We start from the raw sequence: 72,089 nt of genomic DNA, 5'->3' as shown, positions 1-72,089 counted from the left end.
CTCAGCCCACACAAAGGGCAATTATGTTATAAAAAGGTTGAGGGTTTGAAGTGATTTTGCTTAATCGAGGCTCGGGGACCGCATAGTTGTGATTATAGTATCGTTTTGCGACGAAATTTGGCTTGGATTCGAGATGAATATTGAGGATATCGCTGTTTTAGTGGGAATAAGGTATGAATCTCTTATTATTAATGTTAATCTTGGTTTCTTTACGGAGATAGAACCGTCAAGTAGCCGTATAATAGTTTTGTTTTTAGAAATAAGGAATAAACCCCATATGGAATGTTTATGGAGTATTTTGGTATTGAGAATATTATGATTGATGTTGGTATTGTTGTTGTTGTTGGTTGTTGAATTGAGATTTTGGGCTAGGCATATAAATAGGGGAGATGCTGCCCGAATTTAGGCAGGATATAGAATAGTTTAATATGAAGACCTAGCATAAGCATATAACAATGAGTCTAATGATAGTGCGAACCCTATTGAATGTAGATTTATGAGTACGGACGGATAAGCGTAGATAATAGGAGGCCGCACAGGTATGTTAAGGCTCGCCCTTTTTTTTCAAAAGGCATGATTCCTATGTTATGATTCCATATATCTTCCATAACCTTCTTACTTCCAAAAGTTAGAAGTTCATGATTCTTAAAAACTTCTTATGATACTAAAGATGAGATGTTTTCTATGATGAACATGATAATGACGATTCAATTTTTGGAGATTCCAAAGCTTATGGATGTGATGCTACTATGAAATTATTGAGCTTATTTCATAATTTTCTTGATTTTATTCATTGTTGTTGATCTCATCTTATGATAATTCTTCCTTCAAGGTGAGATATAGCGATGATGATTACTCCATAATATAAATCGGAGGTTACCGATCTTACATCACTCCGATAGAGTAGTAACATTTAATTGGGCTCTCGTGCATGTTATATGTATTTATCTATGAGTAATTTAGATACTTACCGCGCTTTAATGGCCGGACAAGACCGCGCCTTAATGGCTGGACAAGATAATATATATATTTTACCGCGCCTTAATGGCCGAACAAGACACTATACATATTCCACCGCGCCTTGATGGCAAGACAAGATACGATATATATTTTACCACACCTTAATGGCCGGACAAGACAATATACATATTCTGTCGTGCCTTAATGGCTGGAAAAGATACTATATATATTTTACCGCACCTTAATGGCCGGCCATATACATATACCCCAAGAGATCGCATAACATCTACTACCCACACATATGTGTCTACGAGCTTCTAACTGGGATACTGAAATCATAAGGATGGGACAGGACCCCACCATGCCCCAAATTTGTACACAAAATAATATACCAATAAGCGACAACTCTAGAGTAGTGGAGTGCTCCTGTATATCTGCTGATAAAGCTCCTAAGCGTCTGTGCCGTCTCCCTATCTACCTGCGGGCATTAACGCAGCATCCATAAAAGAAAGGAAGTCAATACGAACAATGTACTGAGTATTTAACGTATGTATAACATCATAATCAAGAAATAGAGCACAAGATGAAGAGATAACCTATAATTGATCGCCTTTTTAGGCCGAATCATGCATGCTAACTTTTACTCTTAAAACAAAATCAAATCAAATTTATATGTACATAAGTAAACTGTCTGAGTCGTATATCATCATTAGCCCGCGTCCGGGGTAATCATCTCATGCTACCCACTAGTGGTGAGTCCCCGGCCAACTAGGCACGGTGTAATCATCATTATAGCTGCCCACTACGCCCATCATAGTGGTGTCTGCCCAGCCAACTAGGCACGGTATAATCATCATCATAGCCGCCCACTACGCCCATCGTAGTGGTGTTTGTCCGGCCAACTAGGTACGGTGTAATCATACATAAAAATAAGTATGCATGAGAGCCCAATTCAAGCTACAATCATATCGGAGTGACGTAAGGTCGGTGACCTCCGATTATCTTATGGAACAATCATCATCACTACATCTCACCCCGAAGGAACAAGTAACATAAAGTGAGAGCATAACAATGAGTGAAATCAAGAAAATCATAGGATAAGCTCAATTATCTCATAATATCTTTGCAGCCATAAGTTTTGGAATTTCTAGCATTAAAATCATCATAATAATAATCATCATAGAAAACATCTCATCTCTTTCTAATAAGAAGCTCTTAAGGGTCTTTAACCTTCAACTTTTGGGATATAAGAAGGCCATGGTGATATATAGGAAATCGTAATATAGGAGTCATGCCTTTGAAAGAAAGAGGACTAGCCTTAACATACCTTTTACGTCTCCTTAACGACTAAACGTTCTCCTTCCAAGCTCACAACTCTACATTCAAGAGAATTCGTACTAAATTAGATCATTTAAAACATGCTTGAGTCTAAACTAAAGCGACTAAGAGCTAACGAAAATTGGGCAATATTTCCTTTGTTTCGACAACTTTCTTTATATAATAAACAACTCCCAAACATCAATAGCAACACCCATAATACCATAATCAATAGACTTTTTCAAGTTAAACATTGTTCAATCCTCAAAACTCCTTTCCAAAGTCATTCATAACCATAACAACGACACAACACCATATTCACCTACATATAATACTTCTTCAACATCATTAGTATCATCCACAACAAAATTATACTCATGGCATACCAAGAATTATGACTCAAGTCAAGTTACTATTCCAGAATATTATGAAATCCATGTTTGATCTTCACACTCTTCTTCCTTCCTTCACTCAAGTGATTCAACAACCAAATACTCTTAATATCATGAAATAGATGTAAAACTCACCTTTTATCATGTAAGGATGAACTTTGGATGGATATACTTCAATTGAGAGAAACCCTATCTTCAATACTAAAGGGAATCTTGACTTCTACAAACCCTAGTGAGCCTTCCTTCAATTGATTCTTGGTAATTAATCCTTGATTTCTTAGGATTTGTGTGGATATGGTGTGGGGAATGTTCTAGAGCCTTCAAGGGTGTGGAGAATGTGGGAAATGAATTAAATGACCATGGGTCATATATATATAAAAAGAGAAAAATTTGGAAAAAGTGACCCGATTGAGTTATACGGACACTTATACGGTCCGTATAAGTGACCATATAATACCACCAAGGATTGGCCTCCTCTGGAAAGATTATACGGACCCCTATACAGACCGTATAAGTGGTCGTATAACTCAACTTTTTCAAAATTATTCTCGTTGATTCGTTCGATCTCAAATCCTTATGGAACCTTCTTGGCACTTGTGTAACACTTCATTAATCATATAAGGATCCCTATAGCTCTTCCTCAAGACATTACTAAATAATCGTTACCTCGATAATCGCTAAACCTTCACAAACACAACTTATGCTTTCACTTCCTTCAACGAACTTAATTTCTCCGATTCGTAATACTACAAAATTCTTGTAGTATACACCTTTAAGTTACCAAATGCCCTCCTTAAGGTCATATGGACTTCATGTTCACCTTAAGCTTGCATTACTCTATTCACAGTACAACAACACGAAATGTCTGAGGTATGACATTCTCCTTTCCTTCGGAACATTCGTGCTCGAATGTTAAGTTCATGGGGATTCTACAAAAATTTCGCCAGAGTTTTTTCTGTAATATGGCACTACCATCCTATCACAGAAACCCAAAATATATTTCCTCACAGGGCTACAACAACAAGAACAACAAGAAGTATGGCCACACACAACCAAGAAAGCATCAAAAGAAACATTACATACCTGACGACAATGGCATCTCGTCCTGAGCCTCTTCTAGGGGTGGAAACTAATGCGAATATCTAGAATTCATATCTTCTTCTTCTTCCCAAGTCATCTCCTCTCTATTATTGTTTCTCTACAGGACCTTAACTCAGGCTACATCTTTGGTTCTGAGTTTCCACGCTTGCCTATCTAGTATAGCAATAGGTATTTCTTCATAAGACAATTTCTTAGTAACTTGAACATTATTTACAGACACGATTCTGGAAGGATCTCCAACACACTTACGGAGCATCGACACATGAAAAACTGGATGGACCGATTCAAGCTCTGGAGGTAAACCTAGTTCATAAGCCACTTCGCCTACCTTGTGCACAATCTTGTAAGGTCCAATATACAGGGGACTAAGCTTACCCTTCTTGCCGAATCTCATTACATCTTTCATCGGTGACACTTTCAGGAATACCCAATCATTAACTTGGAATTCTAAGTTTTGTTGATGGTTGTCTACATAAGTTTTCTGATGACTTTGAGCTGTCAACAACCAGTCTCGGATAAGCTTGATCTTTTCCACTGCTTACTGAATCAATTCTGGACCTACTAGTTAAGTCTTTCCTACTTCAAACCACCCAATCAACGATCTACACTTCCTTCCGTATGGAGCTTTATACGGGACCATTTGGATACTGGAACACCATGAAGTCGCACTATCTCTTTAAGGTACAACTTTGCATAATCTTCTATTGAGTGTGTAGTTCTGACTGGTAGGAAATGAGCTGACTTCGTGAGTATGTGAACAATCACCCATATGGAGTCATACTTATGCCGAGAACGGGGCAAACCTACAATAAAATCCATGTTGATCACCTCCCATTTCCAGGTTGGATTTTCCATAGCCTGCAACAATCCTCCTGGCTTTTAATGCTCGATTTTCACTTGTTGGTAATTTGGAAATTGAGCTACAAATTCTGCTATACCTTTCTTCATGCCGTCCCACTAATATGTTTACTTGAGATCATGGTACATCTTTATCGCTCCTGGATGAACGCAATAGCAAGAGTAATGGGCTTCTTCCAGAATCTGACGGTGAAGTCCTACAATATCCGGGACACATAGCCTGCCTCGATACCTAAGAATCCCATCTGCAGAAATCTCCAATGGTGACTTTTCCTTCTGGGGAAGTATATCTTAGCAATAACTCAACTTGGGGTCTTCATATTGACACATTTTCACTTCCATGTCTAGGGATGAAATAGCTGGATTATGCACGGCAACTCTTGCATTACCCGAGTCCATTAAGCGAACTCCTAGGCTAGCTAATTGGTGGAGCTCACGGAGTAATTCCTTCTTCTCGGCTGAACGTCACATAGAATGCCCATAGATTTACGGCTTAGAGCATTCGCCACCACATTCGCCTTTCCGGGATGGTATAAGATACTCACATCATAGTCTTTCAATAGCTCTAACCATCGCCTCTGCCATAGATTTAGCTCCGTTTGCTTGAAAATGTACTGGAGACTCTTGTGATCCGTATAAATATCAACATGTACACCATACAAATAATGTCTCCATATCTTTAGTTCATGAATAACCGCAACTAATTCAAGATCATGGGTCGGATAATTTTTCTCATGTTTCCGCAACTGCCTGGAAGCATAGGCAATAACCTTACCATGCTGCATCAATACATAGCCCAACCCAACACCGAAGGCATCACAATAAACAACATAGCCTTTCGATTCTTCTAGAAGTGTCAGGACTGGGGCTGAAGTCAATCTATCTTTTAATTCCTAGAAACAGCGCTCACAAGCATTGGTCCATTGAAAGTTTGCTGATTTCTGAGTTAGCTTCGTCAATGGTGCTGAAATAGAAGAAAATCCTTCCACAAATGTTCTGTAATAGTATGCTAATCCCAGAAAGCTACGGACCTCTGTAGGTGTTGTAGGCCTTGGCCAAGTCTTCACAGCCTTAATTTTATGAGTATCCACTTAGATGCCGTCAACTGAGATAATATGGCCCAGAAAAGTCACAGAATTCAACTAGAACTCGCATTTTGAAAACTTGGCATATAATTCTCGAGTTCGAAGAATTTTAAGAATAGTATGTAAATGATCTACATGTTCTGCTTTTAATCGAGAGTACACCAGGATGTCATCTGTTATACCCCGTATCTTTGCACGTCGGATAATTCGTAAGCTAATTGACATAAGTTCAAGACAAGATTATTTTGGGATATGAGACAAGGACTTTTTAATCCCGATTTTTAATAAGTGCACGATTTGTTATAAGTTTCAATTAGTGTAGAAATATTAGTGGAGATTAGAATTAATTAACCATGATTAGATTATTAAGTGGTGATTAGTGATTATTTAATAATAATTAAGTCATTAGTGGGCTGAATGGGCCCCACTACAACATGGCCAATTCTGATTGGCCCATGCTATAAGTGGGGCACGTGTAACCATCTTGGGCAGCATATAAAGCCCATGGTGATGACTAATATGAATTGCAAGGCCAAGGCTGCTCAAGAGCAAAATTAAATTAAGAGAGAGGAGCTCTCAACTAGAGAGAGAGCCACGGCCAAGGCTGCTCAAGAGCAAGCTTAGTATTTTGATAGCAAAATTCAATTTCTAAGGTGTTAATAAACATTCAAGAGGATTGGCAACGTGAATCTAATTCTTGGGGCAGCAAGAACACTTGTAATCTTAATCCGCAAAGTTCAGCAACGTTAGGTGTTCTAAGCTTGCTAAGGTAAGATTTAATTCTCTTCTACATGTTTTAGAGGTGGTTTGGACTTTGTATAAATTTATAGATGTGGAATTGGATGTAAAAAATGGTGTTAATGCCAAGGTTCTGTTTTGGGCCGTATAGGGGCTGTTCTAACTTAATAATGGTGAATTAATTTTGATGTTGTTGTCATTATATTTATTATTGATTGTGTGATGAAAGTGAAAGAATTTGATACCTAAGGTTATAATTGTATTATATTCGAGAATGATTTGGTTGTGTGGAAAGGAATGGAAATATAGTTATAAGTAGGTATATGTGTGTTATTGTTCTTGTTGAATTGAGGGATTAAGAGTTAAGACTTGTATTGTGTTGATTATAATTGATGGGCTGCCTTAATCAAGAAATGATGGAATTGAGTATAAGTAGTGTTGATGTTATTGTTGACATTGATTATATAATGAAAATGGAAGAATTTGATATTTTAAGTTGAAGTATCATGTCTTGGCTAGTCTGAATATAGTATTTGTACGTGCGGTTGTTGATGCTACTTGGTTGTTGTATGATTGGCTTGGGTGTGAGGAGAGTGAGCGGTTTAGGGGAGGTGCTACCTAATTGTCTAGAAATAAGCTACTAACGTTAAAGTACGTTTTATGCCTTTTCGTAGTTTAACCATAGTCTTGACGTCTTAATATAGGTTGAGATATTGTGGGCAACGTATACATATCGAGTCACGGATTAAGCGCCAAAGGTATGTAAAGCTAACCCTTCCTTCTTTTGGCATGATCTTTATGAAACAAATAGACGACATATGTATGATTTCAAAAAGCTCATATTCTTAGAGACACTAGGATGGATAATGTACTTGATTCCCAGGACTTATTTTATTATGTCTTGATACGTGTCTACAATTCCTGAAGTCAATTTTGATATAATCCATAGTAACATTCGAAGGATACTTGATATGACTATTGTCTTGATTATCAAATGATGGTACATTTTGATTATTCTATTGAGTCTCAGATATGATTTAGTTTGCATATGGTTGCTCACTACTCTGTTCGTGCATGCCTCAATATGTCTTTCACCGAGTCCCGGGCCGGGGTACGTTCTTGTGCACATTTTCACTGCATTGTTCACCGAGTCCCTCACTAGAGGGCCGGGATACGATATATATATATACATATATATATATATATATATATATACATATATATATATATATATATATATATATATATAGATATAGATATATATGATATGATATGATATGATATGATGATATGATGATGTGATTATGGCGCCAAGGATGGTATATGATGACTTTATTCACCGAGTCCCATAATGGGCCGGATATGATATATGATATTGGTATGCATGATTTACATTTCATAAGGCAAGTGTATTGGTATTATGATTGTCATACTTGTCTCCTGTGATCTCTATTTCGGTCATGATCCTTTTTATTGTATTCATGCTTTATATACTCAGTACACATCTCGTACTGACCCCCTTTCTTCGGGGGGCTGCGTTTCATGCCCGCAGGTACAGATACTCGATTTGGTGATCCTCCAGCTTAGGACTTCTACTCAGCTGTCTTGGAGAGCTCCATTGTTCCGGAGCCTAGACTTTTGGTACGGATCTTTTGATATATATATATATATATATATATATATGTTTGTCCAGGGGTACGGCGGGGCCCTGTCCTGTCATATTTCACTATTGATACTCTTAGAGGTCTGTAGACATATGTGTGCGTTATGTATCAGTTTTGTTCAGCTGTGTCTATATGGTCTGCTATGGATATTCCCGATAGTAATGGCAGCTTTGTTGGCTTGTGTATGGTATTGATATGTTGTGGCAGCCTTGTCGGCTTGCGTATAGTATTGATATGTTGTGGCAGCCTTGTCGACTTGCGTATAGTATTGACATGTTGTGACAGCCTTGTCGGCTTGCGTATGATATTAATATATAGTGGCAGCCTTTTCGGCTTGTGTATCATATTATGTTTTGGTTAGCTGTGACTTCTCAGGAGACAGGTTTATGATATGTGACGTTATGAACCTTTGTTGCTGTTATATCCCGCATTTTATGCAATCGGATAATTCAAGACAATCGCGGGAAAACAACAAGCAAGGCAATATTTTATTTTGTTTGGCACATGAGTTGCTTATGAAAAGTCTAGAAGTGGAAATATGGAGAACGACGAAGGGCAAATTTGGAAGTTGGAAAAATTGTTTCCATAAATTACAAGAACTAGCTAAGAATATAAAGTGGGCTTGACATATTTTTTTAAGGAAATGGAAGGCCCAACCGGCCATGGCATGGGCTAGGCCCATGTGGGAATTTAATTTTCAAGAATAAAAGATGACAAAGTCATCTTTATCACATAATATTCAAGAAGCTTCAAGAAATTGAAAGAACAAGAAAGAGAAGGAGAAAAGTTGAAGGCCATTTCGGCCAAGGGTAAACCAACAAGAAAAGTTGACAAACATTCCTTCAAAAATCAATTTCTACTAATTAGAGGGTCCTTAACAAGGTGGAGTTGTTGTTGAAGCAAGAAAAATCCATAATCATACAAGTTGCCAAGTTGTAGTCAAGTGAGAAGTTGAAGAAGAAAGGTGAGTTTTAATCTTGTTTTATGTGTTATGAATGGTTTATATGTGTTGTAGTATGCTAAAATAGATGAAATTCATGAAGGAGAGAAATATAGTATATGGCCGTGCATATATGTATATGTGTAGGCATCATATTTCAATTATTTTGTCTAGTGTTTGGTTGTTGTTGTTGTGAATACTATATTGATAATGGAAGTTGAGTGAGTTTGGAGAGATTGTAGTGGTGTATGCGTGTTGGAGCCGTGTATGTGTGCATGGCATATGTGACCGTGTATATGGCATATGTAACCATGTATGTGTGTTGAATTGTTGAGGAATAATGAGCAAGTTGTAATTAATATCTTAGTTGTAGTGTTGTAGATTTTATATCGCAACTAGAGACTTGATAAGTTTGTTGAAGTCTTGGTAATTGGGAGGTTGTGTGAATTGAAAAAAATAATGTTCTTGCATGGATAGCATGTAGTGATATTGGTATGATGTCGTTGGAATGTATAATATAAGGTTGTTATTGTGTTCATTGAAGTCGGAAGGTTTTGAAGAAAGTGGTAAATTGAGATCATGTGTATTGAATAAAATATGTGAATCGCTAGTGTAGTTGTTGAATTATGTTAATAGTTTGGCCGGGTTTGAATTCCCGGATTGTGGTTGATGAGGATTTGGCTATGTTGAATGTCGAGGATGGTGTATTTGCAGAGGAAATGCTGCTGAAATTTCGGTAGCCAAGTGTTTCCTTAAGATTCTAACTCTAAGTATCCTAATAAGAGTTTTGGTAAACATGACCAAATTGCAGATTTTGACGAGATTGCAACGTGAATTTGGAGTAGCAAAAGGAGCGGAAAGAGGTATGTAAGGCTTCACCCTTCTTTCTATGGCATGTCTTAGATGTAATAAGTCGGGTACGAGCCTCGGGGACAACCCTAGTCCCCGGAATCCGCACCTAAAGTTTTCCACTTTTTGTTCAATAGAATTGAACTAGAAAGTGTGCAAATGATGGAAAGGCCTCTTAAACCCTTAGAACTTGCATAAGTGGGACCCGATTACCCTAGAACCCTCACAAGTAATGACATGACACGTAACATATGTAAATCATATACGCCACCCCATCCGGCCCGAGGTGGGCCCGCTACTCTCAGATTTTCCTTACAGTCTTGCTTGACTTACTTGAAGTGAATCCAAAGGGAACCTTTGATCCCGATTTCGTTACCAAATGATACGTACTATGACTCCTCTAACGAGGGCACTTCCATGACGATAATGATAACAATGATGTTAGATAAGAGGATATGCCTATGATACGTACTACCGGAACGACTCTATGACTAAGGTGACTAAGCTAAGTATCTTATGTAAACATGAAAATGATAAACTAATTTTTGAATCCTATTTATATTTCCTAGCTATGACTTTATTTTATAAAGATTTCAAAGTCTATGAACTGTCATCTATGATGCCCACGATTTCATTCTACGTTTACTTTAATATTATTCTCTGTTGATAGTCTCACCTTAAAATACTCGTTCCTTCAAGGTGAGACAAAGCGATCACGAGTATTCTATAATGTAATCGGAGGTTACCGACTTTATGTCACTCCGATAGACGTAACTTTCTTTGGACTCCCGTGCATGCTGGTTATATGATACAGGGATATGTGTATGGACATGTATATGTATATAGGACAAGTATTTGTATACAAGACATGTATATGTATAATAGAGAAGTAAATGTACACGTATATGTATATGGGGAAAGGGGAAGGGCCACTTTTATATCACCACCTGATTCAGCTGGATTTCATCCTGGACGCGGGATGCCCGGACGCGGGATATGAGAGAGTCGTACGCGGCGTCTGTATATATATGATGTATGATGTGTTGGGACACCGTTGGGGAGGGGGGTTGGGAGAGCCGATGTATTCGGCGTCTGTAAATGTGAGTAAATGATACCGTTTACTGAATTGTACTGTTTTCTGTATACGAGAATAAGGGACACCGTGTTCTGAAAAAGGGGCAACGCTATGACATGATACACTATGCCAAGATATACTATGATATGAGATGCTACGACATGATGTGATACGACACGCTATGATAGAGCAGCACATAATATGATAAAATATGACACGATATAAATCCTATTTTCTGTGTCTACGAGAAAGAAATGTCTCAAAGAGAAAAGGACAAGCCTACATGATAGCCGGCCTGAAACAGAGGCCTTCCCACGTACAGGTTACTTTCCTGCCCCGTTATATGTACTATGACTCCATGATATTGTTAATCGTACTCTCTGTTACTGTTTATATTATCTTTTATGCCTTACATACTCGGTACACTATTCGTACTGACGTCCCTTCTTGTGGACGTTGCGTTTCATGCCGCGCAGGTCAGCAGACAGGTGGACGTGATCCTTAGAAGTTCTACCAGCCACACTTGACAGCGCTCCAGTTGTTTCGGAGCCTCACTCCAGTGGTACTATTTTGTGTATGTACATTCGGGCACGACAGTACTCGGCCCTTTCCATGTATAAGTGTACTATCTCTAGAGGCTCGTAGACAGATATGCACAGTCAGCTATGTACAGTTAGATGTGTTGTATTTTGAATTGTTCGCGTCCTGGTATAACGCGATAGCGGAAAGCTTACTACTTATGTTTATGGTGACGCTGCTGATGTTAATGTTCAGAAAGGAAAAAAAATATGGCTCTGTTTACACGGCTTGCCATGAGGTAAAGGTAATACGATAGAAAAGGGGTGCTCGGTACAAGTATCGGGTACTCGTCACTGCCCCTAGTCGAGTCGTGACAGTTGCTTTCATATAACAAGTACGTATACGAGTGTCCAGCTCGGGCACTAGTCATGGCCCACGGGGTTGGGTCGTGACATCATCGATGAACACAATTAAGAATAGATCTAGGAAAGGCCTGAACACATTATTTATCAAATTCATAAATACTGTCGGGGCATTAGTCAACCCAAATGACATTACCCAAAATTCATAATGACCATATCTGGTTATGAAAGCCGCTTTCGGGATATCTTCTTCTCTAACTCTCACTTGGTGATACCCTGATCTCAGATCTATCTTGGAAAACCACTTAGCACCTTGTAATTGATCAAACGGATCGTTGATTCTCGGAAGTGGATATTTATTCTTTATTGTTACCTTATTCAGTTGCCTTTAGTCAATGTACATTCGCAGAGAACCATCTTTCTTTCTTACAAGCAAGACAGGTGCTCCCCATGGCGATGAACTGGTCTAATAAATCCCTTCTCGAGCAAATCCTTCAACTGTGCCTTTAGCTCTTTCAATTCTGCAGGAGCAATTCTGTAAGGAGGAATAGATATGGGTTCGGTGTCCGGTAGCACATTAATAGTAAAATCAATCTCCCGTTCCGGTGGAAGACCTTGAAGTTCGTCTAGAAATACATCCGGAAACTCATTTACTACTGGGATGGATTGAAGAGTCAGCGGCTTTGCTTTGGTGTCATGAAGTCGGACTAAATGGTAAGTATAGCCTTTTGCAATCATCTTCCTCGCTTTGAGATAAGAAATAAACCTACCTCTTGGAGACGCTGTGTTACCTTTCCATTCAAGCACTGGTGCTCCTGGGAATTGGAATCGGACCATTTTTGTTCTACAATCCACATTAGCATAACAAGAGGCCAGCCAATCCATGCCCATAATAACATCAAAATCTAACATTTTTAGCTCAATCAAATCTGCTACAGTTTGACGATCACATACCACAATCACACAATTTCTATATACTTATCCAGCTATTCCCGGGTCACCAATAGGAGTAGATGATGTGCCGATAGTTTGTCCATCTAATGCTTTTTAACTATAACTTTTACTTGTTTTCGAGCAAGTTTGTGTTCGTTTGATGTGTTTTGTGTGTTGTGCAGGTATTGTGAAGTTAGAATACTCGAAAAGCGAAAAAACGAGGAAAATAGGCAATCTGTCTGATAAGCATAAGGACGGACCATCAACATGGTCGACGGTCCGTCGAGTTACCTAGTCGATAAGTTCCTGCGAAGTGACAATTCATCAGATCATCATCAGATCGCCGGCTTGCACCGTCAACACGATCGACGGTCCGTCGAAGTGCTTCGACAATGGAGTTCCTGCAGAGTGACAAAAGTATACTCAGATCGTCGATATGGTCGTCGAGCATGTCGAAGACCGTTGAAGTGCAAAGACGACCCGTTGAAGTGTACGCCGAGTTGGAACAAGACTGGGATTGATTATTCCGAGTTTGACTTGTATATATACTTGTTTAGGTAGACATCTGGAGTTTTAGACTTCTAGTAATTACTTTTGAGTTGTTATTGCTTTTGAAGATTTCCAGACAATTACATTCATTACTTTCAAGTTTTATTCGTAAGTTCAATACAATAATTCAATTATGCAATCTTTAATCTTTTATTGTTTTCTTGTTGCCATGAGTAGCTAAACACCTTTACTAAGGTTGTAAACCTAAGGATGGGTGTGTTGTGATTGGGGATCGTGAAAGATATATGCATAATGGATTGTTAGGGTTTATTTGTTCTTCGTTTTCATCATATAGTTAATGGTTGCAAACATTAGCTAACGCCATAAACTTTAGTTTATTTGGGAAAATAGCTAGGGTTAGGTGAGAACAAATAACAAGAAGTCAGGGCTTTAAACCTTGTTTAATAAATTTACTTAGGAATAAAAGGAGTTTACTTGGCATAATTAACCGTTCTTCATGCATACTTTCTTATATTTGGAAAAAGCTTGGAAAGAAATAGTCTTTTCTTATTGGGAAATAGTTCAGGTTCACATAGAGGTTAAGTGCATCCATACAAACAGTCCATTAGAAGTCTATCAAGATTGATACCCGTGATCATACACTTTATCTGACGGGGACACAACCTTGGTTCTTTTTACCCATATATTTTCAACTTTAAATTTCCAGTCACTTTAAATTAGTCCACAAACCAAATCAACTATAAAACCCTTTTGTGGAATACACCAGGACTGTAAGATTAGTATAATACATGTTTAGTAAACATTTCACAGCATATCTCGTGACCCAACGAGGTTGGGGTCGAATAACACAGAGAATATGGTGTGAAAGTTTACTAAACACGTATTATACTAATCTTGCAGTCCTGGTGTATTCCAAAAAAGGATTTTATAGTTGATTTGGTTTGTGAACTAATTTAAAGTGACTGGAAATTTAAAGTTGAAAATATATGGGTAAAAACAACCAAGGTTGTGTCCCCGTCAGATAAAGTGTATGATCACGGGTATCAATCTTGATATACTTCTAATGGACTGTTTGTATGGATGCACTTAACCTCTATGTGAACCTGAACTATTTCCCAATAAGAAAAGATTATTTCTTTCTATGCTTTTTCCAAAGATAAGAAAGTATGCATGCAGAACGGTTAATTATGCCAAGTAAATTCCTCTTATTCCTAAGTGAATTTATTAAACAAGGTTTAAAGCCCTAAGTTCTTGTTATTTGTTCTTACCTAACCCTAGCTATTTTCCCAAATAAACTAAAGTTTATGGTGTTAGCTAATGTTTGCAACCACTAGCTCTATGATGAAAACGAAGAACAAATAACCCTAACAATCCATTATGCGTATATCTTTCACGATCCCCAATCACAACACACCCATCCTTGGGTTCACAACCTTAGTAAAGGTGTTTAGCTACTCATGGAAACAAGAAAATAATATAAGATTGAAGATTGCATAATTGAATTATTGCATTGAACTTACGAATAAAACTTGAAAGTAATGAGTGTAATTGTCTGGAAATCTTCAAAAGAAATAACAACTCAAAAGTAATTACTACAAGTCTAAAACTAAAGATGTCTAAAAAATAAAACCTAAACAGGTATTTATACAAGTCAAACTCGGAATAATCAATCCCAGTCCTGTTCCAACTCAGCTTGCACTTCGACGGGTCGTCTTTGCACTTCGACGGTCGACGACATGCTCGACGACCATATCGACGATCTAAGTATACTTTTATCACTCTGCAGGAACTCCATCTTCGAAGTACTTCGACGGACCATCGATCGTGTCGACGGTGCAAGTTGACGATTTGATGATGATCTGATGAATTGTCACTTCGCAAGAACTTATCGACGAGGCAACTTGACGGACCGTCGAGCATGTTGATGGTCCATCCTTATGCTTATCAGACAGATTGCCTATTTTCCTCGTTTTTTCGCTTTTCTAGCATTGTAACTTCACAATACCTGCACAACACACAAAACACATCAAACTAATAAAAGACACCTCAAAAGGTTTGACTGGCTCGGGTTTCACCCTAATAAGACCGGCAAAATAAGGAGTGATATATGACAAAGTAGAACCCGAATCAATCAAGGCATAAACATCATATGAGAATACGGATAATATACATGTGACAACGTTAGGGGAGGACTCAAGATCCTGTTGCCCGGCTAATATGTATATACGGGGCTGGGGGCCACTCAAACTGGATGCTCCCTCTCTGCCCCTGCCATGGCCTCCTGAAGTCTGGGGAGTCTGCCATAAAGGGCGCACGGACGAAGAAGAACCAGCTACTGATCCTGTGGGCTGGAGCCCAACTCTGCCACTCATCGATGGACAATTACGCATCACATGCCCAGTCTGACCACAAACATAACAATCATCTGAGCCTCTACGACACTTACCCGAATGTAATCTACCGCACTGGTTGCATCGTGGTACCGGTGGTCTCCTTTAGCTAGGATCACCTCCAAACTGGGAACTCGAAACTCTCGAATTATAACCCGGACCAGAATAAATGGGGCAGTCAAATCTCTTGCTCGTAAATCGAGGAGGTGCACTAGCCGTAGACTGGCTTGAATATCTAGAATACGGTTGCCTCTGACCCCCTCGATACTCACTACTAGCACCGGTAGATCTAGCCCTCTTACTATGCCCTTTATCAATATCGCGCTCACCCCTTTGCGGCTGCTGCTGTTCTTCTAAATTTTGGGCATGGGCTTGAATACGGGAGATGTCCATCCCTTCATGAAGTGAAGAAGTCAAATAGTCTTTGATCAAATGTGGCCCTAAACCACTCACAAATATGTGCACCCGGTCTCCCATATTGGCTACCATGGTCAGAGCGTACCTAGCCAATGAATTGAAGCAAATACTATACTCTTGAGCACTCATATTTCCTTGCCTTAAATTCAAAAACCTGTCAGCTCAGGCCCAATGGACCTCAGGTGGCAAATAATGGCGAATGAAAGCATCTACGAATTCCTACCATACTGGGGGAGGTGCATTTTCCTTTCTCGAAGTTATCCAATTATTACACCATAGAACAGCTAAATCCCGCAACCTTAGGAAGCCAACTTCACTGACTCCATACCGAAAGCATGTATTATTCTCAGCGTCCTCAGCATCTCATCTATAAAGCCCTGTGGTTCTTCATCTGGCTTTGACCTGAATAATTCTGGAGGATTCAAACTCATAAAATCACGGGCCCTTGCACTAACTGCTCTATCGCCTAGACCCGCATTCTGCTGCTGAGCCTGAGCAGTAACTAGTTGGGTCAATAACTTAATAGCCTCGGTCATCAGCTGGCCCGAAGAACCCGATAGAGGAACTAGAGGCATTGGAGCTGGAGCTGAGGCCCCTTCACGCTCCTCTAAAATAGGCGGAGTGTGAGAAGTATGAGATTGAGCCTCATTATGGGACTCACCCTATTCTATATTTACCGGTGGCTCCTGTTCAGTCCGCCTTCCTATCGCAATCTTGTCCTTCTAGGCAGCGGTCGCTTTCCTCTTCATTGTTATAACGCACAATTAGGGAAAAAATAAATCTTATAATATAGCCCTATTGCATGATCTATGAAGGAGAAGGATGGTCATTATTCCTAAATGCCCCGCAGCCTCTTGCTTATAAGTGCGGCGCGCTTCACACCCATAAACAAAACCGTACAAGGCACAGCTCGTAGGCACACCCTAGGATGGAACTGCTCTGATACCACTTTTGTCACGACCCAACTAGAGGGCCATGACGGGTACCCAGAGCTAGCCTACTGACCACCTTTTAGACTTATCATCAAACTCAACCTGAACATACACCATTCTCAACACAAGCTTATTATGAAATGATCTTCGAATATCTCTCAAAACATATGTATATAAGACCACGAGGCTACAAGATGACAAACAAAACATATACACCAAGAGATCATATAACATCTACTACCCATACATATGTGTCTACAAGCCTCTAACTGGGATACTGAAATCATAAGGATGGGATGCCTCAAATATGTACACAAAAGAATATACCAATAAGCGGCAACTCCGGAGTAGTAGAGTGCTCATGTATATCTGCTGATAAAGCTCCTAAGCGTCTGTGCCGTCTCCCTGTCTACCTGCGGGCATGACCGCAACATCCATAAAAGAAAGGACATCAGTATGAACAATGTAATGAGTATGTAAGACATGTATAACAACATAATCAAGAAATAAGAGAGCATAAGATGAAAAGATAACCTGTAACCGATCGCCTTTTTAGGCGGAATCATGCATGCTAACATTTACTCTTAAAAAAAAATCATATCACATGTATATGTACATAAGTAAAATGTTTGACTCGTTTATAACCATTAGCCTGCGTCTGGGCCTCCCGCGTCCGGGGTAATCCTCTTACACCGCCCATTAGTGGTGACTGCCTGGCCAACTAGGCACGGTGTAATCATTATCATAGCCGACCACTACGCCCATCGTAGTGGTGTCTGCCCGGCCAACTAGGCACGATGTAATCATCATCATAGCCGCCCACTACGCCCATCATAGTGGTGTCTACTCGGGAAACTAGGCACGATGTAATCATACATAAAAATAAGCATGTACGAGATCCCAATTAAAGCTATAAAATATCGGAGTGACGTAAGGTCGGTGACCTCCAATTATCTTATGGAACAATCATCATCACAACATCTCACCCCGAAGGAACAAGTAACATAAGGTGAGAGCATAACAATGAGTGAAATCAAGAAAATCATAGGATAAGCTCAATTATCTCGTAATATCATTGCAACCATAAGCTTTGGAAATTATAGCATTAAAATCATCATAATCATAATCATCATAGAAAACATCTCATCGCTTTCTAATAAGAAGCTCTTAAGGGTCTTTAACTTTTAACTTTTGGGATATAAGAAGGCCATGGTGATATATAGGAAATCGTAATATAGGACTCATGCCTTTGAAAGAAAGAGGACTAGCCTTAACATACCTTTTATGTCTCCTTAACGACTAAACGTTCTCCTTCCAAGCTCACAACTCTACATTCAAGAGAATTCGTACTAAATTAGATCATTTAAAACATGCTTGAGTCTAAACTAAAGCGACTAAGAGCTAAAGAAAATTGGTCAGTATTTCCTTTGTTTCGACAACTTTCTCCATATAATAAAAAACTCCCAAACATCAATAGAAACACCCACAATATCATAATCAATAGACTTTTTTAAGTTAAAAATTGTTCAATCCTCAAAACTCCTTTTCAACGTCATTCATAACCATAACTACGACACAACACCATATTTACCTACATATAATACTTCTTCTACATCATTAGTATCATCCACAACAAAAGTATACTCATGGAATACCAAGAATTATGACTCAAGTCAAGTTACTATTTAAGAATATCATTAAATCCATGTTTGGGCTTCATACTCTTCTTCCTTCCTTCACTCAAGTGATTCAACAACCAAATACTCTTAATATCATGAAATAGATGTAAAAATAACCTTTGATCATGTAAGGATGAACTTTGAACGGATATAATTCACTTGAGAGAAACCCTAACTTCAATACCAAAGGGAATCTTGACTTCTACAAACCCTAGTGAGCCTTCCTTCACTTGATTCTTGGTAATTAATCCTTCATTTCTCTTGGATTTGTGTGGATATGGTGTGGGGAATGTTATAAAGCTTTCAAGGGTTGTGGAGAATGTGGGAAATGAATTAAACGATCATTGGTCATATATATATAAAAAGAGAAAAATCTGGAAAAAGTGACCCGATTGAGTTATACGGACACTTATACGGTTCGTATATATTTATACGGTCTGTATAAGTGATCGTATAATACCAACAAGGATTTTCCTTCTCTGGAAAGGTTATATGGACCCTTATACAGACCGTATAAAGTTATACGGACCATATAAGTGATCGTATAACTCAATTTTTCGAAAATTATTCTCGTTGATTTGTTCGATCTCAAATCCTTATGAAACCTTCTTGGGACTTGTGTAACACTTCATTAATCATCTAAGGAGCCCTATAGCTTCTCCTCAAGACATTACTAAACAATCCTTACCTCGATAATCGCTAAACCTTCACAAACACAACTTATGCTTCACTTCCTTCAACGAACATAATTTCTCTGATTCGTAATACTTCAAAAATCTTGTAGTTTACACCTTTAAGCTACCAAATACCCTCCTTAAGGTCATATGGACTTCATGTTCACCTTAAACTTGCGTTAGTCTATTCACAGCACAACAACACGAAATGTCCGAGTTGTAACAATGTACTTGATAGTGTGATTGGTGATATTGCACATGAGTTTCATGAAATGGTATGAGTATGTGGTATTCTCAAATATATTGGATCTATTCTGTATAGGATATTGTTGCATTGTGTTGTATTATTGCTTTTTTGGTAAGTAAGAAATTTTATTATCATGTGAAAATATGAATAGCTCAAAACCAAATAGCTCAGCTGGATAGAAAGCCCCAACTATTAGTTAATTCTACATTAGCTATCAAATACTAAGGCACTGCTACAAATGACTCAAGGGTAAAAACTCAAATTCGACAGCTGTCTTACTAATCTAGGCTTCATACTCCCTCTTTGAAACACTTCCTGGACAATCAGTCTAGTAATAGTTTTTGTATTTCGCTTATGCTTGATCACCGGTTGATTCCTCTCTTACCATATATAGTAGACACTACCTGCAAGTACCGTCCTTTTTTAAATTGATTTTAAAGTTTGAAACTGAAGTACAATCTTGTACACCTTAGCATTAGAGTTCTTACCATTGACTTGTTAAATAACAAATTCTACTTCTGTTCCGCTCCATTGCTGGCCTCTTTATACCTTGCCAATGCAGCAGCAACTTCACACTGAAAGTGTTACACCTCGGAAATTTCCCCGTGAGCGTACAATGAATAGACCAACGAAGAGTATGAGTGTATGGTGTTTTACTAAGCAGGGGATGACTACTTATGAGTTTTGAAAATTCGAAAGTCGCAGATTTGCACTTCGGCCCAGTTGGTCGTAAAATAGAATACGACCCGTAAAGTGGTTTACGGACCGTAAAATGCTATCGTCTTTCAACATTCCAAAACTTCAACTTTCTGCCAAATGTCTAAATGGTTAAATACGACTCAGAATACGGACCGTAAATCGAAATACGGCCCGTAAACTGTGACCGTAAACCACCATGACTCCAGCAAACCTTTTTGGTTCTGTTATGCTTAAATACGGTCGTGAAAGAAGGACCGTAAACCAGAATACGGCCCGTAAACTGGGTTACGGCCACTGTGCATTTCAACTACTGTTCATAAAAATCAGATTTTAAGTTAAGTATAAAGGACCCTTTTTCATTCCATTCATTTCATTTTCACTCCACACTTCAAGAAACATCTAGAATACTCTCTAATATTCATCCACAAGAGAAGAAAAGTAAAATCAAGATCAACAACACTAAATCCATGAAATTAAGAGTGTGAAACTCATCAAAGTTCATCTACACCAAGAAATTACAAAGGAAGTGAAGTAGGGTTTTTGGTATAAAAGAGTATTGCTACTCAAGGCTCATTCCTACCACATCTAAGGTAAGTTTTATGACTTTCTCATGATGATTGGAGTATTTATACGTTGAAACACTTGGGTTATAGAAGAGTGTAGTAAATGGGTCATAAAATTTGAATAATGCCATAGTTGAATGATAGTTGGATTGAATTATGAATGTTGACGAGTTGGGAGTATAAATATGTTATAAATGACGTGTAGACCATGAAATAGGTGTGATGTATGAGAAAATGTGATGATGAGCTAAAACCCATAAATGTGGAGAAATTGGAGAAAAATGGTGGAATGTGGTAAATGTAGATAAATGACGATTGTTGATACGATATTGTGAGTGTTGTTGTGAATGTTTGGTAGTTGAAATGAAACATGGGAAAAGTAGTATAAACAAAGGAAATGTTGCCCAATTTTTCCTAGAAATAGTAGCGCGTTCTTCTCGTCGATTGACTAACGATGGTACGAATTCTCTCTTGAAGTTAGAGACGTGACATCAAAGGAAATCAAGTAAACGATAGCATAGTTAAATGGAAAAGGTATGTGAGGCTTATCTTTTCTTTCAAAAGGCATGAATCCTTCAAGTCTTATATAATCCTTCTAAAAAACGAAGCCTATGAGTCCTTCAATATATTAAATTACATATGGGTATGATAGTGATGATAAAGAGCTTGAGTATAGCGATTCAAGAAATTGTGGCATGATGTTCCTAAAAGGCTAATGATGTTACCTTTGTTAACACTCGCCTTATGCTCTATTTCCTTCAAGGCGAGGCACGATACTCATAAACGTTCATAATATAATCAGAGGTTCATGACCTTAGGCCACCCCAACATAGTGTGGTTGCCCTCAAAGCTTAACGTATGCTCTTAATGATAATATATGATATGTCTATAAGATGATTAACAATGCTAGTTTGTAATACGATGATGATATGTATAAGATACCAAGAAATGATAAGATGATGCTATGTTGTGAGATGTGTAATAGTGATGTGTTATGATTGATTTTGTGATGATAAGATTCCACCGTGCCTATTTGGCCGGGCATGTCACCGCGAATGCGGGCTGCTATGTTTACACCGAGCCTAGAGGGCCGGGCATGATCACCACTAGTGGGCGGCATATGAGGATTACCCGGACGGGGGTAATGATGCGGAGTACGATGTGACGATGTACGTGATGAAGTATGTGATGATGTATGTGATGATATATGGGATATGACAAAACATATGCTATGATGATGTAAAATATGATATATGTAAAAAGTATGTTTCTTATAATACTCAAACAGGTTATATCTTTTCTTATGATTCATGATGCTTCTATGACATTGTTCATTTCATTCCTGCCTTACATACTCAGTACAATGTTCTTACTGACGTTCGTTTTCTTTGGACGCTGTGTTCATGCCCACAGGTAGACAAGGAGGAGACCTTGCTCCGGACTCTTAGAAGTTGTTAGCCTACTGAATGCACTCCCTTGTTCCGGAGGTACTCATGATGAATCTTTTGCGTACAGTTGTATGTGTAATCCAATATAGGCTCGTAGATACTCAATGTGGGTTATGTGGTTTCACGACATGGATAATGTGTAAATATATTGATATATGTTATTGTATAAAAGCATTATGTTTTGTAATGAAAAGCAATTTCCTTGTAAAATGAGCATAAAATCGATAAATGATTGTTGAATGTCCAAGAAGTAATAGTACGAGCGGTGCTCGGTGGTTAGCCCCGGGTACCCGTCGCTGCCCCTAGTTGGGTCGTGACAGAAAGAACAAGGGTGATGTAATTTCAGTGGACTGATTGCACAAGGGACATATATCATATGCATTAATTCCCCACCTTTCTTGCCTAACTCTTGTGTATAGCCTTCCATGGGCTGCCATAAATAGGCTACAAATCTATTTTCGTGGGCCTATATTATTGCATACTATTCTCTTCCATGGAGCTTGTGGATACCCCCCTCTTAGCCTCTAAACAGAGAAATGTTCCATACATACCAGATCGGTCATTGTCATTCCAACTTGCACATTGTCATTCCAACTTGTTCAATATACCTGCTTGCACCAATACTCTTTCTTAATCACCATGATGCCATAACAAACATTTTGCATATGGAAGTGTATGCATTATATAATAACCCAAGTTTGGGCCAATTTAGTTGTTTAATGCACTTGCACTATACCAGCATATTTTGATCTATGTAGATGGCAGAGTAATTAGGAATTGAAAATCTAGAATGCCTTCTCTTGTTTCTTATGAACTGAAATTTTGTGTGATTCGGTTGTTCAAATATTTATTTTTCTAAACAAATTCTTTTTTGCGCAGTAAATTTTATAGAATTTTGGAGGCTTCAACTTACAAGTCAAGATGCAATTCTGAAGATTTTGAACAAGTTGACAAATTGGTTATCTTTTTTCAAACTATTAGACAAATCGTTATACTATTATTACTAGGGATGTTAGCCTTTGTACGCTAATGAGTAGTGTAAATATAGTATGACTTATGTATTTTTGTGTACAATGGCATTGCTAATTCCGATTTTTAATTAATACTAGTGATGACTTTGATTATATGCACTTGATTTTTTATTTAACTTTATATATATTAGAAATTCAGGTCATAAATCATCTTTAGTGATAGTTCTTTCATGAAAATTGTATACAGAACTTCAGGGACCAGCAATTGCTTCCATTTGAAGATCATAGTCTTGGTCGCAAAAGACTTTTAAGGACCAGTGAGTTTGTCCCTAAATATTTTAGGCGCCAACTGATCTATGTGTCTAGGGACCGAAAATACGGTCCTTGTAAGTGATCTGGGGACCAAAATTTTTCAGGTCGCAAACACTATTTAAGGACCAGTTGTTAAACCTCATCGCTATAGACTTTTAGCGTCGGAGCCTATTACGACTAGTGGCGACCAAAATTTTCCGTCGCTATTTACTTTTAGGGACCAGAATTAGACTTTTAGGGACCATTTTTCCAGTCCCTAATGGCCTTTTTTCTTGTAGTGATTGTTGATAGGTTTACAAATTCAACACATTTTCTATCTATCAAAACTACTTACTCTCCTGAGGATTATGCAAAGCTATATATTCACGAGATAGTGTGACTGTCACACCTCAAACCATGGCCTGGACGTAACACGGTACTCGGTGCCTTACTGCATGTGACCGAGAGAACTACATGGCTTGCTGAATAATCATGAGGCATAACATAGTGGAATACGACATAAACATGATGAGCCTTAATAAACATGAGAAGTAAAAATATCAAATAAAAAACTTGTTTAAAAATATGAATATGGATTGTCATAGATAATGAGCCAAAGATGGCTATACGACTCTGAACATCTAACATAACATAACTGTCTAGTCTATGAAACCTCTAACATGAGTCTGAACTTCTAAACACACTTACTGGGACAAGGGCCCCAGCATACCTTAAATGCATAACTATCATAAAAGTAAATAATGACAAAACCCCGAAGAAGATGGGGCTCACCAAAAGCTGATACGTCGATGATCCTATAGAGTAGATCTGTCGTCCTGTAAGTCCTTACCTGCATCATGAAATGCAGGCCTCGGGCAATAGAAAGGGGACGTCAGCACATTGAATATACTGGTATGTAAAGCAACTGAATGAAATAACATAGAACATGAAATAACATGATAATAAGTGAAACTGAAATTGAAACCTAGTCATGAGCATGAATACACACACACACACACACACACACATACACACACACACACACACACACACACACACACACACACACACATATATATATATATATATATATATATATATAACATGAGTAAAAACATTTTAAGTAGGGAGAGCATAAATATAACCGACAACATGAAATCTGGTACATGCGCCCTACCAGGAAAGCCTCTCATACCTTGTCAGGGTATAAAATGAAATATAACATAAAAGGATCCAATCAATATTAAGGAATCGTCCTAAACATGGGCGGAGCGATCCGTATTCTACGGTGGCTACGTAGTTTTAAGCTGCTTGAAGCCTTCTCGGTAATCAGTGCAACTCCCAAAAACATGAACATGATATAGTTGGCTAATAAGCCCGTGAATTTCATGAAAGCATGACTTGTATTTAGCATGAATATATCGTGTATCATGGCATGAAAATAATTATATAATGTAAAAGCGTGAAAACTTGTAGACATGTAGAATATTCATGAAAAAAACATTTTTTATTTGAAAACTTGCATGTAAGAACCCATGGAATGCAAATGATGGGTTTTTCATGGATTACGGAAAGATTCTCAATAACCATAATGGAATATCAAGAACACAATAATGAGTTATTTGTACAAACATGGTATATCATGGTACATATACTTAGGGTTATCATGAACATATCTAGAACCCTAGTATTCGTATAATCTCATACTTTTATGGAACAATGTGGTGTGGGGAAGAACAAAGATGTTCCCACACGTGGATAGAAATCCTACATAACTCAGTCACTCCAAAAACTTGAGAGAAGTCTGAATCTTGATGAAGAATTCCAAAAGCTTTGAATTTGAAACTTTAAGAAGAGTTTTCACCATTTTTCGTAGCTACTGTTCATAGATCAAACCACACTTCTCCGGACCTCCAAATCCGATCTCCACCGTTCATATTTCAGAACTATATGTTGTGACCACTCAGTTAAAATATAGGATCAATCCATTAGTTAGATTACACGGAAACACCAATTGAATATGACTAGTCGGAGTGAAAGTCAACAGAAAAATAATAGGGCTTTCTCTAACTCTTTGCAACTCTTGATTTTATAGAGTGCCGGGGTGGATGAATTTATTCAAGTGTTTAGAAACGATGTAATTTTGTAGAATACAAAGGTTCTTGATTGAAAGATTTACCTTGGGTGAAACTTTAGGAAACTAGATTGTCAAACCAAACTCTTGACGGTTTCTTAATATTTCTTGATTGCAAGAATGAGTTTCTTGCGGTTCTTGAAAGTTTGGCATGCATAGGTTCTTTAGGGATGGAGGTAGAGAGAGAATAAATAGTCTCTTCGGATTTAGAATAATGTTAGGGAGGTTTTTACTTCATAAAATAATAAAATAAGGAGTCCTAATTCGAGTAGGAAAAAGCTAAAAACGTAACTCAAAATCTGAAAATTCTGCTCTGACTAGCGTTAGTAAAACAGACATAAATCTTATAAAAGAGCTTTGTTTGGGATTCATAAGATACCGTTGGAAAGATATTTCAACGATCTACAACTGTCCTTTTTTAAGTTTTCTCAAATTCTCAACGAATAAAGGGGTTATGGGTGCCCGAAGTAGGCCTATCGACCATTTTCGCAAAACGCACAAACTTTCAAATTCTCCGCTAAACTCCAACGATGCAAGTATAATCCTTGTTCTAAGATATGGGATGTAACAAACTTGATTAGTTTTCAAAACACTTTCTACACCTCCCATCTTGGTTCCATTATATCATCATCTTACGAGTCAAACCTTAGCCCGAAGGTATGAGGTGTTACAATATCTCCCATTTGGCATCATTCGTCCTCGAATGATGGGTCATGGTTGGAATTTAGGATGGACATGGCATGAATACTTGAACGTGATGAAACATGACATGAAACATAAGAGCTCGACATGATTACGTGGGAACATGGTCATGGATCATGAGAACTGAATACGTGATTACATAGAAACATGTACATAGGAACATGAAGCTGAATAATGCATACATAAACGGGAATTGTGAGACACTTGTCCTTAATTGACGAGTAGTGGTTATGGATCACTACCGACTCTGGAACATTACAAAAAATTTGAGCAAAAAATTCCACTGTAAATCGAACTATCACAACGTATCTCAAACACTTGCTAGCTAACCAGAGTATTAACACAAGCCTCACATCGCATCTTGATACGCATGACGTGACATAACGTGGTAACTGAAATATAGACGTGACTAACATGGATACTGAGCTAGCATGAACACATGAGTATTGGCTTAATGATTACATGATTACTATACATGGGGTTTGGAAGAGAATTCGTAGGCACGAATGACATGAGTATTGGAAAATAGGCACGAACATAACATGATTACCTGGGTGTGAGGACCATGACGTAGGACATAAATACATGAAGACAGGTTGGCATGAATACATGAGTGCTAAACTGTCATGAGATGCCAATACGTGTAAACATGAATATCATAACATGGAATCTGAATGTCGAAAACATGATTGTTACAACATGAGGGTTGAATACTGAGCACGGGTAGGATCTGAACACTTAGAGACTTGATCATAGACGTTTGTATGTCACCACGGTAGACATATGAGATAAGCGTATGACTTAGGCCTTGAATGAAATCGCAATTTAGTGCAAATGAGTCCGACATAAGTCATAGAATAGAAATAGGATCCCAACTTATAGTGTGAAACTCGAGCATTGCATATCATGAGTGCGTCAAATCTGAGTAAAGTACTCCAAAAAATAATCACCATAGGGTGCAGGAAAGGAACTCTTGTTCCCTCTGAAACTTAGATGTGAATACCTTAGATTATCTTACTTTTTGTTCATCAATCCCCTTATCGTGAGCGGATTATAAAGGATCACAGAGGAAAGGAATTCGTAGGTACAAATTATGTGAAATAATTCATTTTAGAGTATAGATAGGACATGGGTACATTGAACATGAAGGACGTAACTTGGAGCATGCGTACATGGAAACGTGATTAATATGACATGAAACGTAATTACGCGAATAGCATGACATGGGGGAATAGGGACATAAGCAACATGTCATTTACATGAACACTTCGTTTGTCAAGGACCTAAGACATAATCTCCTTAACATTTATCAACTTACGAAACACGTAATCTATAGCAGCACCTTATCGTACGATCTCCCCCTTAGTTCAAAAGATGACGTTTAAAGTATGTGGATCTCTTATGTTACCAATAAGTGGTCATCTAATCGTTCCGCTGGTTTTCTCTAAATTTCATCCTGCCTCTAAGACTATCTCCACTAAACTTGTCTCATTATCTCCTTAACTACCTCATCTATTGCCCATCATAATAATATTCTTATGGAAACTTACACCCTGCCCTCTAATTCGGCCTAAACCACATAAACAAGTTAGAACTATGCCAAGAAACTCGATATTATCTGATCACATCTTCTAGTCAAACACTACCCTCTTTCAGTCATTTACCCTGTCACACTCTACGTCTTTGAAGGAAAGATTAAAATACTCTACTCTGAATTACTTACCATTCCCTTTTAAACACTTGCTAGCATCATGTTCTCTGATTCTGTCCCGAACAATAAAGTGAAACGTAGATTATTTCTAACTTCCCTCATCATTTGACCCTATTCTCTGGTGTTACACTATCTCTTCTATGACATGGATCACACTTAGTGAAAATCTCGCCAGTCTTAAATGTTAGATTGAAATACTTAACCTCGAACTTTCTATACATTTTAAAATCATATCATACTATGCATATCAGGCAGTAAAAACTTAATCACCTAATCTTAGAGGGAACTGTCACATCTTATCATGTTATAGTACTAACTACTCCTTGTAGTAACTTACTAACGTCATACTCTCTAAGTCTGATCTAAATAAACTTAAGTAATTTAAAACTATCCCCAGAAATTCAATATCGTCTGCTTACGATTTTCTTACCGAACTCAATCTCTTCTTAGTCACGTGCATAGGTCATATGGCAATATATATATATATATATATATATATATATATATATATAGATATGTCCTTGAAAAAAAATAGAGACATTCTAGATTACAGGTGGTTTTCTCTTAGATTATTTCTTGCTCAAAACTACCGTGGACAGTTTACGCCTGCTGCGGTTAACTTCATTACATGTTACCTTATAGGGTCTTAAATATGAACTATCATTCTTATACTATAGCTCCATGGTTAAAGAATCCAAATAAACTTATTCTGTAAGGTATATAACCTACGTGTACTATCATACCGAAATTTGTCTTTAAAATGGTACTATCACCTGATAAACACACCATGCACCATTTGGAAAGTCTTAGGTCTCCAATTTTTCTTCTCACCGCTTACACATTTGATACGTTTCGGAATTCGATAGAAAGAGGATGTTATTTATTGCTCGAAGCTTCATGGCACGAGTTAGAATAATTATTGATGACTCCATCTGAAAGCAACACATCGATAAGGATTAGCTTTACATCTTCCTCATCCATTTAGATGAGGCATATTCGGTAGAATGGGAAACAGCACACGAGTTAGAGTGATTTCTTAGAACATAGGTCTATTGCACGTTCTAGAGTTGAAAAAAGTGAGACAATCCTAAATATCTTGCTGATCAACTATTTATATGTGTGGCGCACACATATATAAAAGTGACCCCACTGGACACAGTTTCGTATACTCCCTAAGACATTTGAACCTAGTGCTCTGAGACCAAGATTTGTCTCAAACCATGGCCTGGACGTAATACGGCACTCGGTACCTTACTGCATGTGACCGAGCGAACCACATGACTTGCTGAATCATCATGAGGCATAACATGAGCGGAATACGACATAACCATGATGCGCCTTAATAAATATGAGATTTCAAAATATCAAATAAAATACTTGTTTAAAAATTGAATATGGATTGTCATAGATATTGAGCGAAAGATGGCTATACGACTCTAAACATCTGACATACCATAACTGTCTAGTCTATGAAACCTTTAACATAAGTCTGAACTGCTAAACATACTTGCTAGGACAAGGCCCCCAGCATACCTTAAATGCATAACTATCATAAAAGTAAATAATGACAAAACCCATAAGAAGATGGGGCTCACCAAAAGTTGATACGTCGATGATCCTATAGAGTAGATCTGTCGTCCAGTAAGTTCGTACCTGCATCGTGAAATGCAGGCCCCCGGACAATAGAAAAGGGACGTCAGCACATTGAATGTACAGGTATGTAAAGCAACTGAATGAAATAACATAATAAGAAGCGAAACTGAAACTGAAACCTAGTCATAAGCATGAATACGTATATATATATATATATATATATATATATATATATATATACATGAGTAAAAACATTTTAAGTAGGGAGAGCATAAATATAACCGACAACATGAAATCTGGTATATGCGCCCTACCAGGAAAGCCTCTCATACCTTTCTAGGGTATAAGAAAAAAATATAACATGAAAAGATCCAATCAATAGTAAGGAATCGTCCCAAACATGGCGGAACGATCCTTATCCTACGGTGGCTACGTAGTTTCAGACTGCTTGAGACCTTCTCGGTAATTAGTGCAACACCCAAAAATATAAGCATGATATAGTTGACTAATAAGCCCGTGAATTTCATGAAAGCATGAATTGTATTTAGCATGAATACATCGTGTATCATGGCATGAAAATAATTATATAATGTAAAATCATGAAAACTTGTAGACATGTAGAATATTCAAGAAATAAACATTTTTTATTTAAAAACTTGCATGTAAGAACCTATGGAATGCAAAGGATGGGTTTTTCATGGATTACGGAAAGAGTCTCATTAACCATAATGGAATATCAAGAACACAATAATGAATTATTTATACAAACATGGTATATCATGGTACATATACTTAGGGTTATCATGAACATTTCTAGAACCCTAGTTTTCATATAATCTCATACTTTCATGGAACAATGTGGCGTGGGGAAGAACAAAGATGTTCCCACACATGGATAGAAATCCTACATACCTCGATCGCTCCAAAAACTGTAGAGAAGTCTGAATCTTGAAGAACATTTTTCAAAAGCATTGAATTTGAAACTTTAAGAAGAGTTTTCACCATTTTTCGTAGCTACTGTTCATAGATCAAACCACACTTCTCCGGACCTTCAAATCCGATCTCCACCGTTCATATTTCATAACTATATGTTGTGACCACGTAGTTAAAATTTAGGATCAATCCATTAGTTAGATTACCGGCAAACACCAATTGAATATGGATGGTCGAAGTGAAAGTCAACAGAAAAATACTAGGGTTTTCTCTAACTCTTTACAACTCTTGATTTTATAGAGTGCCGGGGTGGATGAATTTATTCAAATGATTAGAAACGATGTAATTTTGTAGAATACAAAGGTTCTTGATTGAAATATTTACCTTGGATGAAACTTTAGGAAACTAGATTGTCAAACCAAGCTCTTGACGGTTTCTTAATTTTTCTTGATTGCAAGAATGAGTTTCTTGCGGTTCTTGAAAGATTGGCGTGCTTAGGTTCTTTAGGGACGGAGGTAGAGAGAGAATAAATAGTCTCTTTAGGTTTATAATAGTGTTAGGGACATTTTTACTTTATAAAATAATAAAATAAGGAGTCCCAATTCGAGTAGGAAAAGGCTCAAAACGTAACCCAAAATCGTAAAATTCTGCTCTAACCAGCATTAGTAAAACAGGCATAACTCTTAGCAAAGAGCTCCGTTTGGGCTCCACAAGATACCGTTGGAAATATATTTCAAAGGGCTACAACTTTTATGTTTTACGTTTTCTCAAATTCTCAACGAATAAAGGGGTTACAGGTGCCCAAAGTAGGCCTATTAACTATTTTCGCAAAACGCACAAACTTTCAAATTCTTCGCTAAACTCCAACGATACAAGTCTAACCTTTGTTCTAAGATATGGGATGTAACAAAATTTATTAGTTTTCAAAACACTTTCTACACCTCCCATCTTGGTTCCATTATATCATCATCTTACGAGTCAAATCTTAGCCCGAAGGTACGAGGTGTTACAGTGACTTCATGGCATTCCAGTATCTATTATTTCAGACAGAGGTGCTCACAGCCTACTTCTGGATATCTTTTAAGAAAGGATTGGGGACGCAAGTGAGTACTCTTGGCGCAGCATTCCTCCCCAGACAGATGGGCAAGCTGAACAAACGATTCTGACATTGGAAGATATGTTACGGGCACGTATGAGAGACTTTGGAGGTAGTTGGGATGATCATTTACCACTTATTGAGTTTGCATAAAATAATAGTTACCATTCTAGTATTCAGATGTCCTCGTATGCAGCCTTATATGGAAGGAAATGTAGATCACCTATCGGATAGTTCGAGGTTGGAGAATCTAAGCTAATAGGACCAGAGTTCATCCAGCAAGCAGTTGATAAGTCAAGCTTATTCAAGAAAGGCTATTGGCTGCTCAGAGTCGCCAGAAGTCTTATACAAATCGACGACGAGATTTGGAGTTTCAGATGGGCGATTGGGTGTTCCTAAAGGTATTACCAATGAAGGATGTTATGAGGTTCGGCAAGAAAGGCAAGCTTAGCTCTAGATACTTTGGACCTTACAGGATCATACGAAGAGTGGGCCAGGTGGCCTATAAGTTAGATCTCCCTTCAGAATTGGAGTTCGTATATCTGGTTTTCCATGTGCCTGTGCTTCGTAAGTGTATCAGAGATTCTTCTAGAGTGGTACCTGTTGATGACGTTCAGATTACCGAGCAACTATCATATGAGGAAGCACCTATTGCTATCTTGGATCGACAGGTTCGTAGGTTGAGAACCAAGGATGTGGCATCCGTGAAGGTACTATGGAGAAACAAGAATGTTGAGGAGATGACTTGGGAAGCTAAGAACGATATGAAGTCTAGATATCCTCATTTACTTCTGACTCCAGAGCAGATGCAGACTACGGCACAAGCGTCTTCAGGTATGTATTATTTACCTGTTACTCTTATTGGTCATGAGGGCCTATTGCTGTTATTGATTTTTGTGGCCCCGTGTGGCTTTTTATGGTTTGGATTACTGTGTGGCAGGTTGGTAGTGGTACAGCTACAGAGGAGACTCTGCCGAAATTGCTATAGGATTCTTAAGATTTTAACATTCGAGGACGAATGTTTCTGAGGGGGAGAAGGGGGGGGGGGGGGAATCTTACACCTTGTAGTTTTATACATTTAGATTCGTTGTACATTAGTCTTGGACACCGTGATTTGTTTTCAAGGTCATACGAGGTTGGACATGCTTAACTTATGCTTATAAGGGTTTAAGTTCATCTTTGGTAAGTTGCAGAAGGATTAGAGAGTAAGTGAATCGAAGTGGAAAGGTTCATCAAAAGTTACTTTTGGGAAATATAAAATATGGACCGTATAATATGAGATATGGTCCGTATTTTGAGATATGGACCGTATTTAAGGATTTTAAAAATTTCCAAAGAAGACAGTTTTTAAGGTGGAGGAATACGGCCCATTATACAGACCATATAATTTTATATGGCCTGAAAGTTGGCCGTTTAGTGTTATACGACCAAGAATACGAGCCATATTTTTAATGGCGGTGGAATTTTTTTGATTTTATATATCACCACCCCTCTTCATTTTAAGTCATTTTTAACATAACGCCAAGTTCAAGAAAGCTCCACAAACCTCTCCCAACATATTCAAACACTTCTCCAAGCATAAATCAAAGATCAAAGTGAGGATCAAAGTACTTAGGGTTTCAAAGTGTGGTTGAAACTTGTCTCTTCTTCTTGTGGAAGCTTTAGAGGGTATTTCAAGGTGAAGTGATCTTGGAATTGAAGTGTTCTTGAGTGCTTGAGGTAAGATTTCATCTTATTTTAATGTTTATGAATTTATGTGGTAATTATGCTAAGATTTGAGGGAAAGAAATTGGAGGAAAGGTTCAAACATGAACTTGATGATATTTTGAGTTATAAATTAACTTCAGCTATGATTGTTAGCGTATTTTGAGCATAATTTTGTTAGTTTTATACAAGTGTATATGGGGCTGCTCAATGGTATATCATTAAATATGGTGAATATGAGGTTAAAAGAGATCATATGGAATTGTTATGTAAATTGTTGGTTGTGGATTTTGTGGTAATGATTAAGCAATAGGGGAAAAGGGCTATCTATTTCACTTTGGAATCGAGTTAGCACTGATATACAAGTGCCATCTAAGTCGTATATATATTTTTGGTTGTAGGAGTGGCGCTCTAGTGGTGATATGTTTATTGTTGGATTACTTGGAAGACTTGAGGTATGTTAAGGCTGTACCTTTCTTTCCTTTGGCATGATCATATCAATATGAACATAGATGAATGATATTCATAATAACTCCACTTTTAGAAATAGTAGGAGCTTATGTTATTGATCTTCTTATGATGTTATTGATCTTATCTCATGATTATTGATCATGTCTCATGATTATTGGTGTTGTTTATGGTTGTTGATCTCATCTTATGGTTATTGTTCCTTCAAGCTGAGATATGTCGATGATGTTAGCTCCATAATGGTAATCGGAGGTATACTGACCTTACGTCACTCCGATAGAGTTGTAACGTTTCTTTGAGCTCTCATGCATGCATTATATATATATATATATATATATATATATATATATATAGCTATTTTATGACATCGAGCCACGCTATAGTCGGCCGGGTATGATGACCACCTATTGTGCACACCACTGCAATTGGGTACGGTAACACCAAGCCTATCGCGGCCGGGCATGATGACACTGAGCCTTATTATGGCCGTGTACAGTATGATGAAATGACTTATGTATATGTATGAAAAATAAATAAATAAAAAAAAAGCATGCATGTCATCCGCCTTCTGAGGCATTCAGATGTACAGGTTATTTCTCTTTATCTCATGTTACTTTCATATCTTTATTATGTTGTTCTTCATGCCTTACATACTCGGTACATTATTCGTACTGACGTCCTTTTGTTTATGGACGCTGCGTTCATGCTCGCAGGTAGACAGGGAGACGGTTCAGACTCTTAGGCTGCCTTCTCAACGCTTGTATTGGAGCACTCCACTTGTTCCAGAGTTACAGTTTAGCTTGGTATGATTCTTTTGTGTACACATGGGTATGGCAGGGTCCTGTCCCATCCATATTATGTTATGCACTCCAGTAGAGGCTCGTAGACAGATATGCACAGTTAGATGTTTTATGACCTTCTCGATCCATATTTTGTTGTATCATTATCTTGACAGCCTTGTCGGCTTGTATAGTTTGGGTTCAGCTTGATGACGTATGTGTGTATATATCTTTTGGACCTGTGTCCCTTCCAGTAGATGATATTTATTAGTTAGCATCAAGGCCCACTCAGGTACGATTATGTGATGCACGTATGTTCTATAGTACACAGTAGGTTAGATCCCGGTGTCCAGTCATGGCCCTCCGGTTGGGTCATGACAAAGGAAACTATTTATACTAACTCTGTTACAACAAAGGCCATAAATTGGCACTTTACAAAATTAAACGACATGGGACCTTCATCTTCCAAATGTCCAATTGCCTTACAATTATAGCCCAAATTGCAACCCTAGCCTTGAATTGGATACTTAGCCATGAATTGCAACCTATTGCCACAAGTGCATTTTTAATCCTTTTGTGCTCCTACTAACTTTGAGTAGTAGCCTCCTCATTCTCTTACCAAGCCACCTCCCATATGTTGTAAACCTTTGAGATCTTTTCTTCAAGTTCTTCCAATACAACTCTCCCCATGAACATGGCTTGAAGCTCCTTTGCTTGGCTATGGGTGAATGGCCTTGAAGGAGTTGTGCCAAGTGGGTTCATATCCTCATCCCCTTCTTGGAGAATTTTTGTCCTCGAATCTAAAGGCTCACTTTCAACACAAGAAGATAGATCACTTACATTGAAAACATTAAGGACATTATACTCACTTGGTAAGTCGATCTTGTAGGCATTCTTCTCAAGGACTTTGAATGGACCATCTCCTCTTGGGCTCAACCTCCCTTTTCTCAGTTGGGGAAATCTCTCTTTCCGGAAGTGAATCCATACCCAATCATTGGATAGGAAGTCCACTTTCTCTCTCCCATGGTTTTGTCTTTTGGCCATTTTGGTATTGATCTTGTCAATGCTCTCCTTTACCTTGGCATGAATTTTCACCATTTCGGCTGCCCTTTGCTTTGCATCTAAACTCACAACAACATCACTAGACAAAGGGTTAAGGTTAACAGAATAAAAGAATTAAAACCATAACACACTTCAAATGGGGTCAGGCCAATAGAGGAATGGAGAGACCGATTATAAGCAAACTTAATCAAAGGCAAATGGTCCTCCCAAGAAGTGGGTTTTCCTCTAATCATAAACCTAAGCATGCTCCCTAGAGTCCTATTCACTACTTTTGTTTGACCATCCGTTTAAAGGTGGCAAGAAGTAGAGAACAACATATTGGTACCATGTGTACCTGATAAGTTAGTATTTTACTAACTTATCTCTTCTTTAATCTTATATTTTTGCTATGCTTGATTGATAAAATAGTGCATTTAATGTCGTTTACTTCCATTTTGTAGGTTTTATGTGATTTAGAAGTGATCGAGAAGAAATCAATTGAAAACAAGTCAAAAAGAGGGCAAATTGAAGAAAACAAGAAAAGTGGCTAAATTTGCAAAAACGGCCAGATTTGCAATTTCGAAAATCTGAAACTTTGGGGGCTGTTTTTGTCCTTTTTTTTCAGTTGGGAAATTTGGGAATTATAAAAATGAAGCTTGGGGCAAAATATTATCATCTTTGGCCATCTTCCAAGCTTAGAGCAAGAAACTACACTAGGGTTTGAAGATTTGGAGGCACACAATGAGAAATTCTTTACCCATTTCTTCATCTCTTGCTATTTATTAAATATTTATGTGTGTAGTATTTCATTTAAATACTTGAACCTTGTTTATGGAAGTATACATTGTTTAAGTTTGGATTGAATCTCTTATTTTGCTTATGTGTTGAATGATTTTATAATTAATAGAAGTGAGTTAATGTTATTTTAATTATTCTTGTTCTTTAATGTTTCTTAAGGGTATTGCTAACCCTAGGACTCGCCCATTTATTTCGGTTTAAACTCGGAAGAGGAAAACTCGAGATTGGGAAAGAATAATTAACAAGAATTTGGGGCGTTAACCCTCATCTAATGGAAATCGACCTAGGGATAGGCGACACCACTTGTAGCCATATTAGGGTGTTCTTAATGCTCCTAATTGCTTTAGGGATATTCAATTAGGTAGTCTAGTTAGTCTTCGGAAAAAGCTAATTTAGAGTCATTATCCGAGGCTAAGTAATATAAACTCACCATTATTTGTAAATCATGAAATACATTGGATCGTTACTTGAGCGTAGTTTCCTTTGTATCCATTCTTGTGGCCATTGATCATTTTACCTGTTTTCTAGGTTAGTTTACAGTTCCGCATTAGTTATAATTTTCTCCAAAAACCAAAATATTGTCTATCGTTTGTCTTAGCTTAGTAAGTGAAAGTTCCTTACTTTCTGAATCGCCTAGTATATTGTTCCCTGTGGGATCAACCCCGACTCATAGTTGGGTAAATTATATTGCATACGACCGTGTACACTTTCTCTTTGAGGAGTGGATTTGGACGTTATCAAAAAATGGCGCCGTTGCCGAGGAACAATTTGGCGTATTTGGGTTAGTTTGAAATTTAAGCTTACTTGCTTTGATCCAAATTTGTGAATATGTGTTTGTGATTTTTCGTGTTTCTTTGTGTTAGTTGTTATTTTTGTGATAATATTTTTTTACTTGTGTCACTATGGCATCTTGGAATGAAAATGGGTTTGATGGTTGCAATCCATATTTTGATGACCCATGTCCATATTGTGGAGGACCTTACTTTTGGTAAGATTGTAAAAATGCTCCCGGGGGAGAGATGTGTGTACTGTCTCAATCCTATGATGGGAATATTTGTAATTTATGTGGTGGTCAAAATGGACATTGGAGTGATTGTCCTAATTATTTTCCTTCCCCTCCCCCAAGTTGTTCGAACGAAAATACTAGTTGTGCTTTTGAGTTTGATAGGAACAATGGTATGGCAAATGAAGGGCTAAGTACCGGATATGAAGGTGTCATGGAATTACTCCAAGCATACTTTGGCCGGGAAAGAGAGGAGGAGCGAGAACTCGTCGGGCAATCCATTTTGGAAATGAACAAATCACTTGAGGATGAAAAATTTTCAATTTACATGGATATGCCTATTCCTCAACATGAAGTAGTTGAAGAAGAGATTTCAAATATACAAGATGAGCCCGAAAATTCTTGTGACCACAACGAGAGTTATGAAATTGAAGAAGTGGTTCAACTTGAAGAAAATGAGCCAAGTCATAAAGAAGAAATCTCCAATACTCAAAAAGAGGAAATTGAGGAAATGTTGAGTGGCATTATGGGGAGAAATGAAAAATATGGGAAAATTGTGGCCAGATGGTGGGAAGTAGTTCAATATGGAGATGATGAAACTATCCAAAACATGGATTTCACCATGTTAGGATTTTTACAAGCTTTGGATGATTCTCACCATGAAGAAAAACTTGACAAAGTGGATATTGTGAGCCAAGATTGGCTAATGAATCAAGCTCAACAACTTGAAGTCTATGGGGATCACCGTGAAGGCTTTTCACGGATGATGGAAGAATATCTAAAAATGCATGTTGAGCAAAGTCAAGAAGTAGAGCTACTTGAAATTGCTATCCGAGAATTGAAGACCGAGTTGAATGCAAAAGTTGAGGTATGCAATACTCAACATCAAATAATCATGGATAGTAGTTTTAAGTTGGTTTCCAATGAAAAAGTGGTCAAGATTGATTTTCAAGAGCTAATGATGAATTGCCAACCAACCAACCCAAAAATAATGCAAGATGCCGAAATTGAAGAAATGATACTAGAGTTGAATAAAAACGTTCACACAATAATTTTTGAGGACTCTAGTTCATTTGTGGGTGAGGATGTCAAAGATGAAACGAATTTGAAATTGAAGCGCATTGGACCACATTCCAACCATTTTTCAACGTTGTGCTTGGTTGATGATATGAAAGTTGAACTAACCGAGCCTATGGAGAATTTTGGAGATGAAGAAGAAAGCGTTTTCATTTTGAAGTTTGCTATGCCAAGAAGACAAAATAGCATGCCTCACTTACGGGCCAAGAAGTGCAAAATGCGACACTCGAGAGTTGGCCTCTTTGCTTTCCTACCACTGCCTCACGAGCATCACCGGAATCTTGATTCAAAGTTGGGGCGCAAATTCATATCTTCCAAATGGAGGGAAAAGTGGTAAAGGTAACCGTCGTGCTGCGACGTTAACTTAAGCGCTTGGTGGGGAGGCAACCCATCGTTTTAAAAATTTTAAGTTGTTTTTGAAATTTTCTTTTTTAGAATAGCTTAGTAAATTATTTTTGATTAATCTACCAAGTTTCATAATTTTTGGAGTTGATTTGATCATGATTTGGGGTTTTGGAGTGGCTCACAGTGAAAAATAAATAAAAAAGAGCACAAAACTGTTGTAGGATTAGTCACTTGATTTTTCAATTTTGGGCTCAATAGCCACTAAGTGCAGACCACACTTGGTGTTTATTTCAAATGGCACATCTCAGTTTTCTAAGGTGAGTGACTAAAACTTTGGCTTTTAAAATATTTCACCTCTGCATAAACATACTTGCAACTCAAAGTGAGTTAAAAAACCAAACCCCTGCACCTTTTGTTTATTTCTTCCTTGCCTAAAAAACACAAAAAGACCAGCACACATACTCGACTCCCTTTGCGCACATCTGCACACATATCGGCCATCTCCCCCATTCAGTCTCTCACAATTCAGGCAATTCTTTCTCCCCTCTCTTCTCTCTTTCTCGTTTTCTTTCTGCTAGCATATTTTGTTTTCTTCTTTTTCGTTTCTTTTAATTTGGGTTGTGGAGGTTGAGCTCAAATTGTGAAATTATGGTATTGTTGTTTGATTGGGTTGACACTATGTTGATTGAACTATAATTCCCATGTTTTTGGGAGGGTAATTCAATCTCACTGTTGTGACAAAAAGCCTGGTGAAAGTGTTGCACACAACCTGCTCGATGAATTGTCTGAGAGGTGATTTCATCCGCCGGTGAAGTCTGAGTAACCGAGCGATATGAGGCGATGTTTAGAAGTGTGTGTGGGGTAGTTCAGCTTCATTTTAAAGTGTTTTGTTTCGGTTGCTCGAGCTTTACTTTGCATCAATAGAGATAGGCAGTCTTTTATTGTCGAATTTTAGCTATGCTTGCGAGTAGCCATCTCATTGCTTAACTAAGATCAAACGGAAACACTTGAAGCACTTGTACTGGATGAATGCCAATTTTTCTTAAATGATAAAAATCTGGGAAACATATTTGACAAAAAAAAATAGAACGTTCACATTGAGCTATCCTTTTTTAATTCTCAATTTTAACTTGAATGATGTTATAGAGTGTGTGTAGTTTTAAGAGAGAAATAATTTTGTCATTGAGTTGTTCAACCTTAGCCTACAGTGAATTGTAGAGATGATGGAGTGTGAAAGTTTGTTGAAATTTTTGAGAAACTTTAGTTGAGAGCTTGGTCAAAGAATCATGAGATTTGGTATTCTTGAGTTTTCTAATGCAAATTGATTGTTGTGTGAGTTTTCTGACTCATTGCAGCAAATGCAACATGGTTCAAGGACAATTTTTGTGGGGAATGCTTGTATATGAAATATGACGAACATGTGCTGGAAGCTAAAAGAATCCGAATTGGTTTCTGTTTGTCAAGAAATTTGCTACTGAAGTTGTGCCGATACTTGTTGACATTAAAAGGGCCTCTGGTTCATCCAAAATGGTTCAAGGAAGAGCAAACACATGGAAAACTCTCATTGACACTTTTTTTTCAGGGAGTCCCTCTTACTTTGCTCTTATTGATAGTTGCATTGGGACATTGCAACATTTTAGTTGGGGGAGGAGCTTAAATGTTGAATGATATTCATGTGAGTGTGAAATGATATACTTTGACGGATTTGGTAGATTGACTTTTTGTTTTGATATTTTTTATTGTGATTCTGACATGTTTATATTAGTATGATAGGCTAGTTTTTGTTTGTTTGTGTATGCCCATGTGTTGTCATGTATTAGCAATATCCCTAGCTTTCTTTGCCGTGGTTCTTTTCCTGAGGATGCTAATGTCTTTTGAACCCGATGTTTTTAGGTAGTTTTGAGTCGGCTTGTCCCTATGATAGATAGTTGGGCACTTTCTTAAGGGAAATAAGCCTTGTAGGTTAGGTGCGGAAGTGAGTTTTAGGAGTAAAAATGGTGTTGGGATGTGATTTTTTGCCTCTTGGCTAATTTTTGGCTTGCTTGGTACCAACTTATTTAAACCTTGGCATATGAATTCTTGATTCTTGAAAAAAAAAATGATTGAAGTAAGGTTTCTTGTTGTGACTTTTAGATTCAATTTTTGGCTCTTGCTTTCACTAATTAGTCTCTTTAGGCTATGAGTGACTTTTTGAGTTCATTTGTTTCAATTGGTTCTTGGATACATATTCTACTTGAGTTTTCATGTGTCATGTGTGATGAGGTTTATTTGTGAGTTCTTTTGCATTATTTGTGGTCTAGAACTTGCCCGGAATGAGTTTCAAGGCGAAATCCTAGACTACACTTGGTTTGAAAAATGATGTTAGGCCTTCCTTGAACCGCTTTTGTGCCTTAAATATCCTACCCTTGCATATTTTCCCTAGTCAACCCCTTTTGAGCCTTTAACCTTTTCTTTGACAACCATGTTACAAGCTTTACGCCGTTCTTCATTGATCCATCTTTTGGTACCCTACCTCCTTAAGTGCGTTGAAAGTGCAAACATAGGCTAAAAGCCTAAGTTTGGGGGTGATGGTTGGAAAAAGTTGTTATGTGGGAGTTACTTTAAAGGTGAAAAGGTGAAAAAAAATATAGTAGTAGAATAAAAAAATAAAAAAATAAAAAGAGGAAAAGGAAGGAATAATAAAGAGTTATGAATAAAGGGAAGACTAGTTGGTGAAGTGAAAAGATGAAGAAAATGGTGGAAAAGTTTTAAAGGAAGTGTGCTTTGATTGTTGAAATTGTAGTGCTTAGGGAGGTTTTTGAGACGCTATTTCCAAATTATGTCCTACCTTAACCAAAAGCCTACATTACAACCCTTTAAGTCCTAATTGATTTTGAACCAAATGTGTCTACATTAGTGGAGAAATACATGAAGGGCAAGCCTATGGTACTACTTGTATGCGTTTGAACATCATTGTGAAAGAGAGAGAGTTAATTCTTTCTATTCGATGTACCATTTGTGTTTTGAATTACATTTTCTAAGTGTGGGATTCTCTCTTGAGTGTGAAGGCACATGAGAAGTTAAGTTGTGAATTTGTTCCATTTTTCAATTGAGAGGAATGAACAAAAGAAAGTTGTTTTGTGATAATGAGGCAAATTTTGAAGCTTTAGTGTCGTGACTTGATTGCTAGTTTGATTAGTTTGGTATTTGAACACTTGAAAAAAAAAGTTTTTGAGAAGTTGGTGATTCATATGTTTTTTGGATTAATTGTTGGTACTAATCAAAGTCATGTGTTTGTGCTTAAAGTAGACTTTTTGACTTGGTGTGATGTTGGTGCACTATAGAGTTGATTTCTTGGAAGGAGATTGTATATTTTGAATTGCTTGAGGACAAGCAATAGTTTAAGTTTGGGGGTTTGATAAGTTAGTATTTTACTAACTTGTCTCTTCTTTAATCTTAGATTTTTGCTATGCTTGATTGAGAAAATAGTGCATTTAATGTCGTTTACTTCCATTTTGTAGGTTTTATGTGATTTAGAAGTGATCGAGAAGAAATCAATTGAAAACAAGTCAAAAAGAGGGCAAATTGAAGAAAACAAGAAAAGTGGCTAAATTTGCAAAAACGGCCAGATTTGCAATTTCGAAAATCTGAAACTTTGGGGGCTGTTTTTGTCCTTTTTTTTTTAGTTGGGAAATTTGGGAATTATAAAAGTGAAGTTTGGGGCAAAATATTATCATCTTTGGCCATCTTCCAAGCTTAGAGCAAGAAACTACACTAGGGTTTGAAGATTTGGAGGCACACAATGAGAAATTCTTTACTCATTTCTTCATCTCTTGCTATTTATTGAATATTTATGTGTGCAGTATTTCATTTCAATACTTGAACCTTGTTTATGAAAGTATACATTGTTTAAGTTTGGATTGAATCTCTTATTTTGCTTATGTGTTGAATGATTTTATAATTAATAGAAGTGAGTTAATGTTGTTTTAATTATTCTTGTTCTTTAATGTTTCTTAAGGGTATTGCTAACCCTAGGACTCGCCCATTTATTTCGGTTTAAACTCGGAAGAGGAAAACTCGAGATTGGGAAAGAATAATTAACAAGAATTTGGGGCGTTAACCCTCATCTAATGGAAATCGACCTAGGGATAGGCGACAACACTTGTAGCCATATTCGGGTGTTCTTAATGCTCCTAATTGCTTTAGGAATATTCAATTAGGTAGTCTAGTTAGTCTTCGGACGAAGCTAATTTAGAGTCATTATCCGAGGCTAAGTAATATAAACTCACCATTATTTGTAAATCATGAAATACATTGGATCGTTACTTGAGCGTAGTTTCCTTTGCATCCATTCTTGTGGCCATTGATCATTTTACCTGCTTTCTAGGTTAGTTTACATTTCCGCATTAGTTATAATTTTCTCCAAAAACCAAAATATTATCTATCGTTTGGCTTAGCTTAGTAAGTGAAAGTTCCTTACTTTCTGAATCGCCTAGTATATTGTTCCCTGTGGGATCGACCCCGACTCATAGTTGGGTAAATTATATTGCATACGACCGTGTACACTTTCTCTTTGAGGAGTGGATTTGGACGTTATCAGTGCCCCAAAGACTCTTCCAAAAATGACTAAGAAACTTGGAATCCCTATCACTAACAACAGTGTGGGGGACTCCATACAATTTAAGCACATGATTCACAAATAGAAAAGCTACGTGATATGCATCATCACATTTATTGCATGGTATGAAATGAGACATTTTTTAGAACCTATCTACCACAACAAAGATGCTATCATGACCTCTTTTGGTTCATGGAAGACCCAATATGAAATCCATAGAAATATCAGCCCAAGGACCAATAGGAGTGGGAAGGGGAGTATACATATCTTGAGGCCGAGTCTTGGACTTGGCTTGTTTGCATTCCATGCATTGACCACAAAGCTTTTTCACATCATGCCTCATCTTGGGCCAATAGAATTGTTCATGTAGAATGTCAAGTGCCTTGGCCACTACAAAGTGTCCCATCATGCCTCCACTATGGGCTTCTTTCACAAACAACTCTCTCCAAGAGCTCATAGGAACACACACTTTTCCATCCTTGAACAAGAACCCGTCAACAAATTGGAACCGGTCAACCCTCTTCCCTTGAGTCAACTCTTCACAAATTTCTTTGAAATCGAGATCTTGAGAATAGAATCTCTTAAGGCTTTCAAATCCCATCATCATAGAAGTCATAGTGTTTAGCAAGACATACCTTCTAGACAACGCATCCGCCCCTACATTTTCTTTACCCTTCTTGTAATGGATCACATAAAGGGAAAGCTTCAGTAAGTTCCACCCATATTGCAAGTCTCTTGTTGAGTTTGGATTGGCTCTTCAAATGCTTCAAGGATTCATGATCCAAACGAATCACAAATTCTTTGTTCCACAAATAATTTTGTCAATGGGTCAATACCCTCACAAGTGCATACAATTCCTTGTCATAAGTAGAATAGTTCAATGACGCCCCTTTTAGCTTTTCACTAAACTAAGCCAATGGCTTTCCTTCTTGCATCAATACCCTACCTATGCCAACCCCAGAAGCATCACACTCAACTTCAAAAGTTTTCTCAAAATTGGGTAATTGCAACAATGGTGACGAACTCAACATGGACTTCAATTATTGAAATGTTTTCTCTTGCTCATCTTTCCAAGCAAAAGGAACGTTCTTTTTTATCAATTCGATCAAAGGAGAGGCAATTGTACTAACCCCTTTACAAACCTTCTATAGAAACTTAGCTACCCATGGAAACTCCTTACATCGGTTGCATTTTTAGGAGTTATCTAAGTTCTAATAGACTCCACCTTTACTTCATCAACCTTCACCCCATTTGTACTCACTACAAAACCCAAGAACACTACTTTATCAACACAAAAAGAACATTTCTTGAGATTAGCAAACAACCTCTCATGTAACAATACGTCAAATATTTGCCTCAAATGGCCTACATTCTCCTCAATTGATTTGCTATACACTAGAATATCATCAAAATAGACAACTACAAACTTATTGATAAATGGTTTCCATACATGGTTCATCAATCTCATAAATGTGCTAGGTGGATTGGTTTGGCCGAATGGCATGACAAGCCACTTATAGAGGCCAAAATTGGTTTTGAATGTCGTTATTCACTAATCACTGGGGTTCATTCAAATTTAGTGATAGCCACTTCTAAGATCAACCTTCGAAAACACACTTGATCCACAAAGCTCATCCAACATATTATCAAGTCTAGGAATAGGATGGCAATACTTTATCGTGATTTTGTTGACGGCTCTACAATCAATGCACATCCTCCAAGTGTCATCTTTCTTTGGGACAAGAATAACCAGAACGACACATGGGCTAAAACTCTCCTTCACTAGACCCTTTTCAAGAAGCTCCTCAACTTGCCTTTGCAATTCTTTTGTTTCTTCCGAATTGCTCCTATATGCCGGTTTGTTAGGACTTTGTGAACTCGGCACAAAGTCAATTTGATGTTCAATACCCCTCAATGAAGAAAATCCATCGAGCATCTCCTCCAGAAATAGCTCATCATATTCGTGCAAAAGAGAAGACACACTAATAGGCAAAGTGCTAGTAGTTTGGTCAGTATACAAAAGAAGATCTTTGTTTACAAGGCACACCATGAAGTTCTTTTCATCAATTCCCTTCAAACTATTTCTTGGTTTGGCCAACATACACATCTTGGATATATCTTGAGATGATCCTTCTCCTCCAATAGCCACCAAGGCTCCCATCTCACTCTTCTTCATTTCCTCCACTTGAACCCTCTCTCGGAGTTCTTTCATGATTTTATTCGCTCACTTGATAGGGTGTTAATAGAGCAAGAACAAATTTTCGACCTCCAAGTACAAATGTATACTTGTTGGACCTCCCACTATGTTACGCATCTCTATCAAATTGCCAAGGCCTCCCAAGAAAGATGTGACAGGCTTGAATTGGTACTACGTCACATAAGAGCTCATCTTTATACCTCCTAATGTTAAACTTAATAACGGCTTGCTTGGTCACCCTAATTTAACCACACTCATTGAACCATTGGAGTTTGAAGGGACTAGGATGTTTCCTTGTAGGAAACTTCAAGTGTTCAACCAATAATTGGCTCATCCTATTCGTACAACTACCGCCATCAATAATTAAGGAACACATCTTATCCACTATCGTACATCTAGCATGAAATAGGTTCTCTCTTTGATCACTCTCTTCTCTAGCTAACGCCCCCATGGCTTTCCTAGAAACAATAGATAAGTTCAACCTCTCCTCCATCCGCTCTTCAACATCACTATCAGATTCTCCCTCATGCTCACTTTTTCCTCCTTCATTATCACTACCAAACCCGCCCTCATCTTCCTTATCGGTTCGATACCCATCACGTAGGACCATAATTGATCTTCTATTGGGGCATTCACTTGAAATGTGCCCTCTACCTTGACATTTGAAACATTGAAATATAGATGGACGAGGATAGTTAGGTTTAGCATGGTTACCTCCTTTGGATTTATCATCTCCTTTGGCCTTATAGTCAATCTTTGCTTGAGGTGCTTGAGTGGTAGTCTTGGGATTCTCCCAAGTGGAAGTCTTCCATTTCACTTTACATTTGTTCCATGTTGAAAATGTGGTGTTCTTTGCCTTGTAAGCTCTCTCTTCCCTTAAGTCAGGTTCAACCTTGGAAGTATCATGAAAAGCTTCCTCTAGGCTCCTATAAATTTGGAGCCTCATGGGATTGGAGATCTCCCGATTTAAGTTAGCCACAAATCTTCTAAGAGTGTAGTTTAAGTGCTCCTCTATTTTGGACTCCATCCTCAAATTTTCAAATTCATCAAAGTACTCCTCAACATTCTTGGATCCTTGCTTCAACATGTATATCTTCTTAAGGACTTTTTGATAGTAGGTAGGAGGCAAGTACCTCATCTCCATGAGCTCAATCAAATCATTCCACGTAGGAAGATCAAATATATGTTGTTGAGCCCTTTCTAGCTTCTTGGATTCCCACAAAGTTGATGCGTATCCCTCAAATTGAGTGAGGGCATACCATGTCTTCAAAGCCTCCGACATATTGTTGGTGAGGAATATCCTCTCACTTTGCAACTTCCATTCAAGAAACTCCTCTGGATCACTACTCCCCGTGAACTTAGGAAGTGTCATCTTGATGGTATTCGAATTCTGGTCATTATCTCCACGAGCTTCATTACCTTGCCACCTCCTTTGGTCTACATGACCTTGGAATTTAGCATCATGGCCTTGGAACCTAGCAAATCCACCTTGTCTTCTTCTACCCCGATTGTTCATCTCTTCACGTCTTCCTCCTTGACGATTCTCATCCCACAATCTTTCTTGTGGCATCTCTTTATACTCGACATCATCCAACAGATCTTGGTATTGGTTTTGGTAGGGATCTTGTTGTTGGTTTTGGGGAGGTGCTTGTGGTAGTATATTTTGTGGGGCTCTTTGTGGTATTTGCTCATTTTGATTTATTTGGTAGACTTGGGAATAAGTTTGTCGAATGGTGCTTTGGAAGGTAGGTGGCTGGTATTGTGGAGCCTTTTGGGTAGGAGAAGAGGTGGTCGGGGGATAGCACAAGGCATTTGCTTGCCCGGGTGTAAAAGTCGGGGTAGTCACTATATTCTTACCCAAATCCCCTTTAACTTGAGAGCAGGGAATGCCCACTCTACTTGAACTCTCCAAAATCCCTATCCTCCCTTCTATCCCCATTACCTTCGATGACAACTCCATCAATTACTTAAGTGTTACGCCTCTCATTTTTATCATAAGAGAGTTTACGGTTTCCTAGTGATTTATACCCCTAGTACGGAGATTTGTACCTAGGTTTTTGAGATATTAAGTGCCCTACCTTGCGTATACCAAAGTACAATTATATGTTCCTTGAAATACAATAGGATTAGAAATTAAACGAATCGAATCGACGCGAGTCAGAGCGACTCAGGGAACCTGCAGGAAACCAGTCCACTTTGACGAGCAAAGGGATGGGTCATCGACGAGGCGTTGTTCCACACCGTTGACATGCCGCAGCCTCTGAACCTTGGAGTGGCAGAACGACGGAGGAAGCCGACGGTCGTCGATGTGTCGACGAGTCGTCGACCCTCTCGCCAACCCGCAGCCGCTGGAACTTGTTGTTCCACTTATATATATATATATATAGCCCTCACATTTTTATTCCTCGTATTACATTCCCCAATCAGATGCAAAACCTAAAATTTTCCTCTCAGTATCTCCCATCATATTAGAGGAGTTTTAGCAATATCCGAGCCTCATGAACCCGAGCTAGTAAAGAGAAAGTTGTTCCTAGGGTCTTATTGAAGTTGTTGAGCTTAGAAGTTGGTTTTGAAGTTTGATTTGTGGATTCTAGTTCCTCCAATGTATGTATATGATTCTTATCTTTATTTATTGAGTTGATTACTAAGGGTTTTAGTGATTTAAAGTAACGGAAAGATAATTATGAAAGCGATAAGTTGATTAAGGGTAAAGTTGAGATTAGGGGCTATTTTGGGAGATGATTTGGAATGGATTTGATTATATTTTGATAGTTGAGTATTGATATTGTTGTTGTTGGTATTATTGTTGATGTTTGGGTTGAATTGGAAATGGAGGGATTGTTAAGTTTACAGAGGAAATGCTACCCGAATTTCGTTAAGTTATAAACTAGCTTAAAGGTTGGGAAATAAGCACGTTTGAGTCTAATAGTTGCAATACTTGGTCTTGTATGTAGATTGTCAAGCTCGGACATAAGCATAGTTAGCTTGGGAAGCGGATAAGGTACATTAAGGATGTCCCTTTTATTCTTTTGGCATGATCCTTATCATATGAACAAAAGAAGTAAGCGACTAAGTTCCAAAGAATCTACTCTTAGATAGTATAGGATTAATCGTATCCTTTATTCCATATGTTTCATATCTACAGCCTCCAGAGTATCCTTTCATGAGTCCTTCATGCATTTATATATATGTATAGCTATTTTCTCACACCGCTCCTTGTTATATCGGCCGGACAGGCACGTAGATGTGCACACTACTGTAGTGGGCAGCTTATGAGATTATCCCAAATGCAGGATGACATGATATATGGATTGGGCTGTACGTTCCACAGCATCAGCAGATATACTATATATATATATATATATATATATATATATATATATATATATGATTTTAAAAGAGAGCATGCATATTATCCGCCGCAGAGGCACTCTTAGATATTGAGTTTAGCTTTCATGTTTCAGATATCGTTAATGATTCTTATGTACAAGTTTTTCTTATGCCTTACATACTCGGTACATTATTCGTACTGACTCCCCTATTTTTTGGGGGAGGCGGGGGGGGGGGGGGGGGGGGGGTTTGGTTCATGCCCGCAGGTTCTGGTAGATAGACAGGCGATCCAGCTCAGTAAGACTTCCACTCAGCAGTAGTCAGTGCACTCCACTTGGTTCGGAGCTGCAGTTCACATTCCTTTTGGTATGTTATTTTTGACACACACACACACACACACACACACACACACACACACACACATATATATATATATATATATATATATATATATATATATATATATGTGTGTGTGTGTGTGTGTGTGTGTGTGGGTATGGCGGGGCCCTGTCCCGTCTTTTCTGCAGCTTTACATTCCATTAGAGGTCTGTAGACAGTTGTATGTAGTTGGGATATTGTGTAGCCTTGTCGGTTCTTATTCTTTTGTTGTACAACATACGTAGTAGCCTAGTCGGCTTGCATTGTTATTTTCAGTATATACGTAGCAGCCTAGTCGACATTAGGAACTCTGTATTAAGAACTCACAACCACCTGTGTGTATATATGTGTGTGTATATATATATATATATATATATATATATATATATATATATATACACACACACATATATACACACAGGTGGTTGTGAGTTCTTAATACAGAGTTCCTGATGTCGACCTTTCAAAAGTCAGTATAGTTTAGTTGTAAGTTATATATGGGCCACCCTGTTATTCAGTGAGACCCAGGTATAGGTATAAGGGTGTCTGGTCAGTGGAGGTCTGTCACGACCCGACTAGGGGCCGTGACGAGTACCCGATACTTGTACCGAGCACCCCTTGCTTATCCTTTTACTTTTTCCTCTTAGCAGGCCGTATGAACTGTGCCATATTTTTTTTTTTTTGAACATTAACATTAGCGGCGTCATTCTGAACATAGACTAATAAATTTTGTTATCAATTATACATCAACATTAGCATGCCAAAACACCATATATCTAACTGTACTTAACTGACTGTACATAACTGTCTACGAGCCTCTAGACATAGTACACTTATACATAGAAAGGGTCGAGTACTGCCGTGCCCGAATATACATACACAAAATAGTACCGCAGAAGTGAGGCTCCGGAACAACTGGAGCGCTGTCAACACTGCTGGTAAGTCTCCTAAGGATCAAATCCGCCTATCTGCTGACCTGCGCGGCATGAAACGCAGCGTCCACAAGAAGGGACGTCAGTACGAATAGTGTACCGAGTATGTAAGGCATGAAAGATAACACTAGCAGTAACATAATGTATAATTAATAATGTCATGGAGTCACAGAATATAGAAGATAGAACGTATCTCATGTCATATATTATCATCTCGTATCATATCGTATTATATCTTATCTTGTCTTGTCGTAGTATATCACGTCATAGTATATCGTGTCATAGAGTGTCAGGCTATAGTATATCATAACATAGTACCTCATATCGTAGCATGGCATGTTATAGCATGTCGTGTCATAGCATAGCGTGTCATAGCATGTCTTACCATAGCATAGCATATCATAGCGTATCATAGCATAACATAGCTTGTCATATCATGTCCTGTCGTAGCAGATCATAGCATATCATGTCATAGTATAGCTTACCATAGCATATCTTATCATAGCATGTCTGGTCATGACATGGTAGGTCATATCATAGCGCCGATCAATGCCGGCTCACCCACATAGCGCCGATATACACCGGCTCACCCATATATCCCGCGTCCGGGCACCCCGCGTCCGGGATGATAAGCCAGCTGATCCGGTAGCAATGAAACATGTTTCCCTTCCCATTCCCCCATGTATCCCTTCCCCCCAACCCAGGTTCATATACATAACTTGCATACATATACATGTCTTATATACATTTACTTATTTTATATACATATATATCTTTTATATACTTATACATATCTTATATACATATACATGTTATATATATATATATATATATATATATATATATATATATATATACATGTCTTATATACATAGACATGTTTTCTATATGTATATATCCTATAAGCACACAAGGGAGCCCAAGGAAAAATCATATAGCCATCGGAGCGGCGTAAGGCCGGTGACCTCCGATTACATTATGGAATACTCGTGATCGCTCTTGTCTCACCTCGAAGGGACAAATATTTTGAGGTGAGATGGTCAATGGAGAATAGTATTAAAGTAAACGTAGAATGAAATTGTGGGCATCATAGATGACAGTTCATAGACTTTGAAATCTTTAGAAAATAAAGTCATAGCTAGGAAATATAAATAAGATTCAAAAATTAATTTATCATTTTCATATTTACATAAGATACTTAGCTTAGTTATCTTGGTCATAGAGTCGTTCCGGTAGCACGTATCATAGGCATATCCTCTTATCTAACGTCATTGTTATCATTACCGTCATGGAAGGGTCCTCGTTGGAGGAGTCATAGTACTTATCATTTGGTAACGAAATCGAGATCAAAAGTTCCCTTTGGATTCACTTCTAATAGGTCAAGCAACACTGTAAGGAAAAATCCGAGAGTAGCGGGCCCACCTCGGGCCGGATAGGGTGACGTATATGATTTACATATATTACGTGTCATGTCATTACTTGTGAGGGTCCTAGGGTAATCGGGTCCCACTTATGCAAGTTCTAGGGGTTTAAGAGGTCTTTCCATCATTTGCACACTTTCTAGTTCAATTCTATTGAACAAAAAGTGGAAAACTTTGGATGCGGATTCCGGGGAAGAGAGTTGTCCCCGAGGCGCGTACCCAACTTATTACGTCTAAGACATGCCATAGAAGGAAGGGTGAAACCTTACATACCTCTTTCCGCTTCTTTTGCTATTCCGAATTCACATTGCAATCTCGTCAAAATCTGCAAATTGGTCATGTTTACCAAAACTCTTATTAGGATACTTAGAGTTGAATTCTTAAGGAAACATTTGGCTACCGAAATTTCGGCAGCACTTCCCCTATAAATACTCCATCCCACCAAGTTCAACTTGGCTAATTTCAATCAACAACAATCCCGGGAATTCAAACCCGGCCAAAATATCAACCACAATTCCAACAACAACAATACTAACAACTTCCATATTCAATCAACTTACTACTTCTTCCAAAAACTTTCTAACTTTAATGAAAACAATCACAACCTCATGATCTATATTCCAACAACATCATACTAACCACATTACCTTGCATGCATGCAAGAACATTACATTCAATTCACATAACTTCTAAAACAAACCTCCACCTACTTCAACTTCACAAGATTATTATGCATTCATTAGCAATCTAGCATCCACAATTCAACTACAACCAAAACATTAAATAGAATTGACTCATTTTCTTCCATATTACCCTACAACTACACGACCAACATCAAGCATACACACTACAACCTCTCCAAATTTATTCCACTTCCATTTTCCACATATCATTCACAACAATAACAACCAAACACTAGATAAATTAATTAAAACACAATTTGTACACACATATACATGTTCCATACCTCACGGCCACACCCCTATTTTTATCTCTTTCATGAATTTCATCCATTTTAACATACTACAACACATATAAATCATTCATAACACATAAAGAAAGATCAAAACTCACCTTTCTTCTTCAACTTCTCACTTGACTACAACTTGGCAATTTGTATGATTTTGAATCTTTCTTGCTCCAACAACAACTCCACCTTGTTAAGCACCCTTTACTTGGTAGGGATTGATTTTTGAAGAATTTTTATCAATTTTTCCTTGGAAATTTACCCTTGGCCGAAATGGCCTTCAACTTTTCTCCTTCTCTTTCTTGTTCTTCAACTTCTTGAATATTCTAGAGGTTGTGTGATAAAGATGACTTAGTCATCTTATTTATTGACCAAATTTTATTTAATATGGGCTTGGACCATAACCATGGCCGGTTGGGCCTCACAAATTTGGGCCTTATTATTTGTTTTGATTTTTTTTGGGCCAACTCGGTTTGGTCCCGAGTTGGGCCTAGCCCACTGACCTTTCGACCATAAAACGTTCATATCTCCTTGTACCGACGTCACTTGGGCACCCACGACCTATGGTTGGAAAGCTAATTCAATTATCTACAACTTCTATTTCTTGATACTTTTCCAAATTCCAAACTTATAATACCGTTTTTGCCCCTTGAAATCAGATCACCCGAAAACGTTTTCTTAAAAATATTCGTTTGGAGGACTTCCACTTTGATTTGGCCCAAGGGTCCTTCTTGAGTTGTGTTTAACTTCTCATATGTGATTCATATGAATTTTCAGATGTCCCAAAAAAATCTCGATGTGTGGGTCCCACCTCAGCAAATAATCTGACGTTCAAAAATACGGGATATAACAAGGTCAAGCACTCGTCACGACTCATCAGTTTGGGTTGTGACGTTAAGGATCATGTTCAAGGTGTTTGTCGGTTCCTCCAACTCTTGAGTACAATCTCCTTTATTAGACATTGACCTGCAAAACTAGCACACGATGTTAGTAGTAAAAGCCTCACGTCACTCGTATTGAACTCTCAATCCTTACCACACTCCCGTGCTCTTTCGAAGTTGTTGATGAATCACTTGACTAATCAAATTCACACGATTGCTTATCCTTTGTGGTAGAATGGATTCTTGTTTAGATGAATGAAGGACGACGTAAAGCAAACGGACGAGAGCCAAAGAAGTTTTCAACGAAATAAATGGAAAAACTTAAAAAGAATTAGCATGAATGAATTAACGGACTCAAGAACTAGTTAACAATAAGTAAGATCGATTATGAGTTGTTAAGTAATTAGGAGAATCAAAGAAGTGAATTAGAAGTGAAAAAAAATCGAATTCGGATCAAAACAATAGTACCTTCAATTGTACGTCCTGTACCTTAGAAGTACGGATTGACCGTGGAAAAAGTACATCCCGTACTTGTTATACGCCCCAAAATATACGTGAACCACGAGAAATTGTACGGCTTGCTCTTCAAAATTGTACGTCATGTACAATATTGTACGGGACGTACCTTGTAGGGCATACTTTGTTTGACAAAAATAGAATGTCACAAAATCAGCCTCCCTGACATGTGATAAAAGTGCATGGCGTACAAAAATGAACGTCCCGTACTTGGAGGTTGTACTTTGCTTCAGTGATTTCAAGTTGCACGCATTTTTCTTGAAGTTTGGACCAAATTTCTTAAATCAGATGACATTTTTGGGCCCCACAACCTAGGACTTAGCCTTTTTGGCCCAACAAATAACTTTCCACTTGTCCTTGGAAAATATTTTGGATCAAACCTTATTTTTGGTCTTCTTCTCCAATATGAAGATTTGAAGGTTCCTATGAACAACAAGAACACCCAAATGCAATCTAGGGCCAAATCAACTTGTTTTTGCTCCAATTTTCAGATCTAAGCTCCTATTCACTTGGAGAACAAAGCCCACTATCAAATTAGCTCCAATTCGTCCTTAATCACTAAGCCCTTCCTGGAGTTCTTCAAGCTTGGATGAACCTTCAATGGTGGATTTTTCAAATCTCAATGAAATAACTTCAAACTTCGGATTTAGGGGTTTTTGATAGAAACAAACTCAAATCTACCCTCAAATCCAACAACAAAACACTCAAGAACAATTTTTGATTTTTTTTTGGAATTTTCATTTTTTTTTTTTAATTTTTGGTTCAACTACGATGAACCTAGTATTAGAATTGTAAGAACAATCCTTAGCCTATGTTCTGATACCAAATGATAACAACATAATTGAAGCTCTAAAAAAATTCAAACAAACAAACTGCGGAAATTAAAGATAGAGGAAGAATTAAGGATGAGGAATTAAGAGGATAGGAGTTAGGCCCACTTGATAATGGAATCTATAGGCAAATCTAGGTATTCTAAACCTAAACCCTCCTAATTGGAACCCAACCAAGGAACCTAAACTATTTTGAATTCAAGAATACTCAATTGAAGACCACAAATGAGCAACTCAATATGAACCCAATGGAAATGCAATTCAATTAGCAACTAAGAAATTACACTTAGAAGCAACCAAACAATCTATATTAGATAACTAAACAAACTCTCAAAACTCACAAGTTTTCATCAATATTCGAGCTAAGCTTCAAATGAAAGACTAAGGCAACTATTTATACTAACTCTATTACAACAAAGGCCATAAATTGGCACTTTGCAAAATTAACCCACATGGGACCTTCATCTTCCAATTATCCATTTGCCTTACAATTATAGCCCAAATTGCAACCCTAGCCTTGAATTGGATTCTTAGCCATGAATTGCAACCTATAGCCACAATTGCACTTTTATCCCTTTTGCGCTCCTAGCCACTTTGAGTAGTAGCCTCATCATTCTCTTGCCAAGCCACCTCCCATATGTTGTAAACCTTTGAGATTCTTTCTTCAAGTTCTTCCAATGCAACTCTCCCCATGAACATGGCTTGAAGGGCTTGAAGCTCCTTTGCTTGGCTACGTGTGAATGGCCTTGAAGAAATTGTGCCAAGTGGGGTCATATCATATAATAAAAAATAATAAAAAATCAATTTTGATACATATAAAAAAGAAAAAAGCTATATATGGACTAGGGATAATATGCCAACATTTCTACGTACGTACGTATGTGTAGAAGGATGGTATGATTTTCCAACATTTTATATTTCGCAGCTAAATATTAGTGTGATTTGATAAAAGTCATGGATAAATATCACTTTTATTTTCCAACATTAATGTGAACGTGTTTTAATGCACGGGTAACACATAACACGAAACAGTACAAGTTTTATTTACACACTTATTATGGTGTGTGTGTCTCACATAAGCCTCTCAATTGGGTCGGGTCGGCCCAGGACCAGCCCACCTAACCAGGTTCATAACCGGCCCGGCCCCCAACCCGGTAAGAGAGTGGTGGGCTGGGCTAGTGGAAAAAATTAGGGGGCTGGACCGAACATGCCATTTAGCCCGGTAGTCCGGCCCGCCAACAGCCCGGGTTCTGGCCCACTGGGGGCCCGGTCCGACCCACTTCAAATTAATTTTAAAAAAAAATTATTTAAGTGGTATATTTGTGTATATCTTGTATATGTTAATGGTATATTTCTGTATATCTTGAATATGGTATTGGAATGAAGACTTCCAACGGCTGTTTAAGCTAGTGCTAAAAATTATAAAAAGTTGAGAATGTGATACAAGAGTACATAAGTAATTTAAAATAAAACTTCAAACTTAAATTGATAACATTGCAAATTCAAAACATACAAACTTGAACGGTTAACTTATTACAAATGAAAAGTTCAAAACGCTAACATCGATGGAGAAATTTAAAGAAGAGATAAACTTCAAAGTTCAATTTTGTGCCTTTTGTCCAAGTGCCTACGTAACGGACCGGTACCCCCAAAAACCGGTTTGGACTTATGGAGATATATTTGACCACAATGTTGACATTTAACATGTTCCTCGTCTACTCGCTCAAAATGCAACCACAGCGGACTTGAAATTGATCTTCAGACTGGAGGAGGAGGTGGAGGATTATCATTATCCATTAAATTTACATTTTAAAATTTAAACTTGGAAGTTGGGAGAGAGAGAGAGAGAGAGAGAGAGAGAGAGATTTAGATGAGTAGGAAATTTAGAGAAAGAGGAGAGTAGGGAATTGTGAGACAATATAGAGAAGAATGAATGGTATTTATAGATTGAAAATAGGGCCAAAGTATAATTTAAGGAACTTCATGGTTAAAATAAAGTTGACAACACTAGATTTTAAAGTATCAAAATTAATAAATTTTAGTATTAGATTTTTTTTAAAAAATAAGTTAAAATTCGGCCCGGCCCACTAACTAAAACCCGGCCCGGCCCACTTAGCCCACTATGTACCCCTACCCAGGTAGGGAACTGGGCCAGACACTCCTTTCCCTCCAACACGGCCCACTAACTATAGCCCGGCCCCCGGCCCGGCCCCATGTGACCCCCATTTATATGGCCCGGCCCGGCCCGGCCACTTGACAGGCTTAGTCTCACACACACAAAATCAAGTCATTCAATAAATATTAGTAATTAATAATTCGGCAAAATAAGTATCGCATGTTTAAATTTACAGATAATATAAATATCTTTACACTGTAATTGTACATAATTTAAATTTAAAAGGTGCACTAGCAATGACTATTCCAAATCGGTAGAAAGGCAATAGTAGTAGTACTGTAGCTTCCTATATAGAGAGAGAGAAAGAGAGAGAGAACATGTTGTTGCAAATGTAATGAAGATGTAGAAGCTGATTATTCATTAATGGTAAGAAGTAAAAACCACGTCATCAAATCAATTTTAACCCAATCCCACGACATGATTTTGCTCTATGAGAGGATCAAGATAAGGAAGAAATTAATGATGAGGTTACAAAACCTGTTCATGAATTAATATTGTGGGTTGAACTTTCTCCGTTGGATTAGTCTCTAACTCAAGCATAGCATTATTTGATCGTCTTAAAGAACCATACAAATATCATACAACAAGACCAACCTTGAATGTATCGGCACTATCCTGTATACCAAGATATGGCTAAGAGGGTAGGATAGGAGTTCAAGAAATAACTAGCAGCCGTTTGAGCACGATATTTATTCACTTTTTTTTTCGAAATAATTTTTTATTTTATTTCAAAGTTGATGTTTGGATATAAAATTTCCGGATCCAATTTAGATTCTAAATTTGGAAAAGTGCTCCAAATCTGTTTTTCCAACTCCATCTGCATAAATTTCAAATAAAATGTTTTTTTTCCGCAAAAGATATAACCACACATAACTTCACCTTCAACTCCAACTTCATAAATTCTAAATAAAGTGAAAAATATTTTAAATCTATAGCCAAAATTCTACTTAGACTCTTTATCGGATGAAGATGAAGAAGTATAGTACATAAAAATAAATCATTTTAATGTAATAGTGTCGCATGCCAAAAGATTTTGGTTAAACATGAAAGGACAACATTTTTAACAACACACCAACAACAATAACAACATAACAAGTATTAATCCCACCGGGTAGGGTCTGGGAGGGTAAAGTGTATGTAGATCTTACTCCTACCTTATGAGTTGTGACGGTAGAGAGGTTGTTTCCAATAGACTCTCGGCTCAAACAGAGATGAAAATGCAGTAGTAATAATAAGAAGTAACAGTAGCAAGATAATAAGAAAACGACGTGAAAAATTAAAGTTTTGGCTAATGTGTTAAAGATACCAATTAGTGTTCCAAAGACGTAACCCCTTTTATTTACAGGAACAAATATGTATGGAATAGAAAGATTCCAACCTCCCAAGTGAAGAAGTGGTACAAATAATAAAGCAGCTAGCCAGTAAATTCATATATGAAGGAAGCAATGTAAATTATACCAAAAATTTGATACTTGAATATTCGGTTTAATTTGATACCTTGCTACTAATTCTTCTTCTGCTTCTGGTAAAAAAAAAAGGTAATCTTTCACACTCGGCTAGAGAAGAAATTAGAAAAATGATAAACCCGATGGCTTGACGTAGAAAGGAACAATCAGGATTTTTAACAACACACAAATGCATATTTATTCAAAATCCAGAATACGCGGCAAAGTATCATCTAGTTTAAGCAGTTATAATCAAACTGAAATTTATGTTATGAAACTAGTTATATAACAACAACAACTTGCCATTTTAAAACCCTCACCATCCCTCACTAATACCAAATTTTCCAGACTGGCCCATTAGTCTGAAGTGGATGTAACTGGGGAACTGGTTTGTCCAACAAAGTGGAGCTTAGGATTTGTCTTCTTCACATATTTTCTTGCCCAAACATGCTTTCCATTGATGTTGTATTTGGCTCTTCCACCATCTACAATTTCCTCAAGTGCAGCATGAGAGCGACAGACAAGCCGCGCATACAGTGCTTGTTCCTCAGGGTCCGTAACCTCTTGCATGTAAACCGCTAAAACATCATCCCCAAATTTCCTACCACACAATTCGAAAACAAAAGCCATCATCATGACATATTAAATGGATCGAATGAAAAGATGAGTTTAACTTCTATATAAACTGTGTTGGTGTAAAGTTTTACTTATATCAGGCCATTTAAAATATACTCCCTCTGTTTCAATTTATGTGAACTCATTTGACTGGGCACGAAGTTTAAGAAAGAAGAGAAGACTTTTAAACTTGTGGTGCTAAATGAGTCACATATATTTTGTGTGGATATAAATCATTATATAAATGTAAATTGTTTCCAAATATAGAAAGGGTTCATTCTTTTTGGCACGGACTAATAAGGAAATAGGTTCACATAAATTGAAACGGAGGGAGTATATCATTCGTCCTAATTTATGTGGCATTGTTTAACTAGGTATAAGGTTTAAGAAAGAAAGGAAGACATTTGAAATTTGTAGTCTAAAACAAACCTTAGATATTTGTGTAGCTATAAATCATTTTACTAAGGGTAAAAGGGAAGTCATTTCTAATTATGGAAATGTGACATTTTTTGTGGTACGGACTAAAAAAGATAGTGTGTGCCACATAAATTGGGACGGATGGAGTAATTACCGCTAGTCATAATGGATGAAAGTAGTTTTTTTTTTTTTTTTAAAATAAAATATAATCAACCCATTAGAGCTTGGGTATGCTTTATTCCATCATAGCAAAAAGATGAGGCGGGTTAAGTCTAACCTCCATACAAAAGAAGGATGACGGACACATCCTTGCAAAAAAAAGGAACGGACTGGCTGTGCTATACAACCTTAGTTCCTTCCCTTCATTAAAAAATTTATCAACTAACAAAGAAATTAGCCTTATCATATCGAATTCTAACGCTAGGCAATTGGCTCTTATCCATATGAATGCAAAATACATAACCTAGTCACCCTTAACAGAAGCATTTTTAGCCAGACTATTAGCTACCTGATTGGTTTCTCTAAATAGATTTTGAACTTGCTTGGTTCATGATTGTGATGTTATCATCAATGATCTAACCTTCTATAGCAAATTAAGACAAGTAACCTTCTATAGCAAATTAAATTGCACTGATAGTGTAAGCACATCAATGAATTAAATATAAGTTAAGTTCTTAATAACTACTCCTTCATGTGTCGAGAGGTTTAATTTGGCGTAACCTAAAATGTAAAAGATGAGGGAGGGGAAATGTTGGTATGCCTCTTTAGGCCTGTTCGGTAGGATGGTTGTAGTATTCATTCTATTACAAGGATGCACTAAAATAGTGTTTAATGAACCATTCCGTCCCAATTTATGTAAGGAGTTTGGAGTATAAGGGTCAAACCATTTCATTTTGAATAAGCAATCGGTATAGATTCTTCAAATATTTTTTAAAATTACATTTAACATATGTGAGAACTACACGAAAATTACTACAAGCCAACATAAGCTAATGATTTAAAATATTTTTAAAAATGCTAAAAAAAATTATAGTCAAAGAAAAAAAATTGACTCCCCGAACAGTTAAACCTTCACATAAACCAATACGAACATTAGTATTAGTATTTGATTTAATTAAACCTAAAAGAGGGATGGTGCATCGTTTTAGTCCAATTAGAGAGTTATTTGTGGTGGTATAGGGAGATCAACCAAGTGTTACATGATTGAAATTCAATGTTTTGAGATTCAAAAAGTGGGAAAATTGTATTAAGATTCATCTATATACTAATAAGTACCCACATATAAATAAATAAATGAAAAGATAATAAGGGAGACTAAATCTAAAGGAAATTATTCAGAAGAGGAAAGAGTACCTAGTGTCTCTTTCATATTTGATAGGATTAAACTTTAAAGAGGGATCGATGGTGCATCATTTTAGCCAAATTAATGAGTTCTTTGTGGTGGTATAGCTAGGGACATCAACCAAGTTAAGTGTTACATGATTGGCATTTTATGTTTTGTGATTCAAAAAGAGGGATAAATTCGTATTATGATTCATCGATGAACTAATAATACCCAAATATAAACAAACAATTAAATAAATGAAACGACAATAAGGGGAAATTAAATCTAACGGAAAATAATTATGAGAAGAGTAAAGAAGAGGGTACCTAGTGAAGAATTCCTTGACTTCAGCTTCAATAATTGGATAGCCCTTGGAGAAAGTCAAGAACACAGTCCTATCATCAGGAGGGACTTCTTTCTCTTCTTCAACAGCATGAATGTTCAAGTTGTTCATATTCAACAAATCAGCAAGATCTGTATGCATAGCCGGGTGTGCCCGTGCAATATCACCAAAGTCGTGATGATAATTACGAGGACTAGCTGGTAGCATTTGAGGATGAAAAACTCCACTTCCACTTGCAGAAGCATGAGAATAAATTCCATAAGGTGTTGATGGCAACAAATTCATGGCTGATCCTCCAAGAAAAGGTGTTGGCATATATTGTACCATTTGATTTAGAACAAAATAATTAGGCAAACCTAAAGGAATCCCACCACCTGCGGCACCTGGTACATTATGGGTAGGGTTCATTGGCACCATTCCATTAGCCGCCCTAGCTATTTCTTCTATGTTTGATGTACCACCACTTGCACCACCAAAAACATGGCTAGCAGGGTTGATAATTGACATCATTCTACTATTATTAAGGCTTCCTATCTCTTCGATGTTCGATATACCAATTGCACCACCAAGGAAATGGTTAGGGTTGATAATTGGCATCATTCTACTACTATTCCAGCCTCCCATTTCTTCTATGTTTGACGTACCACTTGGACCACCAAGGAAATGGTTAGGGTTGATAATTGACATCATTCTACTACCATTAAGGCTTCCCATTTCTTCTATACTAGATGTACCAATTGCACCACCAAGGAAATGGTTAGGGTCGATAATTGACATCATTGTATTACCACTAAGGCCTCCCATTTCTTCTATGTTTGATGTACCACTTGCACCACCAAGAAAATGGTTAGGGTTGATAGTTGGCATCATTCTACTACTATTAAGGCCTCCCATTTCTTCTATGTTTGATGTACCACTTGCACCACCAAGGAAACGGCTAGGGCTGATAATTGACATCACTCCACTACTAGTAAGGCCTCCTATTTCTTCGATTTTGTTCTCACTAGGTATCATAGACTCTAGAAAAATACCACCACCACTTTGGACATGATGACTTGGGTTGTTGACCATTCTATAATTACCACTACTACTCCCTATTTCATAATCTTTGTTCATAGACCCTAAAACATTTGGTGTTGGGACCAAACTTCCCCTAGTAAGAAAATTTGGTTGTTGCTCTATATCGTCGAAAGCCCTAAGGCAAACCCTCTCAAGGAAATCCGTAACACCACGAATGACACTTGCCCGGTTCTCATGAATGAATTTGAGAGTGATTTTCCTGTTCAACACGTTTGGAATCAAGTATATCTCGCGAAAACCATTTTCATTGAAGTTGTCAATCTTCGTGCATTTTAGGCACGCTACAACCTCCTCCGCGACCTCATTAAGCAATTGGTAAGGAATATCATAAAGCTTCGTCACAAGACGCAAGTTCCTTCCAACCACTTCAAGCCATTGGAGAAATGCCATGACATTCATAGATTCAGAAGGATCGCGGCCTAGAAGGTTGATCAATTTTTTGTAAAGTCTGCGATCAACAGTGTGATATAATTTGAAATCTTCATCAGAGATTGGAGGAAAAACGTGATCGTATAAAGGGGGAATTAAAAGAGAAGTTAAATCCATGATGAACTAAGACTTTGTTTACCCTTTTCCTTTTTCTCTTGTTATGTTGATGATAAGAAAAAGGACTTTGGGTGCAGAGTTTATTAATTATATAGATAAAGAGATGAAGGGGTACTTACTATTGGTTTAATGACTGTTGACGAAGAAGTAACATTTCGAAGAGGCGCCATTTCTAAGAAGAGAAAATTTAAAACGAGATTTTGTGTATTAGGTGTTAGATTTTTGAACGGTTACATATTTATGTCAAATACTTTTACGTACTAACTATTTCTGGCTTACTGTCCGAGTCAACTTTACTGGGACACTGATTTTCATTTTTTTTTCTTCTTTTAATTATTTTCTAATTTAAATTTAAATTTAATATAAGATTGTTACACTTTCTTTTTCAAATACAACCAAGTTTCATGTATCATGAATAATCTTCTTTATTAGAACAAATGAAAAGAGAAAGTGATAAATACTGTATTATTACTTTCAGACTTCTTATGTTTAATGGACATTTATTTTGAGTAAGTGGTAAATTGTTATGGTACTCAAATCTTTGAAAATAAATATAAAGGCCATAATTTAAATTAACATATAAGTTTATTTCTTTGTTTGAACAGGTGTTAGTTTGTAGATAATTTAATTACTTGCCTATTTAGTTTAGACTATAAAGAATGCTTACTATCAACTAAATAGGAAGTAATCTTATTACTAAAATTTTAGTCATGCCTTTTAGAAAGCAATTTTGTTATATCATAACCAATTGCCATTTGTAATTGATGAAAATGATATAATCCATTTGATTAGGAGCAAGTATTTGGTAATATAATCCAAAACTGAGGACAAGTATTAGGTAACTAATTAGAGGCAATAGTGTAGGAATATTGCAAATAGAATCAAAGGAGGAGGGCTATCACCAAAGATAATTTTTCTATTACTCATAACTAGTACTCCCTCCGTTTCAATTTATGTGAACCCATTTGACTGTGCACGACATTTAAGAAAGAGTGAAGACTTTTGAAACTTGTGCAAAATAAGTCTTGGATACTTGTGTGGCTATAAATCACTTCATAAAGTAAATTTGTTTCCAAATTAGGAAAGAGGTCATTCATTTTGACACCGACTAAAAAGAAAATAGGTTCACATAAATTGAAACAGAGGGAGTATTAGAAATCCTCACTATGCGTGGACAATATTAAAGAGTAATTTTACTTGTTCAAGCGCACACGCTCATACTCACATATACAAATATATTTTTCCTACTTTTGAAATATTATTTCACGTTAAGTACCTAGATAATCCCATAAACTTGGCATGTTTTGTAAGATAGACACTCAAACTTAGTCCCAGATATGTCACGCCCCAAATCTGGGTGAGACGGACAGGCACCCGGTGCCTTAACCTGACCGAGCGAACCATCTATATGAGAACTTATGCAAATACGTATGAACTTGAATCAAATGATATAACATTTAGAGTAAACAAATAAAAGGTGTCACTGGCGCATCTATATTTGGAAGTGGGTCATCGGGCCTGAAACATATGATGACGTACCATACAAATGTACACAAGTGACCTACATGCATGTCTACGAAGCCTCTATGTACTGTACCACTAACATATGGTCCGGACAAGGCCCCAACCTAGTCGTAATCTGTATACAAGGGTACTAGACTTGACTCGGCTCCAGAAAGAAATGGAGCTTACAACGGTGCCACTGAATGTCCGCAATATCTAGCGAGGAAGTGTGCCAACCTGTATATCTGAACCTACAATATGAACACATAGCTCCCGACAAAAAGGTTTTTAGTACAAAATGAATTGTACTCATATGTAAGGTAGTATATGCAAATACTGAAATACATAAACTCATATAAGAGACAAATAAAACGGAACCAACAATATACAGAAAGTTGAGGAGCCGCATGTGAATAAGCATTACGAAACTGTTATTAAATCTTTGCCATAACACGCCACGTAGGGCATGACATATAAGTACGGCTATGTACATCCCTCCCCCGAATTTTTGCAGTATAGCAGCTATGATTCCCTATATAACCCCGCAATATTAATATGGAAACAAATATGCCACATAGGGCCTATACATGTGAATACGCCGTATGTCCCCCCCCCCCCCCCCCCCCCACACGCCCCTCCATATACTGCACCTGGGCTACGTGTCAATGCACTGCTATGTAAGCCACAACGGGGCCCCATACTATAGACGACTATGATTTTTCCCCACGTGCATATATATAGTTAGCATTGTTAGCCTTTTTAAGATTATCAATCATTAACTTATGAAAGTGTCCACATGACACGATGAGGTGGTACATGTGAAAAGGATTCACTCAATATATATATGACACATAGATTTCTCATGCGTAGAACTTGAGAATTTCAATTACACGAGGAGTCCTGTAAGACCATATGAAACTTCAATACGATCAGAACATTATCACATGATGGGCACGGATGATATCAAGTATAAAACTAAAAACTCATGACAAATGCCAAGAACCCTATAAGGTCATACTAAAACTCGATACAATACAAATGATTTCACATGAAAGAACAAACGAGTATCAAGTATGGCTCTATAGATCCTCATCTAGGAAGGGAGACGTATAATAGAAACTCATGTCAAAGTAGATGAATATGATACGGTCATTAATATATACCTACTGCACTTATGATCCTTAACTCGGAACTTTCAGACTTTTACGCTCCTAGGTCGTCTTGTATTTGGTAAGCACAGAAAGGCTCCATACGATCGTTACGCTATGGCAGCAAGATTCACTTATAACATATACCGTTAACCGGCTCAACCTGAACATTGAGGCTTATCTCTGGGAACATATGAACTTTTATGACAACAGATGCTGAATCATTATGAGAACTCAGTAATCAATGAAATATACTAGCTTTGGAAAGCTCTTCAATACAAGGGCATGGTACTGATCAGAGGTATGACCATCGAGACACAATATATAAGAGACTTTAACGACGATAGGAGTAGAACAATCCTTTATATGAATAGAAGACCTATGATGTTTCACTACATAACCAGAATAATCCCATTCTCATGAAAGACTTGAAATGGTTATTTCGATATATTTCATATTAAGTGAAATACTATAATCCAATAACGTTAATTCTGGAAGCTATCGATGTAGTTCACCTTAGGTAGAGAACTATAATCTATCGATAATCACTGGGAAGCCATTAACATGGTTCATCTTAAGTAGAACTTGTAACCAAGTATTATGGAGGGGATATAGTTCAGTTTGCAAGTGATTAGCTAGCAAGTATTAGGTAATATAATCCAAAACTGAGGTCAAGTATTAGGTAACTAATTAGAGGGCAAGAGTGTAGCAATAATCAAATGAAGGGAGGGTTATCACCAAAGATATTTTTCTGTTGCTCATAATTGTACCCCCTCCATTTCAATTTATTTATCTGGTTTTGATTTGATACAAAGTTTAAAAAAAGTAAAGAAGACTTTTGAATCTTGTGGTCTTAAACTAAAGATATGTAGAACGTAGCAAAATGCCTTTTAATCTTGTGGTCTTAAACATGTCATGTGAAAAGTTGGAATTAAAAAGTTGTAAAAAAGGAATATACATACTTCTGAAATATTAATTTACGTTTAGTCTTTTATCTTATTCACAATTCTTCAATTATCTAAGTTTGTCAATAAATTCTTTTCAACTATTTATTTACTTTATTTTATTTTATTTTATACAAATTATCTCTATCCCTTTTTATACATTTTTCTACTATGATATTTTAATTAGATTTCCATTTAGTACTTTATATATAGTCGAAATAGCATCATATTTAATACTAAATTTTAATTTTGAATGCATTCAAAGCATAAACAAAGAAGCTTTTTTATTATTTTATTATAAACTTTGTCGGAAATTTTAAGTATTGTTATTTTCGTATTCTATGCAAAGCAATTAAGCGTTTCTTCTCTTTTATTTTCAAGTCATTATCTATAGAGCCTTTGTGACTAAATTTTATTAACCTTGTTATTAGTTATATGTTTTAAGAGATTTTTTCAATTATCATTTGCAGTAGCATCTTAACATGCTCATGTTAAGATGCTACTATAGTTAAAAAAGTCATAAAGACAAATCATTTATTTTCATTCGCATTAATTAGTATAAGGCCTATTAGAAATCAAACATAAAACCCAACATCCTTTACTTATACCCAAAACTTAAAAACTCTCACTACAACACACTGTATCTATAGCTACGAAATTTAAGTTACGAATTTAAAAATCGTAGCTATTACTTAGTAATAGCCACAAAAATTTGAATTCCATAGCTATCTACAAATTCATAAAATTTCTTAGCCACAAAAATCAAATTGACATAGCTAATTCTTCAATTTTGCTATAAATGCCAACAATCGTGGCAATAATTATCTAAATAGCTACAAATCTATTGCTACAATAAAATTTTGTAGCTAATCACAAGTTTTTGCCATGCGACAAAACTTATCGTAGCAATAGTAACCTTTTAGCCACAGTAAATATTTGAAACAAAATGTTGTAGCTAAATAGAATTTTTTGCTTCAAGTTATAAAAATTCGTGGCAGTAGTTAAGTGATATAGCCACGAAGTTTTTGCTATAACAAAATTTCGTAGCTATTTATCAATTTTTGCCACGAGTTGAAACTTATTGTAGCAATAGCAACCTTTTAGCCACAATAAATCATTTGAAACAAAAGTTGTAGCTATATAAATATGTTTGCTTCAAGCTATAAAAAAAACAATTGTGGCAATAGTTAAATGATATAGACACAGATTATTTGCTATAACAAAATTTCATAGCTAATTATTTATTTTTGCCACGAGTTAAAACATAATGTAGCAATAGTAACCTTTTAGCCATAAAAAATTATTTAAAATAAAATATTGTAGCTAAATAAATATTTTTACTTTGAGTATTAAAAAATTATGGCAATAATTTGCTTAATAGCTACAAGTAATTTATCATGACGATTATAGCCACAAAATTATTGTTATGACAACATTCGTAGTTGATCATTATTCTAAATCACTGGTTGAAATATGTTGTACCAATAGTAATCCTTGAGCTTTGAGAGAGAAACAAAATTTCAGAGAAAAAGGGATTAGGGATTTTTTGATACGATATTTTATCAAAACAAAGAGGGGTTTAGTTGAACTTATGGGGGTTTGTGGAAAAAAAAAAAAACCTTATGGGGGTTATACGTCCAGCTCTAAGGAGTGCACCTGTATATGTCAAAGTTGCACAGCGTACACTTTGGTCCCCAATATCTTATATATGTTTATATGTTGTTACATACTAATATATGTAATTTTCTTTGTTTCAAATTTTATTCCTGCCAATTAATTAAATAATATATCAATATAGAAAATAAAAATGACAAGTAGAATAAAATTTATTATGAATCTAATAAGTGTTTTAAAAGATGCGGGCACAAGGTGAGGCGTTTTATCTAATACGGGGTAAGGCGTAAGCCTTAAGGGGCTTCATTTTCCATTGCAAATTGTTATTTGACTCGAGCAACATATTGAACAAGATCTTAATTTTATGTTTTAAATAAATAGGAGGTTATATCTAATTAACTTTGATTATTAATTAAATCAAGTGTAAATAAAATTAATCTCAATATTCCTAACTCAAACTTCATCCTGATCAAGTACTTCAAGAATTGTTATTAACTCGAACCTATTGTATCTAAACATTACATTTAGTGTAATTACAGTCGTTCATTGTTCGATTCGATTCAATTTTACAAACATACTTGTAAGTTTCAAATATAATTTGAATAAATAGTGATTATATCTAATAATAACCTTTGATTAAGTAATTATATCTAATTTAAAGTACAAAAATTCACTAAGTCTTACTCAAGTTCATCTTAATCAAGTGCTTCGAGAATTATTAGTTGACTCGATCCTATTTGATCGGGACAATACCTTTATTAATCTATTCTAAATATGTTTTGATCATTTTTCTTAATTAAATTTTACTTGGTCTTACTTGTAAGTCTCAAATATAATTTAAATAAACAGTTAAATTATATCTAATTAAATTTAATTGACTACTTATAATGGATTTAAGCAAAACTTCCACTATAACATTATACCTACAATCAAATATCTCTATAATTTTTAGTCGTTATAACAAAATTTCGATATAACGGTCTGATTTCTCCAGAACCAATTTTTCATGACACAATCTACTAATGGCTCTCAACTTGCCATAGCAAGGACTTTCTTCGTGTAGGTTATTCACCAGAGACCTGGTACTGGAAAAGCATCGGAGCACTTCTCGGGTTTCACTTCTCTTCAACGTCCACTAATGACTACGATCACTATCCAGTCTCACATAACTAAATTTTCTCTTCAATTTTTTTTATCTATGTTGTAGAGAGTTATTATATTGTGGATTTGCGGGGACATGATGAAACTATAATTTCTCTTGTAAAAGCGTACGGATATGCTTGAGTAGAAATAGAACAACATTTTTCTATTTTAATTAATGATATTGTTGAACCTTCAATTATGTTTTCTTACTAATGTATAGCGTTATTAAAACAATTGAACATCTTTTGCTATATTTCATGCTAAAAATATGTTTTCTTAGCTACGATATATAAATTCTTGTGGCAAATTCTCCGATTTGTAGCTATGAGATTTGTGGATTTCTATCTAAAAATATGGCTTCTTAGCTACAACATAAAAGAGCTCGTGGCAAACACTTCAATGTATTGCTATGAATTTTTGAATTCATAGCTAAACGCAGGTACTATTGCCACGAGAGTAAATTATAAGTTTAGCCACAAAATCTGAATTTGCATGGCAATTTTTTTTTTTTTTTTTTTTTTGCTACGACATTAAAAACCTTGTGGCTATGTTAAAAGATAGCCACAGATTTGATTGGTCGTGGCAGAAGAATAGAATTATTTGATACAACTATATTTTTCATGGCAAAAAATGTTTTATCATTATAGCTACATCACAAGACTTTTGTGGCAATAAGTATTAGGCCTTAGCCACGGAGCATGTAAAGTTTGTAGCTAACTTTTAGCTAAGCTACATTTTGCTACGAATGCTACGGAAAAAAAAATTGTGGCTAAAGTGTTTAGCCATGAAAAATTTCATATTTAGCTACAACATATTTCGTAGCTATAGATACATTCTGTTGTAGTGTCTCCGGATCAAACCTAAGAGCTAGGAAATTTAGTAACAACCTGAGTCACTTCAGAAACAACGTGCTTTGCCAATTCCGCAGGCAACACAAATCTCATAGAATTTGTAGGCTTCTTGTTGTACCTGGCAATCTAGAAGATTCTCTTGAGCAACCTTCTAAAAATATACCATTAATGACACTATTCTCGATAGCCTTGGTGATAAGACAAAGTACATTCTATGTTTTCATGATATTATCAAACTGCTGAAGAAATAGAGAGAGACTTGGTTAGCTATTTGCTCCTTATGTACGTCGTACAGTCAACAACAACAGTTGTAAAGATGCACTGCCTACTGTACAACTGTACAATAGTGCTGCGGCCTATGTCTTAAGTCAAACATGGGATGAGCGGTCTCTATCTCACCCACATGTTCCCCAATATATACACAACTTGTTCCAACATATTGTGCACCACTTGAAAACCAAAACTATCTTGTGCAAATCCTTGCTACCACAAGTTCTCAAGTGCTCTCAAGAACAAAGCCACTTACAAGTTGAAGAACCTGATCCATACACCAGATTGTGTATATGTTCTTTAGGTTGTTGTGAGTCTTTGTTCATTTGTTCTTAAACTGTAAACCTACTCTTCTTTCAAGAAGCTGTTGTAGGTAGCTTAAATTCTCAGTAGTTGTTAGGAAATTTACCTATTCAATCTATTGAGTGGTACCCTTGGCTAGAGTGAGTTAAGTGTATTAGTTGGTTTTAGCTAGAGTTAGTCAAACGTGGTTGTGTGCTTGGCTAAGGTAGTCAAGAGTTGTAGCTTACAATAGGTGTATTGTAAGGGTGATGGATTTATGTAAGTTTCCTAGATTGCAAGAGGTTGTAATCTGAAGTTGCTCAGTGTAGTGGAGTTAAATCCTACGTGGTAGGTCGTGGTTTTTAATCCTTTGAGCAAGGAGTTTTCCACGGTAAAATCTTGTGTTATTTACCTATTGCACTGTCTGAGAGAACAGGTAGACAACCAGATCTCTCCGTACTTTGTTTGGTGGATGCAAAACCTCTATCAATTGGTATCAGAGCAGGTGTTTTCTAAAAGGTTAACACCTAGAAAGAATCTGTGAAATGGCAGCCCCACCAAACTTAGAAGAAGGTCAATCATCCACTAGACCACCCATATTCAACGACAAATACTATGGATGGTAGAAGGCTAGGATGCATGACTTCTTTATGGCTGAAGACTCAGAGCTGTGGGACATCATTTGTGATGGTCCTCATGTCCCCGTAAACAAAGATGAAGCTGGTTTGGCAACCACTCCTAAAACAAGGAAGGAATACACCGAGGTAGACAAAAAGGCTGTGGAAAAGAACTATAAAGCAAAGAAGATTCTTGTCTGTGGTATAGGATCAGATGAGTACAATCGAATATCATCATGTACAACTGCTAAGGAGATCTGGAAAGCTCTCCAAACTGCCCACGAAGGAACAACTCAAGTAAAAAACTACAAGATTGGCATGCTCACTGTTGACACCAGATTTTTGACCTCCCATAATTTATTTTAATTATTCAGAATCCTTGGACGTCAAATGGAGTGAAATGTGTATTTTCTACAAGTCAAATGAGCTTATTAAAATTATTTAGATAATATTTACCATTTCATTGGTAAAATAACTTCCATAATATTATAAAACATTTGGAAATGGATTTACATATTTTTATAATTAATACAGAATACTTGCTAAAATTCAATCAAGAAGATAATCGGAAACAATTATTCATCTAATTGCTAAAATTACCAGAAAAATCAAATAGCAAGCATTTCACTCTGATTAATATAAAGAATCTGACTAATTAAGAACCTTTTGTAAATCTATCCATGTCCCTTAAATTAATCAATTGGCCAAATTTGTTTTGGCTACA

General features: G+C 37.0%; 2 protein-coding genes and 1 long non-coding RNA gene across 3 annotated transcripts; 1 reads left to right on the top strand and 2 right to left on the bottom strand.

The window, feature by feature from the left end:
- Nucleotides 1-39,048: 39,048 nt before the first annotated feature.
- LOC132614100 (uncharacterized) lies at nucleotides 39,049-42,967 on the top strand. The gene is made up of 2 exons (XR_009572185.1): nucleotides 39,049-39,315; nucleotides 40,354-42,967. It is a non-coding gene; the product is annotated as an uncharacterized LOC132614100 (long non-coding RNA).
- Nucleotides 42,968-43,785: 818 nt separating this feature from the next.
- Nucleotides 43,786-44,211, bottom strand: LOC132612967 (uncharacterized). Its single transcript, XM_060327033.1, has one exon. It carries the CDS (start codon nucleotides 44,209-44,211, stop codon nucleotides 43,786-43,788), a length of 426 nt encoding a protein of 141 aa, XP_060183016.1.
- A 14,647-nt stretch (nucleotides 44,212-58,858) lies between these two features.
- LOC132614967 (uncharacterized) lies at nucleotides 58,859-63,023 on the bottom strand. The gene is made up of 2 exons (XM_060329524.1): nucleotides 61,351-63,023; nucleotides 58,859-59,269 (listed from the first exon to the last, which is right to left on the bottom strand). Exons 1-2 carry the CDS (start codon nucleotides 62,991-62,993, stop codon nucleotides 59,026-59,028), a joined length of 1,887 nt encoding a protein of 628 aa, XP_060185507.1. The 5' UTR covers nucleotides 62,994-63,023; the 3' UTR covers nucleotides 58,859-59,025.
- Nucleotides 63,024-72,089: the final 9,066 nt, after the last annotated feature.

Source organism: Lycium barbarum, chromosome 10, assembly GCF_019175385.1.
Source record: "Lycium barbarum isolate Lr01 chromosome 10, ASM1917538v2, whole genome shotgun sequence".
NCBI lineage: Eukaryota > Viridiplantae > Streptophyta > Magnoliopsida > Solanales > Solanaceae > Lycium > Lycium barbarum.
This window is presented reverse-complemented; position numbering and strand designations above follow the sequence as displayed.

What these genes read in the sequence shown, in the direction of transcription:
- LOC132612967 (XM_060327033.1), bottom strand. Translation starts at nt 44,211, where the DNA reads ATGACTTCTATGATGATGGGATTTGAAAGCCTTAAGAGATTCTATTCT.
- LOC132614967 (XM_060329524.1), bottom strand. Translation starts at nt 62,993, where the DNA reads ATGGATTTAACTTCTCTTTTAATTCCCCCTTTATACGATCACGTTTTT. An exon ending in GTCAAGGAATTCTTCACTAG is followed by an intron (nt 59,270 to 61,350) that starts GTACCCTCTTCT and finishes ATTGTGTGGTAG; the next exon opens with GAAATTTGGGGATGATGTTT.